The sequence below is a fragment of the Lathyrus oleraceus genome, chromosome 4 (genome assembly GCF_024323335.1).
Source record: "Lathyrus oleraceus cultivar Zhongwan6 chromosome 4, CAAS_Psat_ZW6_1.0, whole genome shotgun sequence".
NCBI lineage: Eukaryota > Viridiplantae > Streptophyta > Magnoliopsida > Fabales > Fabaceae > Lathyrus > Lathyrus oleraceus.
In genome coordinates, this window is record NC_066582.1 from 485,320,077 (window position 1) to 485,374,063 (window position 53,987).

Here is a 53,987-nt window from a genome sequence, read left to right on the forward strand (position 1 = left end):
CGATCGCAACACATGTAATTGCTTGCGCCGGTGTCGAGGTACCATTTGTTTCTTTTCTCTTCAACTTGGTTTTGGCACGCAAGCAACAAAGTTTCTTCTTCTCTGCCTTTTTCTTCTACAAAGTTAGCTTTCTCCACAACTTTCTTCGAGAATCTACACTCAGATGCATAGTGACCGATCTTGTTGCAGTTGAAGCACTTGATTTGTGATTTGTCACACCTCGACCATGAATTTCCTCTTCCACGACCTCTTGTTGCTTGTGGATTCCAACTTCTTTCTCCATTGTTAGAGTAGTTGTTGTAACTGCCTCTTCCTTCTCCTCCATGTCCTCGTCCACGCCCACGATCTTGGCCACGACCTCGTCCTCTTTGGCTCTTGTAGTTCGCATAATTTGCTTCCTTTATGTTGAGTTGTAGTAGTTGCTCCATAGCCTCCTTTTGTTTAATTTTTCTCTTTTGTTTTTCTTCGTATGCTTGTAAGGAACCCATGAGTTGCTCAATAGTCATGGTCTTTAAATCCTTCTTTTCTTCAATGTTGGTAACAATGAAGTCAAAACTTGGATTTAAAGTGCGAAGTATTTTCTCCATGACTTTTACCTCATCAACATCTTCACCATTTCTTTTAAGTTGATTGACTACGGCCAATACTCGAGAAAAATAATCAGAAATTGACTCGGACTCTTCCATAAATAAACGTTCAAAATCACCTCTAAGAGTTTGAAGACGAATCTTTTTCACCTGTTCCACTCCTTTGTTGCAAGTTTGAAGTTTGTCCCATGCTTCTTTGGACGCCGTTGCGTTGGAGATCTTCTCAAATGTATCTTCATCCACCGATTGATAAATGAGGAAGAGAGCTTTCTTGTCTCTCTTTCTTGACTCCCTCAATGTCTCCTTTACACCTTGGCTTAGCGAGGCTTCATCTTGCTCATTGAAGCCTTTCTCAACGATATCCCACACATCTTGAGCTCCTAGTAGCGCCTTCATCTTGATACTCCAATTGTCATAGTTATTCTTTGTGAACATCGGCATTTGAAAAGGGAAATCTCCATTCACCATTTTTTAGGACCTTGAAGCTCTGATGCCACTTTGTTGGAAATAAACCTTTTTTGTGTTTAAGAAAAAAGTGTGGGGGAATATTAGAGGCTTGAATAAAAACTTGGTAGGTAGGAGAATTATTTATGGAAGAGAGAACTTTGTATTTTTGCTTGATACAAAAGTGTTGGATTACATCTCTATTTATAGTACTCTAAGGAGAACTCTAGACACACTAATTCTAGAGAGTTCTCAACTCTAGATATTCAAAGAGTATTCTAGAGAATATTACAATCTTAAGAAATATCTAGATACTCTAAATACTACAAGATTTTTCTAGAAACATTATTCAATATAAACTAAGCCCAAATAACTAAGTCCAAAATCAAATAATAAAATTAGGCCCAAATCAAGTTTAATATTTCAACAAGTTGATTGTCCATAATTTCTAACAAATGATAGCTCATATAATCATTTACTAAATGAAGTGATTTCCGACTTTCCAATAGACTTTCAGCTATCCATAAGTTTACCGTAAATTTCTTCCACCTTGAAGGATTTAGTTCCATTTGACCATCTCATATAGTCAAGCAGATTATTTTGGCATTGTTCAAACTAGCAATATATTCCTCATCGGAAATGACAAACCAAAAGGTGAGAGTGTAGCACAATTTCTCACGAACCTTATATGCAATAATTAGCTGGATCTATCGGGTAAAGAATCTATGATCAGTATTTTTATGAAATTCAAAATCATCTTTTCTAAAAGCTTTCTAAAAATTAAGGAGCGAAAATTCTAACATAAGTTTCAAGACAAAAGATCTAGTATTTATGCTAGACTCATCTCTCATCCAAAGCCTCATGTTTCACCAATTTCACCAAAATACTTCTTGAAGTATAATGAAAAGGATGAAATCTTCTTTTTATTTTTTTATATATATATTTTTTAAACACACACTAGAGTTTTCTTAATTAATTGATTAAGTTAATTGACTAGTTTGCCTGAGTCAATATCACCCCTACATTCCTCCATGCTTCTGAAGCAATCAAATTACTCACCTTTGCATCATTTATATAATTCGCCTATAATTGATGATTGCTCTTCTTTTTGTTAAAAATATCCAAAATAATATTTTATATGCGAGATAAAATATTGTATATCACATTATGCAGGATGGAGACAAGTCAACACTGTCTTATTTCCACGATGCCTACTTTTTCCAAATTAAAGGAAATACGAAAAGTACAGTTCCTTTGTATTATATTTTTTTGAGATAATCTAGTGTGTGACAGGTTGAGTTCTTTATTCTTAAACAATGTTTTTTATATATAACTGTTACATTGGAAAGGAAATAAAATAATTTGTTGTTAATCAACTAGAAATTAAATAATTTCAACTACATTGTTGAATTATTAAAACATGAATGAGTTACGATATGACTTGGAATTTACACTATTGAATTAGTAAAAATATGAATGAATTGTTTATATAGGATATTTAATATTGTGAAAGTCATAAGATAGTTGCTGATTATATCGATTAGAGGATCATCAACTGATAATAATAAATGATTAAATTTGTCTAACAATTTTACAAAATTATTTTAGTTATTACATATCATAGTAATATTTAAAAATCACAATCATTAAAAATTATTTTTAATAACAGACCGTTTATTAACCAACTTCATCATTTTATTAATTAATTTTGTTTTATTATTTCACGGGTTCTGTTCACGGACATTGCTCACGAGCACCGTTCATAAGAAATATTTTTTTTTATTTAGAAAAAATACTATTTATTGTATAAATACGATGAACAATATATATAGTTTATGTATTTGATATAAAAAAAAAGTAAGAATAACATTGTATTGAATATATGTATCAAATACAAAATGCATATGATGGATTGAAAGTTACCATCATGAATTATGTCTATAAAAAGACATTTAAAAAATCCATTGATATGTAATACATCAATTTTAGCCTCTTATGAACATTATCAAGTGAGTTAATTTCATTCTCTTTCACATATCAAATAATTTCTTATTAATGTTAAATTTTAGAAAATTATGATGGTAAAATCAAATCTAAATTTTATTATACCATGGTGTCAATTGACTATGTTCCTATACATAGGGATTATATCAATTGACAAGATAACGCCAAACTTAATATTATTACAAAATCAATAATGAAATTAAAAGCTAATATTATATAAATGTTGTTCACAAAAATTTACATTAATAAGAAATAATTTGATATTCCCAATAATATAAATTTTTAAAACCTTAATTTTTATGCTTGTTATCGATATATCAAACAATTTCTAATTAATGTTATATTTATAGATATAACTTATAATCTTATAACTTGTAATCCAACCGTATATTTTGTAAACTAGATATTAAGTAAATAGTTATCAAATATGGTCTGGTCTATATTAAGTTTGACATTATAATTTCAATATATATAAAGTTACATCAATATTTCATTTAAATTAAATGATACAGTCTTGGATAACATTTTATGAATACAAATGTTATAAAATAAACAGTTGAATTAAAATATATATTACATATATTCAATGGTGGATTTTTATTTTATTTTTAAAGGAATAGTATATTTTTATTAAAAAAGTTATTGTGAAATGTTACTGTGCAACATTAACCATCCATCTTGCAGTATAAATAAATCTCTGTATAGCACTCATTATTCATTAGTTGTATCTCTAATGAAGCAAACAATAGTGGGAATGTTGACGCATTTTCTTTCACTACTCCTCGGTGTCCTTACTATTTTGGTTTTGATACAAGCTCAGGATCAATCAGGTTTATTTTCTTCATCACATATCTGTTACTACTAGTAACTATTATAGTTAAAGTTATCTTAATTTTTTCATTTATATGTATCTCAGGATTTATAAGCATAGATTGCGGTCTACCTGAAAACTCAAGCTATGCTGAGACAAGCACAGGCATAAACTACATATCTGATGAAAACTTCATAGATACAGGTGTAAGTAATAAGATACCACCTCCTCTAGGCAACATTATTTTACAGCAACTAGAACATGTGAGGAGCTTTCCTAGTGGAGTGAGAAACTGTTACAGAATAGATGTAACAAATGGTACTAAATACTTAATCAGAGCTTCTTTCTTTTATGGAAACTATGATAATCTAAATGAGCCACCAGAGTTTGATATTCATTTTGGACCTAATGCGTGGGATACAGTCAAGTTCACCAACTTATCACGCGTCGTAATGAGTGAGATCATTTACACTCCATCACTAGAATACATACAACCATGTCTTGTTAACACAGGCAAAGGAACTCCTTTCATTTCCGTCATAGAATTGAGGACTTTGAACAATGAAGCTTATGTCACATACTCAACTAAATCAGTGCTATCAAATTTCTTTCGATATGACTTAGGTTCCATCACAAATTTAAGATACAGGTAAGATTGTATATAACATATCTGACACGGCTTCACAGATATGAACAAATAACTGATAAATTTTTTGGTCGTGTGCAAACAACAGGTACAAAGACGATGTTTACGACCGGCTCTGGTTTCCTTTTAAATGGGATGAGATGAGAAATCTAAGCAGCAATGAAGATATATTAACTCAAAATATTTATAAACCACCAGGAATTGTTATGAGCACTGCTATTACACCATTTAATGTCAGTGCCCCTATACAATTTAGTTGGAGTTCAGATGATGTAAATGACCAATACTACTTCTACTTGTACTTTAACGAGGTTGAGAAGCTGGCTGAAAGTGAAACAAGAGCATTCAATATCATAGCGAATGGAAAACTCTTATATGGACCTGAAATACCTGCATACCAAAGAGTACATACCATATTAAGTACAGCAGCTTTGACTGGAGCCGGAAGGTATATATTTACCCTTTCTAAGACAGACAATTCAACTCTTCCACCCATCCTCAATGCCATGGAGGTTTATAAACTAATAGACTTCTCACTATCAGAAACTCAAAAGGATGATGGTAAGTTTGTTCTGCACTAAAAATATATTTATTAATATACTCATGATTATCTTACATATTTTTTCTATAATAAATATAAACCATTTCATTCTTTTAAAGAATAAATTTGTAAAACAATAGAATTAGTCAACAAAATTTAATATATCAACCTTGTTCAATTTCATGTGATTTATTTAACAATGACTTATATTAAAAGACGAAAAGAACATTTGATTAGTGTAATTTTTGTGGTAAACTTTGTGCAAATTGGCTTGAAATCTCTTTAAATATTATTTTAAATACCTTGCACTAGTTGATGCTATCACAAGCATCAAGAAGAATTATGGAGTGGCTAAAAATTGGGAAGGAGATCCATGTGGTCCTGTGAAGTATATGTGGGAAGGTCTAAACTGCAGTATTGATGATGGCCTCAACCCTCCAAGAATCACATCTTTGTAAGTTAGCAATCCCTTAAATAAAATATATGCATAGATAATTCAAAAACATTAATTGTCCTCTGAAATTACATTTGGTATTGTTATAAGGAATTTGTCTTCAAGTGGATTGACAGGGCAGATAGTATCTTCTATATCAAAGCTCACCATGTTACAGTATTTGTGAGTTTATAATCTCATTTGATTAAATAAACTATTTACTATAGACTATACTCACTATAGAGTTTTTCTACATGTAACGTAAACTTATAAATTATCTACATAAATTTAACTACACACTCTATCATTTCAGGGATTTATCAAACAATAGCTTAAACGGTTCTTTACCTGATTTTCTGCAACAACTACAGTTTCTAAAAGTATTGTAAGTACCATGGAATTGAATGCCATTTATTATGAGTATAAAATAAAAACAAATTGTGTTATATTTACTTTTTGTCATGTGCTTGCAGAAATGTGAAAAATAACAATTTAACAGGATTAGTTCCAAGTGGACTTCTTGAGAGATCAAAAACGGGTTCTTTGTCACTAAGGTATGTTAATTCGCATTATATCAATATAAGTTTAAATCTCTAAACTATATCATATATTTTTTGGATAACTCGTTTTTTAAGGTTTGTTTTCATCTAAAAAATCTTAAAATTAATTGATGTGAATCTTAGTTTCACTTTGAGAAAGATACTTTACATATACTATGACTAATTATATGATAACTAATATCTAAATATATTTGGCTTCTTTCAGTGTGGATGTGGAACTAAAATCTTCTCCTTAACTGAGTAACCATTGTTAAGGAGATTACCTCTCCGTCCTATATTCAGTGTCACTCTGGATTTTCCAGCATGATAATCTTGGTTTGTATGATATGTAATATATAATTTTTATTGTGAATGTTTGATAAGAGTAAAAAGAGTTGTGTGCCAAATAGTAGTTGGGTGAATGATGCTTAGTAAAAAGTAATACTTTCCTCCTAAAATATTAGGAAGAATAATGTGTATGAACATAAATAAATTGTTAGTTTTGTCATATTTAATGCGGAATGTCCTGATAAAAAAATGATATTCTAAAATATTTCTTTGATAGTTATTATAATTTCTTCAACCAATGTATTATCCATTTTTAGAGGAGAATGCGTCAGATGAATTGGTCATCCCTTAATCATGAAGAGGAGGCGCCAATTGCATTGACGCATGCATTGGGCTCCTCATGATGAGGCGTCAATGCTATTGACGCATGCATTGACCCTCACGAGGAGGCGTCAATGCCCCTGGCGCCTTAGTGTTATTTGTGGTGTGAGCGCCAATGTCTTTGGCGCCTGCATGTCATGTCATGTGGGCGCCAACACTCTTGACACATACATTTTATGTCCTACGAGCGTCTTGGTCAGTCTTAATATCCACCATCAAAACAATTTTGAACATATAATGCATCATCCTACGAGCGTCTTGGTCGGTCTTAATCTCCACTCATTCGCACACTTCTCCGTTTTGGTTGAACGTGGACACAAGCCATTGTATTCATCTAATCCTTTCACTCTCTCCAATTTCTCACTCTAACCAACTGTGCAACGTCCGATTAAGACGTTCAAACATATATGTGTTCCAAAGTCGAATCTATATCGGAGCCGCAACAGCGAAAAATATTACATCAGCATTTCGTTTCTGAATGTATGCAGACATTGTTAAAACAGAGAAACTTGAAGGTGAGTGGAGTTGAATTAGAGAAAATATGATATTAGGAGATGATTTTGTGTGAAAAATATTGCATCCAAAGCGTGACATTTATACAGAGTGGACATAAAATGTATGCGTCAAGAGTGCTGGCGCCCACATGACATGACATGCAAGCGCCAGAGGCATTGGCGCCCACACCACAAATAACTCTAAGGCGCCAGGGGCATTGGGGACTCCTCATAAGGGCCAATGCATGCGCCAATAGCATTGGCGCCTCCTCATGAGGAGCCTAATCCATGCGCCAATGCTATTGGCGCCTCCTCTTCATGCTTAGGGGATGGGCCAGTTCATCTGGCGCATCCTCTTCTAAAAGTGGTTATTTTGATTATTTTTTTGAATTATTTGATATTTTTGATTTTTTTTTTTAAAAATTGATTATTTAAAAAAAATCGCTAAGGCCTCATTCATTTAAAAATAATAGTATTATTTACAAAATATTTAAATAAATCAATAATTTTTTTAAAATAATATATATATATATATATATATATATTATATATATATTATATATTATATATATATGAATTGGATTAAATTAAACAATTAAATAGTATTTTTATTTAAAAAGAGAATAATGGTTTGAAGAAATATGCTAAATAATTTTAGACAAACCACAAAAAGACCGATAAAAAATGAGCAACAAAAAGAAGAAGACGAATTAAGTCCAACTAACATACAACAAAAACAACTAAGTTACCTTAACTTTATCTTATTAAGTGAGGTCGATAACATATCTCACTGTAAAATTTTATGTAGGATCATGCTTCAATCCAAATCATTAATTTTAAGATTTTTTTTAGTAACTTCTTTTATGGTCTTTTTAGATTTTCATGTCTCTCTAATTATTCGACTTCTCTTCATCTAATTTAATATTGTAACCCCAAAATCTACATGTCTTTTCTCTACATTCTCAAACCATCTAGGTTTATTTTCTACCATTTTCTCTACTATAGATGTTACCCCAACATTCTTTTTAATATTTTCATTCTTAATCTTATTATGTCTAGTCTTACCACACATAAAACACAACATCCTCATCTATGCTATATACACTTACTTTATTCTCATTTTGATTTTTAACCTCTCAATATTCTGTTCCATACAACATTGCAGGTCTTACCGCAGTCCAAAAAAATTTGTCCATCAGCCTGAGCGGTACCTTTGCATCACATAGAATTCTTAAAGTCCTCCTCCATTTCAGTCGTCCATCTTGAATTCGATGATTTGCATTCCCTTCTATTTCTCCATCATTTTGTATTACGGACCCAAAATATTTAAACTATGTGACTTGAAGGATGATATGGTTTTCAATTTTCACCTATAGATTATAAATATTTTTTCTTTTATTGAAACTACATTCAATATATTCCGTCTTACTTCTATTTAAGCAAAAATCACTGTTTTTAAATCTTGTCTCTAACCCCTCATTTAAATTTTTATTTCACTTTTTAAATAAGACTATATCATATGTAAAAGTCCTGTCTATAACAATCGATCACAAACCCAAATGAAAAGAGAGGGTTCTAGTAGACAGTCAAAAGCTATATAAAGCTTTTGTCAAATCTTTATTAATATAAGGTAAAAATAATATTTGAGTGTAACTTTTATCCTCTAAATGAGGGTCGGGTGATTTTGACCTTTTACTGTTTAAGTGATTTTTTTCTTTGTAATTTAGCTCTCTTAATCTTTATTTTCTCTTATATTTATGTTAAGAGGACATATTTTTTCCGAAAAGACTAAAGAAATATATTAATACAACATTACGAACAAGACATGGAAGTTTTTTTTAAAATATTCAATTTTTTAAAAAAATATCCAAAAATACCCATATTTTCAAAAAAATTATAAATATGGGCATTTCTTGCCCTATTTTCTTCATGGGCGCCACCCTAGTTGGCGCCTACCCTTAAAGGTAGGGCAAGTCGCCACTAGGGGTGGCGCCTACACTTGTTTTTTTTTTGTTTTTTTTAATTATTTTTAATATGTTTTTAATTATTTTTTTAATTTTTTTAAATCTTTTTTAAGTTATTTTAAATTTATTAATTTATATTTATTATAAATTATATTAATTTATATTAATACATATATATAAATAATATTATTTGCAAGATATATATATATATATATATATATATATTATTTAATTTATATATATATATATATATAATATATATATATTAATTTAATTTATAAGTAATTAATATTATTTATAAATTTTTGGGAGAATTAGGGTTAATCATGTTAGGGTTAATTAATCAATTATAATTAGGGTTTATTGATCGGTTATAATTAGAGTTTGGTAGTTATGACCTAATTCAAACCGTAATTCCCCCTAAGACTAATTAATCAAGTGCGACACTAATTAGGGTTAAGTACATTGGTGTACAACCTAGATCTTTTCCTATAAATAAAGTGGTATTTCCTTGCATTTTCTTCACCACTATTTCCTATCACTTTCTCTATCAAGTTGAGTTCATGGCATCCCCCAGACTGTCATCATGGCAGTGAACATCATCAAGGCGCCCGGATCCTGAACCAGTAATCTTAAAAAGGGGTGGGCATGTTATTTTCTCGCCTGTGAAACCCCCAATGGAGATGAAATTTTGGAACATCCGTTCGTTGGACCAACTAAAAAGGTCCTTGATGTCTTGGTTAGAGGGAGATTACGAACCTGGTGAAGTCATCAGAAGGATTCTGAGGCTTAGAAGAAGTATCTCATTTGAAACTGGAGAAACGGTATGTTCTTGGGTTGAAGTTGAAAGCGACATTGATTGCATCCAAATGATGCATGGATCAGACGACATAGTGTTAACTGTTGCAATTTATTTTTTAAAACTCCAATCTAATGATTGTTTATATTGTTTGTTTTTAAAGGATCCCAAGAAATTTCGTCAACGTTCACACCCTATGCCTTATCCAGACCCATGGTGCGTACCTTACATAGAGCGTGCGGGGTTCGGTCATGTTATGCATGTGGTAAATGCCACAATTGATGTGAAATTTATTCTTGCTTTGTGTGAACGTTGGAGACCAGAGACACACATTTTTCACCTACCAATCGGTGAATGTACTGTCACACTAGAGGACGTGTACATGCTTTTGGGTCTTCGAATAGATGGTAAGCCTGTGACTGGAAATGTTCAATAGCCCAACGAACTATGTGTTCAAATATTGAGCGTAGATCTGGTCGAGGGTGAGGGATCTGCAAAAGCAAGGGGCCAGGGTATTAAACTATCGAGCCTCCAATTCTACCACGACTCTATAAATTTGACTGAGGATTCATCCGAACAAGAAAAAATCATAAAAACAAGGTTTTACATTATGTTATTGTTTGGGAACTTGTTATTTCCCGAAGGCACGGGAAATAGCATAAACTTTATGTACTTGAGTTTGCTCGAGGACATTGATAGAATAAGCACGTATAGTTAGAGTTCTGCTGTATTGGCTTTCCTATATAGCTCTTTGTGTAAAAATGCACAAAATGACCACTGTACATTTTCTGGATGTGCTTTTTTGCTCCAAACATGGGGGTGGTGGAGATTGCCGAGGCTAGCCCCAGAAAATCCTAACGTCTACTCCTTCCCCAACGCAACTAGGTAAATTTATGATGTTATTTCATTTTGTATATTTATTCTATAAATATTTGTAAATAATATTATTTATCTTTTTTTGTTTAGGTTCATTACAACCGAACTAGATTACAGTCTTATCCCAAAAAATAAAATAATATTTTATCGTCAACTCTTGGATCGTCTCCGAGCACAAGATGTATTACCACTAAATCATTCATCTTCTAACTAATTTATTAATATCAAGCATTCTCAATAAATAACATATTTATTTTTTTCTTTGCATTTTATTTGGAGGCCATATTTGGGATTGGAACATCAACCCAACCCCGAAGATGCAGCTGTTTGGACAGCAAAAACGGCTATCATGCGGTTCACCACTGTGGAGATGCACCAAAGTGACCGTGTCAAACTGCAATTCGGAATGCATCAAGAAATCCCAGGCCCCCCAATGTCTTTGGAACCTTGGCATCTTAAAAAAGTCAGCCACTAGTGGTATGCCCAAAATTGGAAGGCATTTGCAAAGGAGTTCCGTAAAATATGGAAAGAGCGTGCCCACTATGTTCTACAATTTCCGGTGGCGCCCAACGAAATGAAGCCGACAAGGGAATATGTGGATTGGTATAGAGCAAATACAAATCCAGAAATGATTGTGTCTGACCCGTTCTATTTGGATGATCCCCGAATGCAACAACCATATTTCCAACAACAACAACCACCACAATATTCCCAACAACAACAACCACCACAATATTCCCAACAACAACACCACCAAAGTATTACCAACAACAACAACCACCACCATATTACCAACAACAACCACCACCACCGTATTACTAACAACAACCCCACCACCGTATTACCAACAACAACCACCACAACACATGTTCATCCCCCAACCAAATCAACACTACATACCACAAACTCAACCCCAATATCATGAAGATTACCAACACCAACCTCAACATTCCCACCACCATCAACAGTCCCAACACCTACCACAAACTCAATCCCCCCACATCCACCAATCCCAACACTTTCATCACGACGATGTCCCGGGCTCTTCTAGTCCTCCACTTAGCCCCGACACAGGTATACAAGAGGATTACCAACAAGACTACTACACACCACAACAGACATTGTTCTTTAGCCAACCCGATTCAACCCTCAACTACCAAAGGCCACATTTCGAGGGCGCACCCAACAGGAGTCAGTTTGTCCCACCGAGACAAAGCTTTGAGGGCGTAGAGGGCACCCGCCTTTCCTACAGCATTGAGGGGACTTCGACCCAACCACAACGGCAAACGGCAAGGGGACGCGTTAGGACTAGGGGTGGTAATAGGGAAGCACCACCACCACGTGAGCTGTCTAGACGAGTAGTTAGACCTCCCCCGTGCGGATCGTACCAGGGACCGCATAATATGTGATAAATCCCAAATTAATAATGCATTTTAATCATATCTTTATAATATTTGTCTTGTGTATTTATTTAATATAAATATATTGTGTTTATTAATATAAGTTAATATATATATATATATAAGATATATATATATATATATATATATATATATATATATATATATATTATTAATATATATATTATATAATATATATATATATATATATATATATAATATATATCTGTGTATTTTAGAAATATATACATAATTTATTTTTACATGTATATAAATTAATATATTTTAATAATTTATAAATAATAATTAATTACTTATAAATTAAATTAATATATATAAATTTATATATATATAATATATATATATATATATATATATATATTATATATATATGGCAAATAATATTATTACATATATGTTTAATATAAATTAATATAATTTATAATAAATATAAATTAATAAATTTAAAATAACTTAAAAAAGATTTTAAAAAAATTTTAAAAATAATTAAAATATATTAAAATAATTTTAAAAAAAAAACAAGTGTAGGCGCCACCCCTAGTGACGACTTGCCCTACCTTTAAGGATAGGCGCCAACTAGGGTGGCGCCCATGAAGAAAATAGGGCAAAAAATGCCCATATTTGTAATTTTTTTGAAAACATGGGTATTTTGGATTTTTTTTTTAAAAATTGAATATTTAAAAATAAAAACTTCCAAGACATGCCTAGATTAACTGAAGACAAATATCCACGATCTTACCAAACAAGTATCCTATTTAAAGATATAAAACAATAAGTTCATCCACATTTTTTATCGTTGTATTTGAGCCACACACTACAACAAACAAGACCTTAGACAGTGCTTTTTTAGCCTTAGACAACGCTTTAAAGCGCTGTCTAAACCTCCGCTGCTAAAGGTTTAGACAGCGCTTTTTTAAATCTTAAAAGCGTTGTCTAAGCTCCACCCCCCACCCCACCCCCCCCCCCACCCCCCCCCCCCCCCCCCCCCCCCCCCCCTTAGACAGCGCTTTGGCCAAAAGCGCTTTATAAGACCCTCTTATTTTAAATTTTTTAGGTATACCTTAGACAACGCTTTTGAAAAGCGCTGTCTAAGCCCCACCCCCTTAGACAGCGCTTTGGCCAAAGCGCTTTCTAAGACCCTCCTATTTTAATTTTTTTAGGTATACCTTAGACAGCGCTTTTCAAAAAGCGCTGTCTAAGCCCCCCCTTAGACAGCGCTTTTGCCTAAGCGCTTTCTAATCCCCCCCTTAGACAGCGCTTTTTACCAGCAAAACCGTCAGCTTTCTCAATGAGATCATCAATGGAAACAGCACCTAATTGATCTTTATTTTCACCGAGCAGTGATGAAGAAGGATACATGTTAGTCCCCATCCCTAGACGCCTTCCCGTTTCCTTACCTATTGCGAGTTGATCACCTGAAAGTTTTTTTTGTAGCATGAGTATAGTTTGCATTATATAAAATCATTGACTCAATTTCAAATGACGGTGGTACTGTGATACAACGTACCAGTGATCATTTTGACACTAACGCCAAGATCAAGAGCTCTTCTGATTGTTTCTGCGCTATCATGTCTCGGAGGGTCAAAAAGAGGGAGAAGAGCAACAAACTCCCATGGTCCTCCTGCACTTTCCTTACTTCCCTCCGGTACTTCCTATATGAAAAAAAAACTTCGGTGCTAAGGAAAGAATACATGATAATTGACTTATCCGATTATGAAGAATTCGTAAGAGGGAAATAAACCTGTCTTGCAATCCCAAGAGAACGAAGTCCACGTTCTGCAAACTTGTCAATCATCGCATGAACCTTCCGTTCGATTTCTGCCTTGTTTTGTGCAAGATTGAGAATCTACACAGTATATGAGAAAAGTTTATCAATGATCGGTAGGTTGCGTGGTTCTTGAAAAGCGAGAATGAATTATGTATTACCTGCTCTGGTGCACCTTTGCTAACCCTGTGCATATTACCAGCACCATCAATGTATGTAAGGGCAGTTCTTTTATCAGTTGGATTAAACGGAAGGAAATGAACTTCTTTTATTCCAGCTCGTGCCTTGCGAAACCAAAGGACTATTAGTAGACTAACCAAATTTCAACTACACAACATGATGGAAAACAACTTTGAAGAGTCTGTACCTCCTTTGGGTCTGCCAACATTGAAACGATTGCGCAATCAATTGCATCTTGGTTCTCCATCCTTGATGCTCTTGCAGCCATAAGTACAACCAAATCCTTGCCAACACCTTTGGCAAAACCTGCCAGATATTCATGATTGTTAGGGGAAACAAAGTTAATATACATCCTGGTCAAAGATTGTTTCAGTCAGAATTCAAACTCGGGTTTTTCCGAATACTAATTGTCGCACCTCATGCTTTGGTAAGGACCCTGATCACTAACTAATTTTGACTGAGAATCTTCTTCAGTTAATGATCTCTTACTATCACAGGTTGAAGAGCATGGCCGGACTGACTTTGGATGTTATTACAGTGGAAGTTACGACGAGACAAAAGAGGTTATTGCATTTACTTTCCTTATAGTTTCATCTCATCAATTCAATATTCTCTAAACTTTTTCTCATATTTCACAGATAATAAAAATGGCCTCAGCCTCAGCAGCATCTCCATCTACAATCACTGTTGTAGGAAGCTCAGTCACCGGTTCCAAATCAAGGAACAACAGGAAGGGTCATAATGTGAAGTTCATCACAGCACTCAATTCTTTTAACGGATTGCAAGCTCAGCACAACACTGTGGCATCACTAGGAGTTCCTGTTTCCAGTGAACTAGCTTTCGCAAAAGTGAGGAGTTCAATATATAACGGAGGAAGAAGAAGTGGTAGAGGTGGTGGTGCGCTTGCTTCAAAATGCAATGCTGCAGGTGAGATTTTTCAGATTGCGGCTATTATGAATGGACTTACTCTTGTTGGTGTTGCTGTTGGATTATGCTCTTCTTCGAATTGAAGCTACTGTTGAAGAAGCTGAGTAAGAGTTTCTATTATATGCATGTAATGTAACGGAAGTTTATAATATCAGTTTTATTCTTGATGTGATGATGTTGAATTCAATTGCCGCAACAGAACCAAACACTGCAACGCAAGAGCCAGCGAGAACAAACTAACAGCATCCAGAACCGAAAAGAACTTCCAGGACTTCAAGCAATTTCTCTAATTTTTTTTTCAACCTCTTTCAGTACTTCCACAACCCTCTCCCACTGTCATGACGAAAACAGAACCATCGTGAACCACACCCTGCTTCAACATCATAACAGCCTTAGCCGATCGTTAAGCAGGTGCCTTTTAGAGAACCAAACAGCCCGGGCAGATAAAGAAGAAAAGCCTGTAGCCTCCGCGACGAAACTCCGAGTCGGTAAGTCTTCTTGATTTCGATCCACGATTTATTACTCCTTGACTCTGATCTTCCTATGCTTATGCATGATATATGAATGATCATGATTATGAGAATGCTGACACTGGGCAGACTGGGAGTTTGTAAAGGCTTTTTATGGAAGCTCATGATTCCTCAACACCGAGAACTCAACCAAATATTTTATGATAGATGTTGTCAAAGGAGGATCCTATCCAGTTTGATGGCCACAGCTTAGCCAACGGATGCTTTTGTAGGATTAATGAATCGTGCTAGCATAATTTTCGGGCACTCGTCTTAAACTCAATAGTTATTGACGTATGACAGAATTTGTTTGAGCAGTTTGAAAGCACAAAGAAAAAGGTTCTGCCCCTCTGTGGCTCATCTTGCCCCAGTTTGTTGGGACTTTGGAGATGTTCACCTTGAAAATGGGTTTGGAAAACTTTCCAGGAGACTACCTCGAGAGGGCTTACCCCAAGTGCTTGAAACTTGCAATGGTCCGAACTTGACTAACCAAATGTTGGAATGGTAGACTCTTGATTGACTGTCCTTTGGATAGCTGGACTTACCGAGCTCTGAGGTGGTTTGCCCCAGTCTAAGTCTTGAAGCAAATTACTCTTGGCTAACTGAGCCTTGGAGTGATTGGACTTACTGAGCTCTGAGGTGGCTTGCCCCGGTCTGATTCTTGAAGCAGATTACTCTTGACTAGATGACCCTTAGGGTGACTAGCTCGAATTAACTGATGCTCAAAGTGTTTGCCCCTGAATAGACTTCTTTCACTCCATCAAGTTCCTCAACTGTGTATTGGATTTCTTTGATGCTAAGTGTTGAATCGCAAATAAGATTGTTCATTCAAAAATGGTAATTTTAATTCCATGCTTATGCAAAAATTTGAAATCAAAGTTTATTGATATGAACGGGTGAAATACAGTGAACGAGTCGTTGATAAGAACACAATGGTGATCAAGTCATTCACAGTATACAAGTTGGTGCTATCAAATGATTAACAAAAATCGTTTGGAGTCAAGTTAACACAACCTTGTTATAGTATGCTTTCAAAATAAACCCTGCCTCAATTAGGTCTTTTAAGGGTTGTAACGTGGTCTGGTTCGCGGTTTCTTGAAACAAAGGATATAAGGCTCAAATTTGTTTTTACCCACCCCTTCTTCTTGATGATCTCCAATTCCTATATTCAGTTAATTCAATACACGCATTCGACTTCCAAGAGGGTTCGAAGGTGTGATGAGGATTCAAGACGAATTTTCTTGAAATGGCAGTCACCTTATTATTTTTTTTTGTTGAGGATTTTGGTGACCTCTTTTGATTGATTTATTTTATCCCTAATTTTGCCTGGACCGCTTCTCTGAAGCTTTTGGTCCATCGGGATGCCCTAACTTTTGCCTAAGTCATCTTGTGGTATTTGACTTAGCGAGCTTTTTTATATTTTTAAAGTTGTTGACTGCCACATTATTGGTGGATGAGGATCAACCAACACTAATTTTAGCTTTTCTTAACTTCTTCTTCTTCGACATTTCAACATGTGCACGGAGGATAACATGTGGTTGAACCCAATTGGAGGGTATACATATGGACGATCTTTTTGAAAGATCGAATGCACGATCAAACTATCTGAACACAACTACCCTGCCCCAGGTTAAGATTAAGGGTTTTAGATCCGAAATAAACACCAACTTCTAGGCTCAAAGTGGTTGTCTAGGGATTAACATCCTTATCACTCCAGTGTTTGGGGATTTGAAACAATGCCTTACATCATCGACAAGGTTTTACTCAAAAGCATACCACAACAATTTCAGGTGTTTTGTTTTCATCATCCTCCCTCCAATCTTTGTTAACACAACGGTTTGACAAACAAAAGTGAATGAGAGGAGTATTTTTGTTTTTTAACATAAATGAAAACGAGTGAATACGAATGGATCAATTCAAAAGATGCATAAACATTTCATTAATCTTACCAATTCAAATAAAACAACAATGTTTAAAAGCAAATACAACCAACATGCAAAGAAACTACAAAAGAAGTGTTGAAACAACCAAATGATTGCCAGCTTTAGGGAATTGATTTCTTCAAACTTGAAGATTGGGATCAACCAGCTTTTTGACATGATGATCTTCAAATTCTTTTCTTTTAATCTCATCGTTGAACGCAACCCTCTTGGATCCACTACTCACTTCTCCTTTTCTTTCATTGGTATAGGTCGTGACATTGGAAATCCAAGGCGGTATCTCAATGCTCTTACCAGGAAACAATGATAGCTCACTAGCCACATCCCTGACATCTTCCTTGTGGTACAAAACCTTGAGGGGTCTCAAGGGTCCTTTCCCTTTCTCATTATCTGGCCCAGAAATCAAGGTATATGTACCTGAGCCTTCCTCCTTGAGTGTTGGTGACCTTATGTCAATTAATCCTTGCAACTTGAGCTTAAAACTCATGCATTCCTCGATGGAGTGCCCCATTGTTCCAGTATGGTATTCGCACTTGATCTTCGGGTGATCTTCTTCAAAGACTAAACTCTTCTTGTTAATCAGTCCTCGTACCAAGGCTTTAGCGCACAGCAAGAATCTAGGTTATGTCCCAATGCCCCTTTATGGAATTCACACGTTGCATTTGGATTGTACCATGGTAGGTATGGTGACACGGGCGTGAGAGCTCGAGGGGTCACCAAAGCATTCTGGATCAGTAGCGGGTAGAGCTTGCTATATGGCACCGGAATAGAGTCATTGTGATCCTTGTTCCTCTTGTTCTGATTCTGATTTTTGTTTTGAACCTGGTTTTGGTGACTTTGAGGAGCAATAGCCAGAGGATGTTGATGATGACGCCTTGAGGGAGGTCCATATACTGGTAAATGAGGAGTTGCCACATAGCATTTCCCTTGACTTGGGGTAACACCAGATGGATGTGGCGTAGTAGCTCTCTTTGTTTGCAGCAGTGTATATTGGGTGACCCTCTCTTCCCAACAAGACTTGCAGCGTTTCCAAGACCCGTCTCATTTGGCTCTTCAAAAGATTGAGTTCCTCATTCAGTGCTTCTTGGCTTTTCCTTAGCTCGTCCATCATCTCCTGAGACATGGTTCTTTGTTCTAAACGCGTGTTAGGAATCACTTTGCTGATCACGGACAAAGGATGGATGAGTTTTTTTGGTATTTTGTCTGGAAAATGACATGCGTTATGATGAGATGCAAATGCAATGGAATGCGAATGAATGCAATGCAAGCCATGCACATTGTTTTTTCATACACGGGTTCAAAAGTATGAGGTACTGATGAATCTGATTGTTTTCCAAGAATAGGTTCTCACCGGGTAAGATCTAAGGTTTTGTTACAAAGGATTCCCAGAGTCATTGATTCACAAGAATGTTTGACGCTTACGGGAAATACTTTCCGGTCGTCAACTCCATCAAGGGAATCTATTCTGGGTGAGGTTCTCGTACCGACCCTTACGAAGTATTCACCTCGGGAGTCCGTACTACGCAACCATCGACTGGGTTCTAGACAGGATACTCAGAGTCATGGATTCAAAACTGTTTGACGCTTACGGAAATACTTTCCGGTCATCAACTCCATCTGGAGAATCTATTCTGAGCGAGGTTCTCGTATCGATCCTTACGAGGTATCCACCTCGGGAATCCATACCACGCAACCATCATTTCTAGTTGGCCAAAGGTTTAATGTTCTAAAAGGTCCTTAGAGTCATGGACCCCTTTGAAACATCGCCGCTTACGAGGTATACACCTCGGGCGACAATATTTGCAAAAGGATCTACTCTAAGTGAGGTTCTCGTACCGACTCTTACGAAGTATACACCTCGGGAGTCCGTACTACTCAACCATCGTCCTATCTTATGTTTTTTCACTCTAGACTCGGGTGTAGAGTCTTTCCCACATGGTTTGCAATCAAATACCCAAGTACCAACAATCGCAATAGAACCAATATACAACATATATCAATATAACAATAAAGATATTAAAAGCAATAAATAAGGGAAAAGCCATAAAATTAAACAAACAAAGGCACACAAACGTCCTAACTAGGCTTGACTCGCTTAGGGATTGGAAGTCCCCAGCAGAGTCGCCATCTGTCGCACCTCAAAAAATATGGGGATACGACTACAAAGCGAAGCGCGATCGCACGCTCGCAATGATGACTGAACAGAGTCGCCACCGAACTTTATTTATTCCTAAAAAGGAAAGGGAAATATCGATAAAACCCAAGACAAAAGAAAGGAAAGGATAAGATATGGTCATCGCAACCAATATCAGGGTTCGGGAGTCGATTACGCAAGGGGAAGGTATTAGCACCCCTCACGTCCGTTGTACTCAACGGGAACCATTAGGTTAGTTGTGTGCATTAATGTTAGTTTGAAATGTTAGGCTTTTCAATTTATTAGGTGGGAATGAAAGAATATAAGAGAGAAGAAATGTTTTTGGATTTTTTAACGAAGGACTAAACCTAAGTTTTTTATTAGTGGGCCTGACAAGATTTAAAAATCCTGCTCCTACGTATCTCAAAAGAGAAATCAAGGCTTACGTAGTTCTGGGTAGAAAAATGTTTGTTTGTTGGTCGATTTTAGCGAAAGCTATATTGTATTAATCGACGAAAACATTGTTTTACCCAAAACAGATGAGAGTGGACGCGTACCACACATCGAACGGATTTATAAATCTACATTCGGAAAAGCGTCATTATCTCTACTCAACAATCGTGGCCGAAACATTGTTTTGTATCACTTAAGACAAGATACCTTTCGTTTATGAAAAAGGTTTTTGATTAGTCGCACGGCGGCGAGAAAAGGAATTTGATTGGTTTGATGTATTTTGAGTGATGGCGAGAACTTGGATGAGCGAGATATACATCTCGAATCCTAGCCTCAGGAGTGCATGGTATACACCATGTTCCATTTCCATCTTTATTGAAAGAGTTTAAGATAGGAATTAAGTATTTTGGAATTTGATTGAGAAAGGGTTTGAAGAAACCGCATTAACAATTTTAGACGATGGCGAGAGTTAAGATTGGCGAGGCATACGTCTCGAATCTTAACCTCAGGAGTGCATGGTATACACCATGTTCCATTTCCATCTTTATTGAAAAAGGTTAAATAAGATTTAGGTATCTTAGATTTGATTGAGAAAGGGTTTGACGAAACCACATTGACAATTTTAGACGATGGCGAGAGTTAAGATTGGCGAGGCATACGTCTCGAATCTTAACCTCAGGAGTGCATGGTATACACCATGTTCCATTTCCACCTTTATTGGAAAAGTGTTAAATAAGAATTATGTATCTTGAGTTTTGTTGTAAAAATGACTTGACCTGGATCAAGTATTGATGGATGTTTTAAGAGAAATTTGAATGAGTGTTTGAGAGAAAACAAAGTGGATAAATTTGGATGATGGCGAGAACTAGGATTGGCGAGATATACATCTCGAATCCTAGTCTCAGGAGTGCGTGGTATACACCACGTTCCACTTCCATCTTTATTTAAAAGGTCTTAATTATGAATTAATATTTTTTGAGTTTTTATTAGTAAAAAATGGCTTGACGTTGAATCAAGCATTTAATGAAGGTTTGAAAACAATGGAATAAAATGAGAGGAAGAAATTGGTTGATTTGTTTATTGAGAAAATACATGACGTTGGATCGAGTCATATTTTTGCATTTTTGAAATGGTTGATTTTACTCTTGAGTTAGTATCTAACTAAATAGTCAAACAAATAAAGAAATAAAACAGTACAAGATCATTACACATCGGGGGAGTGGGGTAAGTGCGCCCCGAGTTAAAGAGGGGGAGACCCAAAGTGCCGACGGTACATTCCGGTAATCCAGGGGGAGTGGAGGTGTGCGGGCAAGTGGGGTCTGAGGTATGTGACATTTTGTCAAATGGGGATTCAAAATCATGAAATAATTAAATCGGGCCCAAACAACAAATGATGCGAAATATGAGTGTAAGTGCAAGAGAAACGGCTCATTGTAAGAAAGCCCAAGAGTAAGCTATGTGAGGTTGACGGCGATGCTTAAAAAGCAATCGACTTACAAGGGTGTGGAAAATGGGCTCGATATTGAATCGAGAAAAAAAATATGATTTTTATAGTTTTAAGATGGTTTTGCATGCATGATGAACTTAATAAAAAAAACATAGACATAAAAAATATTAAAAGAAACAAAATGCTAAAAGAAAATGAAATACTAAAAAATAAAATGCTAAAAGAAAATGAAATACTAAAAAAAGTGCTACATATGAGTATTGAACCCACTCCTCTTGAGACTATAGAAACCACCCCTCTCCACCAGGCCACTTACCAACTAATTGTTATTTTAATATTAATTTAAATATATAAATCAAAATAAATAAAATAAAAAAAGAATTAAAATGAAAAAAACTAATAAATAGAAAACTGTTGGTCTACCCTAATTATACCTAATTAAGCTAATCAAAATTAAAAAAACTAATTAATCAGATTAACTCCTAATTATGATCCTAAAAAATCTAATATTCTAAACTAATATTATTCTACTCTAAACCTAAATCTAATTTTAAATTTCTAATTATATCCTAAAAAATCTAATATTCTAAACCAATATTATTTTACTCTAAACCTAAATCTAATTTTAAATTTCTAATTATATCCTAAAAAATCTAATATTCTAAACCAACATTATTCTACTCTAAACCTAAAAATGCTTATGCAAATAAGCTACGAAAATAACTCAAGGTGAGAAGCGCTTATGCAAATAAGCTATGAAAACAAACCGTGGGTTTACGTTCACAATAACAACATCACGCTTCATATCAGAGCATCGCGCTCATCACCAGCTCAGTATCGCTCTCATGGAATCGCTCTCAACCACAACAAATTATACTGAAACAAAAATGGGGAGCTCACCTCCTTCAATCGGTTTGTTTTTGATTTTAAGATTCAAGTTTTCTGCTTTTCCGCCTCCAAGCTTTAGGGTTTTTTCCAATTCCTTTCCGCCTCCACTTCGTTTTTTTCGAATCCCCCTCTTACTGATTTCTTCTGCCTATTTATCTCTGCAGCTTAGGGTTTTCGGATTGGTACATGGGGTCCAAAGGTTCAATGGAGAAAGTTTTCAGAAGTGCTTTTAGGTGCTCAGCTGTTGATTGCTCTCTTTGATGCCTGGATTCGAAAACGGTAATGTGAACAGTGTACTTTCTTCTTGAATTTGTCTTAATTCCAAATTTGGGATTTTTTTGGATTCTTACTGCTTGGCTGGTTACTGATGTTACTGCAGTGAAAAAAATGTTGAAGATTCAAAGGCGGTTTCGGTTTCGGCTCCGGTTCAACAGTCTGATGGATGATAGGTTCAATTGTGTACTGGTTTGGATTTGTTGCTGCAGGAATTCCTCCAGTAAAATAATTATTGTTTAGATATAAATCGCGTAGTGATGGAAAGCCACCTTCAAAACGGATGAGTTCCCTTATGGTACCCAACAAATGATTGTTACCGGCATCCAAGTGGCGAAGGTTCTGTAGAGTGCCCAATTCTGGGGGTATTCTTCCCATCAAACGGTTTTCATGAAGATAAAGATAGCAAAGGTCGGGAAGATCTGCGAGCTCCTTGGGGATTTCACCCTTGAAATTATTGAAGCTTAGGTACAAATGCGTCAAACTTTTAAGTTCCCCGATTTCTGGAGGAATTGCATCCTGTAGTTTCTGTTGATTCTGTTGCAATTGGTGAGCCTTATGAGAATTCTGCTGTACTAAACTGAGGAAACATCCATTGCAGGTGACCCGGAAATACTAATATTGTTCGATGCGAATGACAACGGCGAAGCAGGTAATCTTAAATACAAGTCTCCATTAATGCTTGCACTTCTTCGCATAACCGTTTGTATTGGTTCAGCAAGTATCTCCCAGCATTGGTTCAAGTCTTCATTAAGCGAGCTTCGTTGACCTGAAGCTTCCCAATTCCTTGAAGTGGGTTTTTATATGCAAGAAAGAATGATCAAAATTAACACCCATTGTCCTTAAGACAGTTGAATCAGTCAAATCCCTATGCCAACGTGAAATCAGCAGCTTCATGCTTTGGTAAGGACCCTGATCACTAACTAATTTTGACTGAGAATCTTCTTCAGTTAATGATCTCTTACTATCACAGGTTGAAGAGCATGGCCGGACTGACTTTGGATGTTATTACAGTGGAAGTTACGACGAGCCAAAAGAGGTTATTGCATTTACTTTCCTTATAGTTTCATCTCATCAATTCAATATTTCTCTAAACTTTTTCTCATATTTCACAGATAATAAAAATGGCCTCAGCCTCAGCAGCATCTCCATCTACAATCACTGTTGTAGGAAGCTCAGTCACCGGTTCCAAATCAAGGAACAACAGGAAGGGTCATAATGTGAAGTTCATCACAGCACTCAATTCTTTTAACGGATTGCAAGCTCAGCACAGCACTGTGGCATCACTAGGAGTTCCTGTTTCCAGTGAACTAGCTTTCGCAAAAGTGAGGAGTTCAATATATAACGGAGGAAGAAGAAGTGGTAGAGGTGGTGGTGCGCTTGCTTCAAAATGCAATGCTGCAGGTGAGATTTTTCAGATTGCGGCTATTATGAATGGACTTACTCTTGTTGGTGTTGCTGTTGGATTATGCTCTTCTTCGAATTGAAGCTACTGTTGAAGAAGCTGAGTAAGAGTTTCTATTATATGCATGTAATGTAACGGAAGTTTATAATATCAGTTTTATTCTTGATGTGATGATGTTGAATTCAATTGCCGCAACAGAACCAAACACTGCAACGCAAGAGCCAGCGAGAACAAACTAACAGCATCCGGAACCGAAAAGAACTTCCAGGACTTCAAGCAATTTCTCTTAATTTTTTTTCAACCTCTTTCAGTACTTCCACAACCCTCTCCCACTGTCATGACGAAAACAGAACCATCGTGAACCACACCCTGCTTCAACATCATAACAGCCTTAGCCGATCGTTAAGCAGGTGCCTTTTAGAGAACCAAACAGCTCCGGGCAGATAAAGAAGGAAAAGCCTGTAGCCTCCGCGACGAAACTCCGAGTCGGTAAGTCTTCTTGATTTCGATCCACGATTTATTACTCCTTGACTCTGATCTTCCTATGCGCGTGTAAAACACAATTTGGTCTGGAACTTTCAATTTGGGTTTCGTTTCAATTCGACGAAGTCGCTTCAGGAATCCAATTTCGAGGTTGTTTCAGGTTCTTAGAATTGGAGGAAGCAGGAGGATTTGTGTGTTTCTTTTGCAGGTTATGGTTATGTTTGCTGTAATGACAATGCCGCCACTCACTTACGGCAATTTGAGTGATTCCAATTGGCTTGCTGCTGTTATACTATGTTTTTCTGTCATGGAAGTTTTGCAGGTAATTTTGATGTAGGACTAGTTTTGGTGCAGGAGCAGGTGATCTCGCGGAGCCGGTATCACTTCCGTTAAGGTTAAGGGAGTGCTGCAATATGGTTGAAAGTCTGACTTGCTTAACCCTACCAAACTCAGTGTTATTCAAACCAAGATTATGAGGTCCCATGATGGTTTGCGCCAATTGCCTCTTTTTGGATGAAGGAATCCCAAATGTATTCTGCTGTGGAGTTATAGTAATTCCTCCTTTAAATTTCAGCACTTCAAAAAAACGGGATCTCCAAATAAAGATGAAGTGAGAGAAGTTCAGTGTCCATTCCCTTGGGACGTGTTTGGTTCACCCATTTGAGATTACACTGAGAATGGATTATTGTGTTATTATTGGATTTTGTTTTTTTTTTCCTTTTTTTTTTTTGAGTGAGTGTGTTGGAGTTGTTGTAGGATATGGATGTGATGCATTGTTATGCTTAAATGTTAAATGAAATATATGTATGAAAATGAGTTTGGAAATGTTTGAAAGTTAAATATTATTGAATATTATGAAATGAGTATGTACTATTTTGATTTGAAATGCACTATGGATGGGAAATGGATCATGTTTGATTATAAAATGGATTTTTAGAAATAATACTAATCTAAATATCAATTTAAATAATAATAAAATCCGTAAAAAACCAAATTAAAATCAAATTAATTCATAATTTGCTAAAATTACTTTGATATCAATTCTAACATCTATTTGAAAATTAAAATCAATTAGAGTTTTGAATCATTAGTAAAAATAACAATTAAAATTAAATTGAAATTTGGGAATTAAACTTAATTTGAAATTAAAATCAAAAATTGAAAAATTCAAAAGTCAAATGATTAAAATCCATTTTATAGTCAAAAGCACCATGATCAAAAAGGCATAGACAATGATCAATGTGTAACAAAAATATGGAGTTGGGAATGAATGTATGCAAATGAATTTTTAGGCCAAGTGCCAAACAAAATAAAAAAATTCAGGACCAAAATCGGGGTATGACAGTTGCCCCTATTTAAGTATCTTCTACTAGAGAATATGAAGCAGGACACTCTTCATATGATCATAGTGGGAGATGGTTAAATACTAAGAAGACCCGGATTTTGATCCTGAATCCCTATGACATGGTGTGATATGATATGATATGCATGACATGATATGCGTGGATGCATGATTTTCTTTATTTGTGATTTTTAATTTTCTTCCCTGCTAGGGATATGGTGGACCCCTGACAGGAGATGCTACTAGACAGACCAACATGTGGGGAATACTGATGATCCACAGGGAGACAGACAAATGGGGTAAAAAACAACTTGCTGGGGAAACAGTCCTGCTGGAGAATCAGGCACACACTGGGGAGTATTCAAAGTGAGATTTGATAAACGACACTTAGAATACAAGGGATTTCGGTAGTAAATTCACACATGACTTACTAAACCCGAATAAAGGAAAAGATGCTACAACAAGTTCATATATGACCTGACAACACTGGGGAATAATCAAGGAGAAAAAACTCATCAGAACAGGTTCATGTATGACCTGACACCGGAATAAGGGTTCAGCTACAGGTTCATACATGATCTGAATGGTATTGAACAAACAGAGGAAAATCTTCAGAGCAGGTTCAAGTATGACCTGACACCGGAATAAGAGTTTAACTACAGGTTCATACATGACCTGAATGGTATTGAACAAACAGAGGAAAATCTTCAGAGCAGGTTCAAGTATGACCTGACCCCGGAATAAAAGGCTCAACAACAGGTTCATACATGACCTGAATAGTATTGAACAAAAATTGGAAAAACTCTTCAGAGCAGGTTCAAGTATGACCTGACACCGGAATAAAAGTTCAACAACAGGTTCATACATGACCTGAATAGTATTGAACAAAAATTGGAAAAACTCTTCAGAGCAGGTTCAAGTATGACCGGACCCCGGAATAAAAGCTCAACAACAGGTTCATACATGACCTGAATAGTATTGAACAAAAATTGGAAAAACTCTTCAGAGCAGGTTCAAGTATGACCGGACCCCGGAATAAAAGCTCAACAACAGGTTCATACATGACCTGAATAGTGTTGAACAAAAATTGGAAAAACTCTTCAGAGCAGGTTCAAGTATGACCTGACCCCGGAATAAAAGCTCAACAACAGGTTCATACATGACCTGAATAGTATTGAACAAAAATTGGAAAAACTCTTCAGAGCAGGTTCAAGTATGACCTGATACTGGAATGACAACAATTGGACTCTGACCGTAAGCAATGGACTACAACCACCCTTTAACGGATTTTGCCAACAACAATTGGACTTGAAAATGACCGTGAAAACCGGATGTTGGTTTAGGGATACCAAAGACAAGCTGGAATTAGAGGTCAAAGGATCTAGGATCGACAACAAGACCTGGGTCAATGCAAAATGAGCACGAAGTACATTTCGGCTATGCATGATTTGAATTTCCTTTTATGCATGATATATGAATGATCATGATTATGAGAATGCTGACACTGGGCAGACTGGGAGTTTGTAAAGGCTTTTTATGGAAGCTCATGATTCCTCAACACCGAGAACTCAACCAAATATTTTATGATAGATGTTGTCAAAGGAGGATCCTATCCAGTTTGATGGCCACAGCTTAGCCAACGGATGCTTTTGTAGGATTAATGAATCGTGCTAGCATAATTTTCGGGCACTCGTCTTAAACTCAATAGTTATTGACGTATGACAGAATTTGTTTGAGCAGTTTGAAAGCACAAAGAAAAAGGTTCTGCCCCTCTGTGGCTCATCTTGCCCCAGTTTGTTGGGACTTTGGAGATGTTCACCTTGAAAATGGGTTTGGAAACAACTTTCCAGGAGACTACCTCGAGAGGGCTTACCCCAAGTGCTTGAAACTTGCAATGGTCCGAACTTGACTAACCAAATGTTGGAATGGTAGACTCTTGATTGACTGTCCTTTGGATAGCTGGACTTACCGAGCTCTGAGGTGGTTTGCCCCAGTCTAAGTCTTGAAGCAAATTACTCTTGGCTAACTGAGCCTTGGAGTGATTGGACTTACTGAGCTCTGAGGTGGCTTGCCCCGGTCTGATTCTTGAAGCAGATTACTCTTGACTAGATGACCCTTAGGGTGACTAGCTCGAATTAACTGATGCTCAAAGTGATTTGCCCCTGAATAGACTTCTTTCACTCCATCAAGTTCCTCAACTGTGTATTGGATTTCTTTGATGCTAAGTGTTGAATCGCAAATAAGATTGTTCATTCAAAAATGGTAATTTTAATTCCATGCTTATGCAAAAATTTGAAATCAAAGTTTATTGATATGAACGGGTGAAATACAGTGAACGAGTCGTTGATAAGAACACAATGGTGATCAAGTCATTCACAGTATACAAGTTGGTGCTATCAAATGATTAACAAAAATCGTTTGGAGTCAAGTTAACACAACCTTGTTATAGTATGCTTTCAAAATAAACCCTGCCTCAATTAGGTCTTTTAAGGGTTGTAACGTGGTCTGGTTCGCGGTTTCTTGAAACAAAAGGATATAAGGCTCAAATTTGTTTTTACCCACCCCTTCTTCTTGATGATCTCCAATTCCTATATTCAGTTAATTCAATACACGCATTCGACTTCCAAGAGGGTTCGAAGGTGTGATGAGGATTCAAGACGAATTTTCTTGAAATGGCAGTCACCTTATTATTTTTTTTGTTGAGGATTTTGGTGACCTCTTTTGATTGATTTATTTTATCCCTAATTTTGCCTGGACCGCTTCTCTGAAGCTTTTGGTCCATCGGGATGCCCTAACTTTTGCCTAAGTCATCTTGTGGTATTTGACTTAGCGAGCTTTTTTATATTTTTAAAGTTGTTGACTGCCACATTATTGGTGGATGAGGATCAACCAACACTAATTTTAGCTTTTCTTAACTTCTTCGACATTTCAACATGTGCACGGAGGATAACATGTGGTTGAACCCAATTGGAGGGTATACATATGGACGATCTTTTTGAAAGATCGAATGCACGATCAAACTATCTGAACACAACTACCCTGCCCCAGGTTAAGATTAAGGGTTTTAGATCCGAAATAAACACCAACTTCTAGGCTCAAAGTGGTTGTCTAGGGATTAACATCCTTATCACTCCAGTGTTTGGGGATTTGAAACAATGCCTTACATCATCGACAAGGTTTTACTCAAAAGCATACCACAACAATTTCAGGTGTTTTGTTTTCATCATCCTCCCTCCAATCTTTGTTAACACAACGGTTTGACAAACAAAAGTGAATGAGAGGAGTATTTTTGTTTTTTAACATAAATGAAAAACGAGTGAATACGAATGGATCAATTCAAAAGATGCATAAACATTTCATTAATCTTACCAATTCAAATAAAACAACAATGTTTAAAAGCAAATAACAACCAACATGCAAAGAAACTACAAAAGAAGTGTTGAAACAACCAAATGATTGCCAGCTTTAGGGAATTGATTTCTTCAAACTTGAAGATTGGGATCAACCAGCTTTTTGACATGATGATCTTCAAATTCTTTTCTTTTAATCTCATCGTTGAACGCAACCCTCTTGGATCCACTACTCACTTCTCCTTTTCTTTCATTGGTATAGGTCGTGACATTGGAAATCCAAGGCGGTATCTCAATGCTCTTACCAGGAAACAATGATAGCTCACTAGCCACATCCCTGACATCTTCCTTGTGGTACAAAACCTTGAGGGGTCTCAAGGGTCCTTTCCCTTTCTCATTATCTGGCCCAGAAATCAAGGTATATGTACCTGAGCCTTCCTCCTTGAGTGTTGGTGACCTTATGTCAATTAATCCTTGCAACTTGAGCTTAAAACTCATGCATTCCTCGATGGAGTGCCCCATTGTTCCAGTATGGTATTCGCACTTGATCTTCGGGTGATCTTCTTCAAAGACTAAACTCTTCTTGTTAATCAGTCCTCGTACCAAGGCTTTTAGCGCACAGCAAGAATCTAGGTTATGTCCCAATGCCCCTTTATGGAATTCACACGTTGCATTTGGATTGTACCATGGTAGGTATGGTGACACGGGCGTGAGAGCTCGAGGGGTCACCAAAGCATTCTGGATCAGTAGCGGGTAGAGCTTGCTATATGGCACCGGAATAGAGTCATTGTGATCCTTGTTCCTCTTGTTCTGATTCTGATTTTTGTTTTGAACCTGGTTTTGGTGACTTTGAGGAGCAATAGCCAGAGGATGTTGATGATGACGCCTTGAGGGAGGTCCATATACTGGTAAATGAGGAGTTGCCACATAGCATTTCCCTTGACTTGGGGTAACACCAGATGGATGTGGCGTAGTAGCTCTCTTTGTTTGCAGCAGTGTATATTGGGTGACCCTCTCTTCCCAACAAGACTTGCAGCGTTTCCAAGACCCGTCTCATTTGGCTCTTCAAAAGATTGAGTTCCTCATTCAGTGCTTCTTGGCTTTTCCTTAGCTCGTCCATCATCTCCTGAGACATGGTTCTTTGTTCTAAACGCGTGTTAGGAATCACTTTGCTGATCACGGACAAAGGATGGATGAGTTTTTTTGGTATTTTGTCTGGAAAATGACATGCGTTATGATGAGATGCAAATGCAATGGAATGCGAATGAATGCAATGCAAGCCATGCACATTTGTTTTTTCATACACGGGTTCAAAAGTATGAGGTACTGATGAATCTGATTGTTTTCCAAGAATAGGTTCTCACCGGGTAAGATCTAAGGTTTTGTTACAAAGGATTCCCAGAGTCATTGATTCACAAGAATGTTTGACGCTTACGGGAAATACTTTCCGGTCGTCAACTCCATCAAGGGAATCTATTCTGGGTGAGGTTCTCGTACCGACCCTTACGAAGTATTCACCTCGGGAGTCCGTACTACGCAACCATCGACTGGGTTCTAGACAGGATACTCAGAGTCATGGATTCAAAAGACTGTTTGACGCTTACGGAAAATACTTTCCGGTCATCAACTCCATCTGGAGAATCTATTCTGAGCGAGGTTCTCGTATCGATCCTTACGAGGTATCCACCTCGGGAATCCATACCACGCAACCATCATTTCTAGTTGGCCAAAGGTTTAATGTTCTAAAAGGTCCTTAGAGTCATGGACCCCTTTGAAACATCGCCGCTTACGAGGTATACACCTCGGGCGACAATATTTGCAAAAGGATCTACTCTAAGTGAGGTTCTCGTACCGACTCTTACGAAGTATACACCTCGGGAGTCCGTACTACTCAACCATCGTCCTATCTTATGTTTTTTCACTCTAGACTCGGGTGTAGAGTCTTTCCCACATGGTTTGCAATCAAATACCCAAGTACCAACAATCGCAATAGAACCAATATACAACATATATCAATATAACAATAAAGATATTAAAAGCAATAAATAAGGGAAAAGCCATAAAATTAAACAAACAAAGGCACACAAACGTCCTAACTAGGCTTGACTCGCTTAGGGATTTGGAAGTCCCCAGCAGAGTCGCCATCTGTCGCACCTCAAAAAAATATGGGGATACGACTACAAAGCGAAGCGCGATCGCACGCTCGCAATGATGACTGAACAGAGTCGCCACCGAACTTTATTTATTCCTAAAAAGGAAAGGGGAAATATCGATAAAACCCAAGACAAAAGAAAGGATAAGATATGGTCATCGCAACCAATATCAGGGTTCGGGAGTCGATTACGCAAGGGGAAGGTATTAGCACCCCTCACGTCCGTTGTACTCAACGGGAACCATTAGGTTAGTTGTGTGCATTAATGTTAGTTTGAAATGTTAGGCTTTTCAATTTATTAGGTGGGAATGAAAGAATATAAGAGAGAAGAAATGTTTTTGGATTTTTTAACGAAGGACTAAACCTAAGTTTTTTATTAGTGGGCCTGACAAGATTTAAAAATCCTGCTCCTACGTATCTCAAAAGAGAAATCAAGGCTTACGTAGTTCTGGGTAGAAAAATGTTTGTTTGTTGGTCGATTTTAGCGAAAGCTATATTGTATTAATCGACGAAAACATTGTTTTACCCAAAACAGATGAGGAGTGGACGCGTACCACACATCGAACGGATTTATAAATCTACATTCGGAAAAGCGTCATTATCTCTACTCAACAATCGTGGCCGAAACATTGTTTTGTATCACTTAAGACAAGATACCTTTCGTTTATGAAAAAGGTTTTTGATTAGTCGCACGGCGGCGAGAAAAGGAATTTGATTGGTTTGATGTATTTTGAGTGATGGCGAGAACTTGGATGAGCGAGATATACATCTCGAATCCTAGCCTCAGGAGTGCATGGTATACACCATGTTCCATTTCCATCTTTATTGAAAGAGTTTAAGATAGGAATTAAGTATTTTGGAATTTGATTGAGAAAGGGTTTGAAGAAACCGCATTAACAATTTTAGACGATGGCGAGAGTTAAGATTGGCGAGGCATACGTCTCGAATCTTAACCTCAGGAGTGCATGGTATACACCATGTTCCATTTCCATCTTTATTGAAAAAGGTTAAATAAGATTTAGGTATCTTAGATTTGATTGAGAAAGGGTTTGACGAAACCACATTGACAATTTTAGACGATGGCGAGAGTTAAGATTGGCGAGGCATACGTCTCGAATCTTAACCTCAGGAGTGCATGGTATACACCATGTTCCATTTCCACCTTTATTGGAAAAGTGTTAAATAAGAATTATGTATCTTGAGTTTTGTTGTAAAAATGACTTGACCTGGATCAAGTATTGATGGATGTTTTAAGAGAAATTTGAATGAGTGTTTGAGAGAAAACAAAGTGGATAAATTTGGATGATGGCGAGAACTAGGATTGGCGAGATATACATCTCGAATCCTAGTCTCAGGAGTGCGTGGTATACACCACGTTCCACTTCCATCTTTATTTAAAAGGTCTTAATTATGAATTAATATTTTTTGAGTTTTTATTAGTAAAAAATGGCTTGACGTTGAATCAAGCATTTAATGAAGGTTTGAAAACAATGGAATAAAATGAGAGGAAGAAATTGGTTGATTTGTTTATTGAGAAAATACATGACGTTGGATCGAGTCATATTTTTGCATTTTTGAAATGGTTGATTTTACTCTTGAGTTAGTATCTAACTAAATAGTCAAACAAATAAAGAAATAAAACAGTACAAGATCATTACACATCGGGGGAGTGGGGTACATTTTGTCAAATGGGGATTCAAAATCATGAAATAATTAAATCGGGCCCAAACAACAAATGATGCGAAATATGAGTGTAAGTGCAAGAGAAACGGCTCATTGTAAGAAAGCCCAAGAGTAAGCTATGTGAGGTTGACGGCGATGCTTAAAAAGCAATCGACTTACAAGGGTGTGGAAAATGGGCTCGATATTGAATCGAGAAAAAATATGATTTTTATAGTTTTAAGATGGTTTTGCATGCATGATGAACTTAATAAAAAAAACATAGACATAAAAAATATTAAAAGAAACAAAATGCTAAAAGAAAATGAAATACTAAAAAAATAAAATGCTAAAAGAAAATGAAATACTAAAAAAAGTGCTACATATGAGTATTGAACCCACTCCTCTTGAGACTATAGAAACCACCCCTCTCCACCAGGCCACTTACCAACTAATTGTTATTTTAATATTAATTTAAATATATAAATCAAAATAAATAAAATAAAAAAAGAATTAAAATGAAAAAAACTAATAAATAGAAAACTGTTGGTCTACCCTAATTATACCTAATTAAGCTAATCAAAATTAAAAAAACTAATTAATCAGATTAACTCCTAATTATGATCCTAAAAAATCTAATATTCTAAACTAATATTATTCTACTCTAAACCTAAATCTAATTTTAAATTTCTAATTATATCCTAAAAAATCTAATATTCTAAACCAATATTATTTTACTCTAAACCTAAATCTAATTTTAAATTTCTAATTATATCCTAAAAAATCTAATATTCTAAACCAACATTATTCTACTCTAAACCTAAAAATGCTTATGCAAATAAGCTACGAAAATAACTCAAGGTGAGAAGCGCTTATGCAAATAAGCTATGAAAACAAACCGTGGGTTTACGTTCACAATAACAACATCACGCTTCATATCAGAGCATCGCGCTCATCACCAGCTCAGTATCGCTCTCATGGAATCGCTCTCAACCACAACAAATTATACTGAAACAAAAATGGGGAGCTCACCTCCTTCAATCGGTTTGTTTTTTGATTTTAAGATTCAAGTTTTCTGCTTTTCCGCCTCCAAGCTTTAGGGTTTTTTCCAATTCCTTTCCGCCTCCACTTCGTTTTTTTCGAATCCCCCTCTTACTGATTTCTTCTGCCTATTTATCTCTGCAGCTTAGGGTTTTCGGATTGGTACATGGGGTCCAAAGGTTCAATGGAGAAAGTTTTCAGAAGTGCTTTTAGGTGCTCAGCTGTTGATTGCTCTCTTTGATGCCTGGATTCGAAAACGGTAATGTGAACAGTGTACTTTCTTCTTGAATTTGTCTTAATTCCAAATTTGGGATTTTTTTGGATTCTTACTGCTTGGCTGGTTACTGATGTTACTGCAGTGAAAAAAATGTTGAAGATTCAAAGGCGGTTTCGGTTTCGGCTCCGGTTCAACAGTCTGATGGATGATAGGTTCAATTGTGTACTGGTTTGGATTTGTTGCTGCAGGAATTCCTCCAGTAAAATAATTATTGTTTAGATATAAATCGCGTAGTGATGGAAAGCCACCTTCAAAACGGATGAGTTCCCTTATGGTACCCAACAAATGATTGTTACCGGCATCCAAGTGGCGAAGGTTCTGTAGAGTGCCCAATTCTGGGGGTATTCTTCCCATCAAACGGTTTTCATGAAGATAAAGATAGCAAAGGTCGGGAAGATCTGCGAGCTCCTTGGGGATTTCACCCTTGAAATTATTGAAGCTTAGGTACAAATGCGTCAAACTTTTAAGTTCCCCGATTTCTGGAGGAATTGCATCCTGTAGTTTCTGTTGATTCTGTTGCAATTGGTGAGCCTTATGAGAATTCTGCTGTACTAAACTGAGGAAACATCCATTGCAGGTGACCCGGAAATACTAATATTGTTCGATGCGAATGACAACGGCGAAGCAGGTAATCTTAAATACAAGTCTCCATTAATGCTTGCACTTCTTCGCATAACCGTTTGTATTGGTTCAGCAAGTATCTCCCAGCATTGGTTCAAGTCTTCATTAAGCGAGCTTCGTTGACCTGAAGCTTCCCAATTCCTTGAAGTGGGTTTTTATATGCAAGAAAGAATGATCAAAATTAACACCCATTGTCCTTAAGACAGTTGAATCAGTCAAATCCCTATGCCAACGTGAAATCAGCAGCTTCATGCTTTGGTAAGGACCCTGATCACTAACTAATTTTGACTGAGAATCTTCTTCAGTTAATGATCTCTTACTATCACAGGTTGAAGAGCATGGCCGGACTGACTTTGGATGTTATTACAGTGGAAGTTACGACGAGCCAAAAGAGGTTATTGCATTTACTTTCCTTATAGTTTCATCTCATCAATTCAATATTTCTCTAAACTTTTTCTCATATTTCACAGATAATAAAAATGGCCTCAGCCTCAGCAGCATCTCCATCTACAATCACTGTTGTAGGAAGCTCAGTCACCGGTTCCAAATCAAGGAACAACAGGAAGGGTCATAATGTGAAGTTCATCACAACACTCAATTCTTTTAACGGATTGCAAGCTCAGCACAGCACTGTGGCATCACTAGGAGTTCCTGTTTCCAGTGAACTAGCTTTCGCAAAAGTGAGGAGTTCAATATATAACGGAGGAAGAAGAAGTGGTAGAGGTGGTGGTGCGCTTGCTTCAAAATGCAATGCTGCAGGTGAGATTTTTCAGATTGCGGCTATTATGAATGGACTTACTCTTGTTGGTGTTGCTGTTGGATTATGCTCTTCTTCGAATTGAAGCTACTGTTGAAGAAGCTGAGTAAGAGTTTCTATTATATGCATGTAATGTAACGGAAGTTTATAATATCAGTTTTATTCTTGATGTGATGATGTTGAATTCAATTGCCGCAACAGAACCAAACACTGCAACGCAAGAGCCAGCGAGAACAAACTAACAGCATCCGGAACCGAAAAGAACTTCCAGGACTTCAAGCAATTTCTCTAATTTTTTTTTCAACCTCTTTCAGTACTTCCACAACCCTCTCCCACTGTCATGACGAAAACAGAACCATCGTGAACCACACCCTGCTTCAACATCATAACAGCCTTAGCCGATCGTTAAGCAGGTGCCTTTTAGAGAACCAAACAGCTCCGGGCAGATAAAGAAGGAAAAGCCTGTAGCCTCCGCGACGAAACTCCGAGTCGGTAAGTCTTCTTGATTTCGATCCACGATTTATTACTCCTTGACTCTGATCTTCCTATGCGCGTGTAAAACACAATTTGGTCTGGAACTTTCAATTTGGGTTTCGTTTCAATTCGACGAAGTCGCTTCAGGAATCCAATTTCGAGGTTGTTTCAGGTTCTTAGAATTGGAGGAAGCAGGAGGATTTGTGTGTTTCTTTTGCAGGTTATGGTTATGTTTGCTGTAATGACAATGCCGACACTCACTTACGGCAATTTGAGTGATTCCAATTGGCTTGCTGCTGTTATACTATGTTTTTCTGTCATGGAAGTTTTGCAGGTAATTTTGATGTAGGACTAGTTTTGGTGCAGGAGCAGGTGATCTCGCGGAGCCGGTATCACTTCCGTTAAGGTTAAGGGAGTGCTGCAATATGGTTGAAAGTCTGACTTGCTTAACCCTACCAAACTCAGTGTTATTCAAACCAAGATTATGAGGTCCCATGATGGTTTGCGCCAATTGCCTCTTTTTGGATGAAGGAATCCCAAATGTATTCTGCTGTGGAGTTATAGTAATTCCTCCTTTAAATTTCAGCACTTCAAAAAAACGGGATCTCCAAATAAAGATGAAGTGAGAGAAGTTCAGTGTCCATTCCCTTGGGACGTGTTTGGTTCACCCATTTGAGATTACACTGAGAATGGATTATTGTGTTATTATTGGATTTTGTTTTTTTTCCTTTTTTTTTTTTGAGTGAGTGTGTTGGAGTTGTTGTAGGATATGGATGTGATGCATTGTTATGCTTAAATGTTAAATGAAAATATATGTATGAAAATGAGTTTGGAAATGTTTGAAAGTTAAATATTATTGAATATTATGAAATGAGTATGTACTATTTTGATTTGAAATGCACTATGGATGGGAAATGGATCATGTTTGATTATAAAATGGATTTTTAGAAATAATACTAATCTAAATATCAATTTAAATAATAATAAAAATCCGTAAAAAACCAAATTAAAATCAAATTAATTCATAATTTGCTAAAATTACTTTGATATCAATTCTAACATCTATTTGAAAATTAAAATCAATTAGAGTTTTGAATCATTAGTAAAAATAACAATTAAAATTAAATTGAAATTTGGGAATTAAACTTAATTTGAAATTAAAATCAAAAATTGAAAAATTCAAAAGTCAAATGATTAAAATCCATTTTATAGTCAAAAGCACCATGATCAAAAAGGCATAGACAATGATCAATGTGTAACAAAAATATGGAGTTGGGAATGAATGTATGCAAATGAATTTTTAGGCCAAGTGCCAAACAAAATAAAAAAATTCAGGACCAAAATCGGGGTATGACACTAATATTTATCTGTTTGTATACTTTTGACAAAAAAAGAAACTTATGTCTCAAGTAATTGCGATGTTCTATTTTATCTTTAGAAAGAATAAGATTAAAACCTCAATCATTTCCTTGTCCACTGTAAGCTTGTTAAGAGTTAATGTGCCTGTTTTGTCACTGCATAACACATCCATTCCGGCCATTTCTTCAATAACAGTCATTCTCTTTGTTATAGCACCCTGCAACAATGATGCATATGATCAAAACTTGACAACATCTTTAAAAAGCTACTGAAATGTTGGAATAATCAATGTACTAATTGCAAACCTGCTGAGATAACTTATGTGAGCCAATAGCCATTGTAACTGAAAGAACAGTTGGCATTGCAATAGGGATTCCTCCAATTAGTAGCACTAGAAGGTTATCAATACCGTTTCTGTAACCATATCCGTGGACGCCGTATATTACAATGATTTCAATAATCATTCCAATAGCAATTGAACAGATGCAGAAATTTCCAATAGATGTCAAAACCTGTAATAATATTTGTCACGCAGTGAGCATTACTATCACAACATTCGGTGATGTCAAATAGTGGCTATAACAATGTAAGTATAGTGGAATTTGAACAAATCGCTTTTGTCTGCGATACATTATTTAGTATATTATGTACCTGTTGGAAATGTCCAACGTGTGTTGTGTTTTCGACGAGATGAGCTGCCTTTCCGAAAAATGTGTGAACTCCAGTTGCTATGACTACGGCTTCAATTTCTCCTTGCTTGCAAGTTGAACCAGAATATACTCCTTCTCCGGGATGTTTAGTCACAGGGAGTGACTCTCCGGTAAGAGCAGACTAAAAGTACAAACAGCAAAAACATAACTTCAATTACAAGAAATCTAGAATCTGATATCAACATCAATAAACTCGTGGAAGATATTATTCGTTGTGACGCTTGAATCATGCATCAGTAATTTCAAAGTACTTTATAGATTTTACCTGATCAATCTTCAAAGGGTCACCTTCAAGGAGACGTGCGTCGGCAGGAATGATGTCCCCTAGCTTGATGCTAACTATGTCTCCAGGGACCAATACCGAAGCATCTTCTTCGCTCCATTTTCCGTCACGAAGTACCTATTAATCAAATATAATTTGAAATCAAAGAAACTATGAGCAAGACAAGATAACAAAGAGATTATAAGAGAAGAAGAAGAAGAACCTTTGCTTTTGGAGCCAATCTTGCCATAAGGGCAGCAGCTGCATTACCAGCATTATTTTCTTCTATGAAACTTATGGTTGAGTTTATAATTAGCAAAATAATTATGCCAACAAAATCTTGATAATCTTCTCGCTTTCCCTGCATAATCAAAGCGTTGTTATATTAAACCGGTTGATATTAAAAACCATTGTTTTAAAACCAGGACCGAAGATCTAGCGGTGAGACTTCTAGATAATGGTTCAATAAGTTGAAACACACTGATTGAACCAGCAGACGGACTAATCGGTTCTTAGTTCAACCAGTTAAACTGGACGGTCTGGTTTTAAAAACACTAGTTGAAAGTTCAAACATGACTTTTCACCTTAACAAACTTCTACCACCAAAATCTTTCTTGTATGTATTCCATAATCCTTTTGTAAAATGAATAACATTTGTAACTTTCAAATCAAGTTAACCAAAGGTTATAAGAGTACAGTTTCATAGTTATTCTAATTTTGTATGATTTGAAATAATGAAAACCATTGAGAAATAACAAAACAAACAAAAAAAGGAAGAGACTTACCCCTCCATGTGCCATAGCAATGGCCATGAGAGCAGCAGCTTCCATAACCCATGACAAAGGATTCCACATAAACCCTAAAAACTTCAGTATTTTACTTTCCTGTACAAGAAGTTAAAGTTACATAACAATTTGGTAAGAAACTATATAAGCACTTAAGTCAGGATTCTAACCTTTTTTTCTTCAAGTTTATTGTATCCAAACATGTCAAGCCTCTCTTGTACTTCCTCAGAGGTTAAACCTTCTTTTGTGCATTTTAGATTATCAAATACCTCCTCAATAGGAATGTTCTCCTATACATACAACAAATTCCAAATTTATCAAATGTCTAATACTTCTGATGGAAGGTGTGTATAGTGTCTGACACGTCTCAGTGTTTCACATCGACGCAATACAGACACAGACACATGTATCAGTGTCATGTTTTGACATACCAAATCAACAGCTTCCTTTATAACAGCATCAAGAGACATAGTCCCTTCCACCATTTTCTTTATTTTCTGCTCCCCTTCAATTTTGAGCTCTAAATCAAAATGAGTTAAAATTACAAAATTATGGAACCTAATGGGCATAATTTGTTTCAAAATTATGGGCATACCTTAATTACAAAATTACAAAATTATGCAATCGATAACGAATAACCTTTGTGTAATTTGTTTCACGTATTGCGGGTTTCGGAAACGGTGAAAGACAAACAAAACGCAGTAGTGGAGGAAGAGCATTAGAGCAGAACGTACCGTATTCAAGTGATCTCCTTGCGCTGCAACCTTCGATTCAACGTTCGCAAGAGCAAACCCCCACTTCGAAGGTATTCCTCAGGGTTAGGTTAATTTAAGTTGAAAAACCTAGGGTTCTTCCCCAGTTTGGCTTGATTGGAGCTTAGGGTTAGGTTTCAAGAGGAATTTATGGCGTTTTGTGGTTTAGCTAGAGAAGAGGAACTGATAGGGTTTCAACGTTCGCAGGAGGGAAAACAAAAGAACAGAGAACGAAAATTGAAATGGAGTCTGAAATTTTATTTTAATTAGACCTTAGACAGCGCTTTTGTGGAAAGCGCTTTCTAAGGTATGCCTTAGACAGCGCTTTTGGTTTTAATTTTTTTTTTAATTTAAAGACATTAGACAGCGCTTTATCAAAAGCGCTGACTAAGGTCTATATTTAAAAGCGCTTTCTAAAAGCGCTGTCTAAGGGGGGGTCTTAGACAGCGCTTTTAGAAAGCGCTGTCTAAGACCCCCCCTTAGACAGCGCTTTCATTATTTTTTTGGAACATTTTCCGTGTTTTATTTTAATTTTAACCTTAGACAGCGCTTTCTTTTAAAAGCGCTGTCTAAGATGCGCTGTTAAAAGTCATTTTTGGCGTAGTGACACAACGACGTTAAGTTGAAGTTTTCTCCTAAAAGATTAAAATTGAAAACTTTATGTTAATATATGATTATGTTCCTTATCTTTTAAATTGACCAAATACACACAAACCACATTAATATAAACTGGCCTTGTATTTTATGACTCTTAAGCACAATTTGTTAAACTGATATTCATGATCACTTAGTTTGTTAGACATAACATTGTAAACCCTAACCATCATGGTATCTATTTTTTGACCTTCCTATAAAATGAACATTCACAAAATAAAATGAGATTAATATTGTTTCAGTGACAATATCTTTTTCTTCTTACACATGCATTCAGAGAGGATAACTGCGTTAGACCTATACTTTGTTAGATTTTAATTCATTTCAGTTATATTTAAATTTAATTTAACTTATATTTAAATTTGTATATAGACTCTCATTGTATAAACACTTAAAGTTATTTTTTAGTTTTGTGGTGTGAATCATTTTATAATCAATTTCAATTCCGTTAGAGAAAAGTTAGTTAAAGATTCAACTTCTTTCTCCTCTCCCTTCATCTTCATCATCTTCATCTTCTTCCTCTTGTGCACCAATAATTGACATCTATAGCTCCAGTTCAGATCAACGAGAAACACTAACGGAAACACTGAGTGAACGTGAGGCATGTGTGATTGATTTTGTTTCTTGAGTTCTCGTTTAATTTACGACCAAAATCATAACAAAATCACATTTTTTGATTCTGAGGGATTGGGAAACACGAGTGTTTGGTGAGATATGATTGAATTCTTGCACAAGATCAAAGATGAACGATGGAAAAAGTAGCTTGAATACGAAGCTTCCAGTATTTGGAAAGAACTGGAATCGATAGATGATTCAGATGCGTGTATTGTTTGATGCTCAGATGTTCTTGATCTCGTCAATGACAGTTATACAGTGGTTGCAGTAGATGAAACTGAAGCACAAAGGAACGCGTATGGAGAGTTTAGGAAGAAAGATTAGAAAGCTCTATTTTACATTCATCAATGTGTGTGTATGCGAATGTGTTTGAGAAGATCGTTGATTCAACAACGACGAGGGCTGCTTGGGATATACTGATATGTTACTATGGAGGTGATGCATCAGTGAAGAAGTTGAAGCTTCAGTCTATGCGTAGTCAGTACGAGAATATCAACATGAAAAATAATGAGAAGATACCAAATTACATCTCCAAAGTGATTCTAATCATAAATAAGATGAAATCTTATGGAGAAACTCTTTCTGAACAAGTAATCATTGAAAAGGTACTGAAGATCACTTACTCCTCAATTTGATTACATTGTTGTAGCAATTAAACATTCTAAGGATCTGAGTACCATGAGAATTGAAGAGCTGTAGAGCTGTCTAGAGGCACAAGAGTTGCATTTGACTGAGAGAACCTCTGAAAGAGAGCTAGAGTAGGCTCTGAAAGTATCTTTTTCTAAGAAGAATCATAATTACTTCACAGACCAAGATCAAGAGCAAGCAAGTGTCGTACCTCGGAAAATGGGAATACGACCTAGCGAAGCGCAACCGCACGCTCGCAATGATGGACTGAACAGAGTCGCCATCGAATTTTATTTATTCCTAAAGGGAAAGGGGAAATATCGATAAAACCCAAGAAAGAACGACAATGATTATGGTCGTCGCAACCGAATCAGGGTTCAGGAGTCGATTACGCAAGGGGAAGGTATTAGCACCCCTCACGTCCGTTGTACTCAATGGGAACCGTTAGGTTAGTTGTGCACATTAGTGTTAGTTTGAAATGTTAGGCTTTTCAATTTATTAGGTGGGAAAGAAAGAATAGAAGAGAGAAGAATGTTTTTGGATTTTCGACAAAGGACTAAACCTAAGTTTTTTATTAATGGGTCTGACAAGATTTACAAATCCTGCTCCTACGTATCTCAATAGAGAAATCAAGGCTTACGTAGTTCTGGGTAGAAAAATGTTTGTTTGTTGGTCGATTTTAGAGAAAGCTACTTTGTGTCAATCGACGAAAACATTGTTGGACTACCCAAAACAGGTGGAGAAACATCGCCTTGCATTGTTTTGAAACAAAGTACCTTTCGTTTAAGAAAGGGTTTGAAGGGTCAATCGCACGGCGGCGAGAAAAGGTTTAAGAGTCAATCGCACGGCGGCGAGAAAAGAAATTGATTGGTTTGATGTGTTTTGAGTAATGGCGAGAACTTGGATGGGCGAGATATCCATCTCGAATCCTAGTCTCAGGAGGGTGTGGTATCCACCACGTTCCATTTCCATCTTATTTGCAAAGGTATTTAATAAGAGTTAAATGTTTTGAATTTGATTGAGAAAGGGTTTGAAGAAACCGCATTGACAATTTTAAATGATGGCGAGAGCTAAGATAGTCAAGGCATCCACCTCGAATCTTAATCTCAGGAGTGCATGGCATCCACCATGTTCCATTTCCATCTTTATTGAAAAAATGTTTAATAGGGATTAAGTATTTTTTTTAGTTTTATTATGAAAATGACTTGACGTTGGATCAAGCATTGATGGAGGTTTAAGAGAAATGGAATGGATAGAAATGGGTTGATAGAAATGGATGGATTTATTTATTGAGAAAAATACTCGACGTTGGATCGAGTTTTTATTTTTGATCTTTTGGAAATGGTTAATTTTATTCTTGTGTTAGTAGCTAACTAAATAGTCAAGCAAATAAAGAAATAAAACAGTAAAATTATTACACGTCATGGGAGTAGTGTACATTTTGTCAAATGGGGATTCAAAGCAATGGAGTAATTAAAATGGAACAAAACAATCAACGAGCAATGCATGAGTGTAAGTGCAAGAGAAACGTCTCATTGTAAGAAAGCCCAAGAGTAAGCTATGTGAGGTGGACGACGATGCTTAAAGGCAATCGACTTACAAGGGTGTAGAGATGGGGAAATTACAACTAAGTACTGTGCTCAAAACCGGTTTATGCATCATGTCAACATTGAATGATCATGTGCAACCAATCGAAACGCGGCGAAATTCTATTGTTATCTCGATAAAATAATCATGGGTAAACAACATAAGAATGGTTGAATCCATAAATTAAAATCGATGCTTTGTCAATTAAAATAAATAAAAGGGGTAATTATTAAAATAATAATGAGTATAGAAGAAATTAAATTAAAACATAACATGAGAATTAAAAATAACATAAAAAATTAAATGCTAAACAACCAAAATACCACACACGGGTATCAAACCCACCACACAAAGGGAGATGAGATAACTCTCCCTCCACCCAGCCATGGACAGCCAGTTGTTACCTTAATAGCGACCCAAGTACATAAACAATGAAACAAAAAGAATAAATAGAAAAACAAAAAAACTAATAAAGGCCAGCAAGGGCCATACGAGTTTGGGCTGAAAGAGAACCCAACGGTCCTTGAACCGTGGAGATTCGGGTCAACAAAACCCGCTCCAACAACAACCAAAAAAAGGGCAAGGAGATGAATCTTAATGGTCACAACCGAAAATGTAGTTTGACCAAAGCAAATCCTAGGGAAAACGCAAGCATCTGACCTTACGGGTGTTAGATGCCTAAAAGTGCTTATTTGAGCTATCATATGTGGGCATCTTTCACTCTATTTCCGTGCTAAATTGTCTAAATCACCTTTGTTTTTGATGAAATGCATTACATTGATAAACAAGTTTGGTGCCTTTGATTTGTGTGTTATTGTGCAGGAAAAAGGCATGAACTAATTGAAAATGAAGACACAAGAAAATTGGCAAAGGAACCAATGAATACTAGCATTCATCAACCTGCTCGCTAGGCGAGCTGCTGGCGAAAAGCTCCAGTAAAATGTCAATAAATTCGCTAGGCGAGCTGCTAGCGAAGGTGGTAGCGAGTTCGTTCAGTTTTGGTGAAAAGCGCAGCCAGCACTCACTCGCTAGGCGAAGCTCTAGCGAGTCCCCAGCGAGCATTCCAGTAGCAAAACCTCTCAACCTCGCTGGGGCGAAGGTTGGAGCGTGTCCTTCGCTAGGCGAAGGTTTGTTCGCTAGGCGAACATGACAGTTCAACAGACCCTGTTTTCTCTGGGCACAGGTGCCTTTGGTGCCACAATTTGACCCTCGCTAGGCGAGCCATTCTGCTCGCCTAGCGAGCATGACAGCCCAGTACTACTCTATAAGTAGCAGGTGCCACTTTTGAGCACCATACCTAGTTTTACAGCATTTTTCCACTTTTGTACTTTTGTTAGATATTTTTACAGCATTGTTCTTGGGGAGCTTTTATGCCCTATATTTCATTTCTCTTCATCTTGTAACCATCTTCTACAAAAAGAAGGTGGATTCCCATCCAATATCGATTATCCGACTTGGATGTTGATCAACCTTCTTCCGAAACTTGCCGACCAAGCTACCATGAAAATGAGTAGCTAAGTCATCCATTTGTCAAGGTTAGATGTAGGTGATTACTAGCTTTGTGTGTAAATGTAAGGATCTTCATATGTAAACTCTTTAATGGTGAATATATGATGAAAACTTTGTTTCTATTTAAAACTCTTTGTGTTGGTTTATGATCGAGAGATGTTTACCAACTCTTGACCTAGGTTTTCATCCAATCTTGTTTGTTAGCTAGAGATAGTAGCGAATGATTTTGTTCACCATAAGATTGAACCAAAAAGTTGTCATTTTGATAGATTGTGTTCGAGAGAAACAATGGATCAAAATGGGAAAACTCACAATGTGTGTTCGAGAGAAACATATTGGAAGGACTTTGTGAAATGATTTATCATCTAAAGGAGTTTATAAGAGTGTTGACCGAACAAATACATGCAAAGTGATCATTGAACCCTAACTTTGGCAATATTTCTCATTTATTCAAACCATAACTTTTACCGCAATTTATTACCTTTTTATGCAAGATAACGTGACAACCAACCAAAACCCTATTGTTACATTGAGTTAGAATTAATACAACCATCGAACGGCGGTGATATCTTACAATCCCTGTGGATACGATAACAAAAACCCGACACGTAAATTTACAACTAACAAAATGGCGCCGTTGCCGGGGGATTGTAAATTGATATTGCGAGCATCGCAATGGTTGTTTAAGTTTTAGCTTGTGAATTTTTGACTTGTGCTTGTAATCTGTTTGGTTTAGTGTGCAGCTTACGTTTTATGCGAGGGAAAATCCCTGTGGACGAACTTCTTTTTGATCCTGAGATCGAGAGAACCGCAAGGAGGCTCAATAGCAAAACGAGACGTAGGAGGCAACAGGCTAGACAACGCCAAGAGCAAGGAGAAAGTTCTTCAACCACAAATCCACCACCATTCATACCAAACATGGAGCCACAACCACCACCACCTATTTCTACTCCATGCATCAATAGTCCAAGGAACACCGCTCAGTTTGCCAACCACACCGGAAGGCAAGCTGAGATGAAAACGGGAACTCTAAATCTATTATATGGAAGTCCATTCACCGGAATGGACCATGAAGACCCATTTGCTTTTCTCACAAAATTTTATGAGATAGCATTGGCTGCCGGAGTGGATCAGGCTCAGGAGCTTCCGTTGTTCAGACGATTATTTCCCCATGCTTTGCTAGGTAAAGCAAAGGATTGGTACCTAGATCAAACACCAGCCGTAATGACAGACTGGAACGTGTTAGAAGAGAAATTCATCGAAAGATTTTTCTCCCATAACCGATTCATGGAATCCAAGACGGCCATCTCGGTGTTTTCACAAGGAACCAGTGAATCTTTGAATGAAGCGTGGGAAAGATTCAAGTCCATGCTTCGGAAATGTAAAGGGCATGGATTTGATGAAATGACTCAAATCCATATCTTCAGAAATGGACTTCAACCAAACTGCAAAACATTGATGGATGCTACCTCGGGTGGCTCTTTATTGTCAAAAAGTGCCGAAGAAGCCACAAACATCATAAATCGAATGACTTTAAATGATCTTCAGAGTCAAAGTCGAGGAAATTCTTTGAAGAAGGCGAGAGTGCTTGAGCTAGGGACGAATGATGCCATCCTTGCCCAAAACAAGCTCATCTCACAACAAGTGGAACTCTTAACGCAACAAATCAAAGAGTTAAGAGAACCGTCAAAAGCTAAACAAATAGCTTGTTGTGAACTTTGTAAAGGTGAACATGACACCGGATTTTGTCCACCTCCCGGTTTTGACGAAGTAAACTACATGGCCAATCAACGGGACTATCAACCGAGACCACAACAACAACAACAACCTTATCAACCGCACCCTCAAAATCAACAACAACATTACCAAGGGAACCAAGGGTTCCAACCTAGAAGCAACTATTATCATAACCAAGGTTATGGAGGTGGTTCTTCTAGTCGTCAAACCCCCCCCCCAAAATCCTTATCAACCTCAACCTCAACAACCGCCGGTCGTAACTTCTAAATTGGAAGAGACATTGACGCAATTCATGCAAATGTCAATGGCTAATCAAAAGAGCAATGACGCGGCCATAAAAAATCTCGAGACTCAAGTTGGGCAACTTGCCAAGCAACTCGCGGAACAACAAACCGCTCCTTCCTTTTCGGCAAACACGCAAACAAATCCTAATGCACATTGTAAGGCGATCATGACGAGAAGTGGGAGGGAGTTGGGTAGTGAGAATAAAAAAGGAGTTGAGAGTGAACAAAGAGAGAAAGAGAAAGAAATTGAGGAGGAAATATTGGAGGAAAATGTTGATGGTGAAGTAGGAGAGTGGAGTGAGGGTGAAGAAGTTGAAAAGAATAAAAATAATGGTGAAGTTGAAAAGAAAAAAGGTGTGGAGATTGAGAAAAATACAAGTGATGAGGTAATAGGGGAGGTAGTGAAAAAGCCTAGATGGAAGAGTGCTAGAGTTGCAAAGGGAAAGGAGGTAGTGAGCGCTACTCCAATCCAAAACCTTCCTTATCCTCATGCTCCGTCCAAAAGGGAGAATGAACGGCATTACGCCCGGTTCATGGATATTTTTAAACAGTTGCAAATCAACATTCCGTTTGCCGAAGCCTTGGAGCAAATGCCCAAGTATGCCAAGTTCATGAAGGACATACTAACAAAAAAACGGAGGTATACGGAACCGGAGACCATCGTCCTTGACGCGAGCTGTAGTGCCATTATTCAAAGGACGCTTCCTAAGAAAGAGGTTGATCCGGGAAGAGTTACATTGCCTGTTAAAATTGGTGACGTATATGTCGGGAAAGGACTTATTGACTTGGGGTCAAGCATTAATCTTATACCTTTGTCAATTATCAAGAGACTTGGCAACATTGAGATTAAGTCCATCCGAATGACGTTGCAATTGGCGGATAAGTCGACGACCCATCCTCATGGCGTAGCCCAAGATGTTTTGGTGAAGGTCGACAAATTCTTTTTCCCGGTCGATTTTATTGTTATTGATATAGAGGAAGATGATGATGCTCCGCTCATCTTGGGCCGACCGTTCATGAAGACCGCGCGAATGATGATAGATGTTGATGACGGTTTAATGAAGGTGAGAGTTCAAAATGAGGAAGTGACATTCGATCTATTCGAGGCAATGAAGCATTCAAAAGATAGAAATGATAGCTTCCGCATTGATGTGATCGAAGACGCTATTATGGAGGTTTCAAAGCATATTCATGAGATATCTCCTATGGAGTTAGCTCTTGACGACTCATTGGAGGTTTTCACTGTTGAAGAAGAGCTAGCTCTTGAGGAATGCTTAAAGGAACTTGATAGTTTAGACGACTTACAACCATGGGAAGTAGAGGAGGAAAACTTGAAGAAGGAGGTTATTGACGAAAAAGCGCCAATTGAATTGAAAGTGCTACCCTCTACTTTGAAATATGTATTCCTTGATGAGACCGAGGCAAAGCCGGTCATCATAAGCAACCTTTTGACAAATGAAGAAGAGGCCCGTCTAATCATTGTGTTAAAAATAAATCAAGAAGCCATGGGTTGGACTCTTTCCGATCTAAAAGGAATTAGTCCATCCTATTGTATGCACAAGATTTTGATGGAGGAGGATTTTAAGCCGGTGGCTCAACCACAACGCCGCCTAAATCCTACCATGAAGGAGGTTGTTCGAAAGGAAGTGGTAAAGCTGTTGGATGCGGGGATGATTTACCCGATCTCGGATAGTCCATGGGTTAGTCCCGTGCACGTTGTTCCGAAGAAGGGGGGATTACCGTGATCCGAATGACAAGGACGAATTGATCCCCACTAAAGTTGCAACGGGGTGGAGAATGTGTATTGATTATAGGCGGTTGAATACCGCGACTCGAAAGGACCATTTTCCACTCCCATTTATGGATCAAATGCTCGAAAGACTATCGGGCCAACAATACTATTGTTTTTTGGACGGCTACTCCGGGTACAATCAAATTGCGGTTGACCCGGCCGATCATGAGAAGACGGCCTTCACGTGTCCGTTTGGAGTGTTCGCATACCGAAAAATGCCCTTTGGGCTGTGCAATGCACCGGCGACTTTCCAACGATGTGTGCAAGCCATTTTTGCCGATCTGATAGAGAAAACAATGGAAGTCTTCATGGATGACTTCTCGGTATTTGGTGGGTCTTTTAGTCAATGCTTGGCGAACTTGAAGACGGTGTTGGAGAGATGTGTGAAGACCAATTTGGTGCTTAATTGGGAGAAGTGTCACTTCATGGTGACCGAGGGGATCGTGCTAGGCCACAAAGTCTCTAGAAGGGGGCTTGAAGTGGATAGAGCTAAGGTTGAAGTGATAGAAAAATTACCTCCTCCGGTGAATGTGAAGGACATCCGTAGCTTTTTGGGGCACGCCGGGTTCTATCGGCGCTTTATCAAAGACTTCTCAAAGGTGGCTAAGCCTTTGAGCAATTTGCTCGCTAAGGACCAGGTATTTCTCCTCACCGATGATTGTTTGCAAGCTTTCGAAACTTTAAAAGAAAAATTGGTTACCGCTCCAATAATAGTCGCTCCCAATTGGAATGAAAATTTTGAACTAATGTGTGATGCGAGTGACTATGCTGTTGGAGCGGTACTTGGCCAAAGAAAAGACAAACTTTTCATGCGATACATTATGCGAGTAAGGTTCTTAACGAGGCTCAAATAAATTATGCCACAACGGAAAAAGAACTACTTGCAATAGTGTATGCGCTAGAAAAGTTTAGGTCCTATCTTATAGGGTCTAAAGTCGTTGTGTATACCGACCACACGGCGATTAAATATCTGCTAACCAAACCGGATTCGAAGCAAAGGCTCATCCGTTGGATCCTCTTGTTACAAGAATTCGATGTAGAAATCAAAGACAAGAAGGGGTCGGAAAACTTGGTAGCGGATCATTTATCCCGCTTAGTGAATGTGGAGGTTACCGCATCTGAAAAGGAAATCCGGGAAGAATTTCCTGATGAAAAACTGTTTAAGGTTCAAGTTAGGCCGTGGTTTGCAGACTTTGCAAACCACAAGGCTAGTGGTTTTGTGCCTTCCGACCTAACTTCGAACCAAAAAAGGAAGTTCCTTTCGGATGCGAAGTATTATGTTTGGGATGACCCATACTTGTTTAAGTTGGGTAGTGATAACCTATTAAGGAGATGCGTAACTGGAGATGAAGCCCAGAGCATCCTTTGGCATTGTCACAACTCGCCTTACGGCGGACATTATAATGGGGTTAGAACGGCCACTAAAATTCTTCAATCGGGATTTTATTGGCCCACTATTTTTAAAGACGCACATACCCATGCGCAAAGTTGTGACAGTTGCCAAAGAAGCGGTGGGATAGGTAAGAGAGATGAAATGCCTCTCCAAAATATCCAAGAAGTGGAAGTATTTGATTGTTGGGGCATAGATTTCGTAGGACCTTTCCCACCCTCTTATGGGAACGAGTACATGCTTGTTGCTGTCGATTATGTCTCTAAGTGGGTTGAGGCGATTGCCTCACCTCGGGCGGATGCGAAAACGGTGATAATTTTTTGAAGAAAAACATATTTTCCCGTTTCGGAACCCCCCGAGTGTTGATAAGTGACGGAGGGTCACACTTTTGTAATGCACCTTTGGAAACTATTTTAAAACATTACGGTGTATCGCATAGGGTGACGACTCCGTATCACCCACAAGCTAATGGGCAAGCTGAGGTCTCTAATCGTGAGATTAAGAGAATCCTCGAAAAAACCGTGTCTAATTCAAAAAAGGAGTGGTCCCAAAAATTGGACGAAGCATTATGGGCCTACCGTACGACCTTTAAAGCTCGAATTGGCCTAACTCCCTTTCAATTGGTATTTGGTAAAACTTGCCATTTGCCGGTTGAATTGGAGCACAAGGCCTTGTGGGCCCTAAAGTTTTTAAATTTTGAAAATGAGTTGGCCGGTGAAAAAAGGAAAGTGCAACTACTTGAGTTGGAAGAGATGTGCAATGTCGCATACCACTCAAGTTGGTTGTACAAGGAGAAGGCAAAAAAGTATCACGACAAGAAGCTCCGTAACAAAGAATTTGTGCCCGGACAATTGGTCTTATTGTTTAACTCCCGGTTGAAATTGTTTCCCGGGAAGTTGAAATCAAAATGGTCCGGGCCATTTCGGGTGAAAGATGTGAAGGAGTACGGGGCTATTGTTATTGAAGACATCGACAAGAAAGATAGTTGGACCGTGAATGGCCAACGATTGAAAGCTTATCTCGGCGGTCATGTGGATCGCGAGAGCTGTGCTCTACCGCTTGATGCTCCTCTATGAGCATCACACCGTCGAGCTTAGACGACGTTAAACAAGCGCTAGTTGGGAGGCACCCCAACATTGTAAGTATTTACTGTTTTTTGTGTTGTGTGTGTTGGGTTTCCTAGTGCTAACCATGCTGTATGAACATGAACTGCTGCCTTGGAAAAGGCATTTGCTGTCATGCTCGCCAGATGCTTGCTAGGCGAAGCAGCAGCGAGCAAACTCGCTAGCTGCTCGCTAGGCGAAGCAGCAGCGAGCGCTGCATGACAGCACTTATTTAAATCTCAGCAGGGCACTCATTTTTTCCCTAACACAAATTTGCTGTTTTGCAACCCTGCTGCGAAATTTTTTACAGAGCTCTCCACACTCTCTCATTTGCATCTCTCTCACTAACACTCTTTTCCTACTCGGTCGATTGCAAATCCTACTCACTTCACATTTCCAAATCAGTGTAACTAAGGTATGCCCTACTACATTTTTTCTTTTTGTTTGAACTCTAAATTTCCAATTTAAATTGCAATTAGAATGAGTGGAGTATGGGAAACATTAGGTTTGCATGTGGTAATTTAGGTTTTGCAAATTGGGATTTTAGGTTTTGAATGCAAATATGTAATCCCCAATAGCATAGAACGGTTATTTACTTGATATATCATTAGGTTCTGATGTTGGAACCATTTGAGTATGGGTTTTGGGGGAGAATCTCTGAACATGCTGAAAAACCCCAAAACCCGTAAGGTTCGCTAGCACTCGCTAGGCGAACCTGGGGCGAGCGTTCGCTGCCTCTTCGCTAGGCGAAGCAGCAGCGAGCATGTCAGTCTTTTGAATATTGCTTTGATGTCTAATCTGTTTGTTTGGTGTGTGTTGTTTCCTCTCATATTTTGCAGATGGAGCGGCTAAGAAAAGAAAGGGAGCGACTACTTCCCGGACTGTGCCTATCCAGTTTGACCAAGATAAGTTTGTCGGCCCGAAGCAGGCCGCCAGATACATTTCTCTGGAGAAGCGGAAAATTCTTCCAGAGAAGCGATTCCTGATCAACCCACAGGGCACTAACAGAAATTTTGCCGGGTTGATTGACGCGAAGAAATGGGATCGGTTGATTAATCCCTTAGAGCATTACGACATAGCTACAGTGCGGGAATTTTATGCTAACGCACTGCCCGATGACGACGAGCCCTTTACTTGGGTATCTAAAGTGGCCGGGCGTCCAATTGCATTTGATCGGGATGCCATCAACCGAATCCTTGGGGAACCGCTCCAGCTGGGAGCTGAAGAGAGAGACCAATACCACACTGACCTACGGCTTCACCGTGATGTTGAAGCAATTTCTGCCGCCCTGCTTTTACCAGGGAAATCTGTTGAGCTGAACCCATCTGGGGTTCCAATGAGGTATCACAGGGAGGACATGACTCCCATGGCTCAACTGATACTGCTTTTGGTTTTAACCAACATCCAGCCTAAATCCCACACCTCTACAGTGCCGATCCCAGTGGCACATTTGGTCCATTCTATCCTCACCAACGTCCAGATCGATGTGGCGAGGATCATCGCAAATGAGCTGAAGTCCGTGATCGAGAGCGGGCTAAAGTCGGGGGCTCGTGTTAATTGTCCCCTAGCTTTCCCGTGCTTGATCATGAGTTTATGCATTCAGGCAAGGGTGAGACTTCCGTCTCGGGGTCAGGTAAGGATCCCGTCACCTATCGATGACCGGTATGTGGCCAAATATTGTAGAGCGAAGAATGCTAGAGGCAGTGCTGCTTCAGGAAGTACATGGGCTTCTGATGGTCCTGGTACTTCTACTCCTAGACTAGATCCATACGTCCAAGCTGTGTGCAATTACAATTTGGAATGGATGGCGGCATCCCAGAGAGCCATGTTAGATATGCACGACTCTATGCAGCGGTTACAGCTGCAAGGAAGTGGTGCTCATGCTTTGATGACGCGTGAACAGTTTCTGCTTAACGCCAACTGGCCTGTGGACACGCCAGTGTATAGTGAGGGGGTGGGCACTGCTGCTGATGAAGATGATGATGATGATGATGATGATGATGATGAGGCTACCGGTTCTGATGCCGTTAGCGAGGAGGAGTCCTGAGCCCTTAGAGGGTTAAGTTTTTGTACTTTTCAGTTTTTATGTTTATTTCTATTTGTATTTTCGGATTTTGTATCTTGACTTTGGTGTTGTACTATTGGGGTGTTTTGTCCCCCATGAACAAATTTATATTTTCAGTTAATGTTATTTATTTATGTTTTTAATTTTGTTGTTTAATAAATTTTTGGGTGATTAAGTGGCAAACCTTCTAGATTGGTTGCTCCTCAAGAAGTACCCAATGAAGGTGCATCCGAGCTTGGATGACAATGATAAGAATAAACAAGTGAATGAAGCTAAGGTACATGGTTACCTCCGACTAGAATTTTAGAATGCATTAGGAACTTTACTCTTTTTGGTAAATTGAATATTGTCTTTTTGCAACATAATTGAATGAATGTTTCATCTAGGACTTAAAACCACAAATTGTGAGGAAACCTCCATTGTACATGAAAATGCTGGATTCTAATAAATT

General features: G+C 37.5%; 1 protein-coding gene and 4 pseudogenes across 1 annotated transcript; 4 read left to right on the forward strand and 1 right to left on the reverse strand.

Annotated features, from left to right (window-relative positions):
* Positions 1 to 3,722: 3,722 nt before the first annotated feature.
* On the forward strand, positions 3,723 to 6,513 carry LOC127076453 (probable LRR receptor-like serine/threonine-protein kinase At1g05700). The gene is made up of 8 exons (XM_051018118.1): positions 3,723 to 3,865; positions 3,952 to 4,495; positions 4,581 to 5,053; positions 5,346 to 5,487; positions 5,578 to 5,649; positions 5,780 to 5,851; positions 5,940 to 6,020; positions 6,232 to 6,513. Exons 1-8 carry the CDS (start codon positions 3,769 to 3,771, stop codon positions 6,260 to 6,262), a joined length of 1,512 nt encoding a protein of 503 aa, XP_050874075.1. The 5' UTR covers positions 3,723 to 3,768; the 3' UTR covers positions 6,263 to 6,513.
* Positions 6,514 to 12,444: 5,931 nt separating this feature from the next.
* Positions 12,445 to 39,906, reverse strand: LOC127076454 (plasma membrane ATPase 1-like; annotated as a pseudogene).
* Positions 14,784 to 15,208, forward strand: LOC127076456 (cytochrome b6-f complex subunit 7, chloroplastic-like; annotated as a pseudogene).
* On the forward strand, positions 23,783 to 24,256 carry LOC127076455 (cytochrome b6-f complex subunit 7, chloroplastic-like; annotated as a pseudogene).
* On the forward strand, positions 35,468 to 35,941 carry LOC127076457 (cytochrome b6-f complex subunit 7, chloroplastic-like; annotated as a pseudogene).
* Positions 39,907 to 53,987: the final 14,081 nt, after the last annotated feature.

Bases quoted from the DNA above. Each gene is read 5' to 3' on its own strand.
- LOC127076453 (XM_051018118.1), top strand. From the start codon at position 3,769: ATGAAGCAAACAATAGTGGGAATGTTGACGCATTTTCTTTCACTACTC. The intron at 5,054-5,345 runs GTAAGTTTGTTC...ACCTTGCACTAG, and splicing joins AGAAACTCAAAAGGATGATG to TTGATGCTATCACAAGCATC. The intron at 5,852-5,939 runs GTAAGTACCATG...ATGTGCTTGCAG, and splicing joins CTACAGTTTCTAAAAGTATT to AAATGTGAAAAATAACAATT.